The sequence below is a fragment of the Helianthus annuus genome, chromosome 4 (assembly GCF_002127325.2).
Source record: "Helianthus annuus cultivar XRQ/B chromosome 4, HanXRQr2.0-SUNRISE, whole genome shotgun sequence".
NCBI lineage: Eukaryota > Viridiplantae > Streptophyta > Magnoliopsida > Asterales > Asteraceae > Helianthus > Helianthus annuus.
In genome coordinates, this window is record NC_035436.2 from 205,267,547 (window position 1) to 205,339,635 (window position 72,089).

The following is a 72,089-nucleotide window of genomic DNA, read 5'->3' on the forward strand; positions in this document are numbered from 1 at the left end:
CAACTCGGGGTGGTTCTCATTCTAGCAGCCCCCTATATATATATATATATATATATATATATATATAATTTAATTGACTTATTTCAGTGAAAGTTAACTAAAAATAATTACTACAAAATAGTTTAGCTAAGCACCGATTATTGAAAGTTAACTAAAAACATAATCTACTATAAAAAGTTTAACTAACCACCGATGATAAAATATGAAATATGATTTTTTTTTTATTTTTCTTATTCACTATTTTAAAGATGTGTATGTTTGTATGTTTTATTGTAAGTTAACTTTTTCGATTACCCTTCTCTGGTTTTAACTTTAGTTTTAAAAACAGAAACATAAAATAATAATAAATAAATAATGCCCTTATCTTCTTCTTTTTCTCTATTGACAACGGAGGACCCGAGGAGATGTTGCCACTTCGCCGGCCAGAAATGAAAACGCCTATCCACTACTCGTACTGTCTCCCCTGTCATCCAATTCTTTCCAAAATTCGTAGAACTCGACGTTCCAACCTCATCAGACAACAAAATCGTCGCGTAACTTCTTTAGACCCACTGGGAAAGCGGGCCCTAGGCGGTCGCCAACCCCTCCCCCCTCAGGGCCAGCCCTTGGTGACGATATCTTGTGCAACCGCCTGTTAAGTCATTTCGTTCTAAATTTTGTGAGTTAACGCACCGCAACGTGCGTGTGTGGTTCAACATTTTTCGTATATTTTTTTGCTGTTTGACTGGCCTGTCGCGTCACATCTATTTTTCTGTGTTTGACAAGTTCATCCAACACGCGGGTCCTGGATGGACTTAGTTATTTTTTTCTATGTTTTACGTTTTGGTTTAATTTCTCAGCAACGAGCGTGCATGATTCAAAGATTTTACGTTTGTTTTTCACTCGGCGTTATTTTTTCCCGTTTTTATTTATTTTGTTTTTACGATCTTTTCTTGTGTTGGTGGTCGCTGACAATGGTATAGTATTACTACTACTTAACAAAGTTTTATGACAACCGCTGCAACGCATGTGCTTAATACTAGTATATATATATAGAGGAAGGTTAACGTACATTACGGCTTATCATACTTCACGTAGGAGACAATGGTAACCGTTGGATCAGGGGTATAATCACGCATGGAACATATAATCACGCAGGGGACCACATAATCACGCATGAGACCACATAATCACGCATGGAATCCAAAATCACGCACGTTATTTTGGTCAAAAAAATAATTAGGCATGTTATATATTTCGTGAAGTGAAGTACGTTAATGTACGTTAAGGCGTGAAGTACATTATACTTTCTCTCTCTCTCTCTCTATATATATATATGGAACCCATTAAGTCTAACCAAATTTGAAATCAATATTGACTATTGGATCTTAATGAGATTAAATCTCAGCCCTTTAAACTCACATTTTTAAGTGCTATAGTGACAGTTCTCGTCAGTTTCTTAGGCTGGGAGGTTGCTCCGTCTTTTTCTGCCATCTTCTCCATAAATCACGTTTCCTGCCATGGATCGTGGGTTCAATAAACTCCCAATTATAACCTCCACCATGATATACACTACGGTTATGTCTCCAGAGTCGTATTACCACTATCTCCAAGCCCTACACCTTCAACTTTCCCTTATCTCTTACTTATCATCAGAAGATCCAATTAGGGTTTCTCCTCCCTCTTCAGGCTTTAAGACCATGGAAATGGGAAGTTCCACCACCAGCACTGTCTATATCCAGTCGACACCGGCGCCGCCTCCGTTCTACACCCTTCCGTCCCTTAACACACACTGGCGCCACAAAAATTACTGAAATCTGTGGGTTTTATGACATCCGCCATAGCAGCTCTTGTACGTCATCTTTCTGTATCTGTTATGATATTGGGGTTTTTGTTTAGGGAATGTCAAACGACGGTTTATAATCAAGTTTCTAGCATTAACATATGCCTGAAACTGTAGCTCCAAGACTAATCAGGGAAGACAGTAATGGTGGGCAATATCAATGGTGTGGTCTCTTCCTACCTTCACCTCTTCAAAGCTTCCCTAGGTCGACTGGTGAGTTTCCCTCAATTTTATGTCGGATTACATATCTTTTGTTTTCCTTTTTTTTTAAATGGCTTTATTTTCCAATTGATCGGTTATCCTTATCAAAACAGAAGATCTAAAATTCCTCACAAAAATTATGCAAAAACTGAACCAATCTTTAGAAATTTTGGATTACATATATCCAGGGATGGCATTTGCGACTGTGAATATGGATACAACTAGTAGCGGATTCAAGTTACCGCAGGATTGTGCAATTTGCCCAAAGTTATGTTCACCCGTTTCCATGCAAGGTCATTAACCATTGAATTGATGATTTAATTAATTATCTATTTGGAACACACAATATATAATTTAGTGAGCTTTGTTGAATTTAGGGGCATTCATTATTAGTTTAATGTTGATTATAACTTGAAATTAGTGAACTTTGAAGTGAATCTGGTATGAATAGGATATCATTTTTTTTGAACAGTAATAGGATATCATTTTGATGGTCATTTTGAAATATGGCATGGCCTCTATTTGAGACCAACTTAACTTTTCAATTATGTATTTTTTCAGTTAGACAGAGTGTTATTTATATGGATGATGTGTTACTCTTGGAAAGTGGGGAGCAAGGATCGGCTTTTTGTGAGGATAAATGTTGGTTTCAATGGGCAGAAGCCGATAAGGTTTATTTACTTATACTCTTATATGGTGTCAATATTAATTTTTTATGGTCAATTATTATTATTTTTTTCTTATTTTTTTTCAGTTGGGCATAGTGGAATGATCCCATATTGTTTCCCATAGTTTGGACCTAGCATGATGCAACAGGTATGCTTCCTATCAAGTTAATAGATCATATGCTGCTTGAACATTGCCTAAACCCTATTTTATAATTAACCATAAGTTACTAAACCTGTAAACATGTATACAGGTAAATATAATACTTAATTACTAAAAAAATACATTAATTGTTTATTCTGAAAGTGGCAGATAGTTATTTTGGAGCAAGGGGATATGTCATTTGTTCATATCCAAGATTAGTATCCATTTTAGGAAGACAAAAAGTATGATACACTGTTTGATGACTTCATAAATTTTGATATAATGTATAAATTTTGATATTTATATTGTTGGGTTAGTTGGTTGTTCGCGGGTTAGTTCACGGATCGGATAGAAACAGTTCGGTAGCTTGCAGGTTACCCGGGTCACATGTTAGCAGGTTATCAACCAACTTCGTCATGTCCTGGAAATCAACACGGAGATTATCCTCAACTTTCTTATTCGTACCCATCTCAATACGACCAAAATTACCCAGTTTAAGAGTCATATCCACCATCTAACACCACCACCTGAACTGGCATGGGCACCACCACCTGCAGCTACAACTCCCGCTCCCACCTATGGTGGCCCACCACTTAGGCCGCATAATAAGTTTGGCAGGATATATTCAACAATTACCGATAGTTACAGCCCACCGGGACAGGTACCATCACATACGGTTCTTATAGTATTATTGTTTCTGAGCATTTTGATAATGGCATTTTTTTTTGTAAATAAATGGATTGGTTTCTGTATGGCAATCTTATTAGTGGATCATGTTTCATGAGTCTAAAAATGAATTTTGTTCGTGATGTTTCAACATAAATCGTTATATCATCTTTTTTTCTCGATTGGATTTAGATCAAAACCGGTTGTTATCTGTACATCACCAATTTTTTGTCAAGAATTTTAGGTTTTTTTCTATTCCTTTATAAATAGTTAGTGTGACATTTATGACAGTTATTTTTGGTACATCGCCAATTTTTGTCCACCTCAGATAAGGAACAATGCCGCCACCAGCAACCACTACAGAAAAACAGAATGTGCCAGCTCATACATTCAACCTCTTGCTGCAACGAGGCAGATTTTCCCAGGTACTTTATACTTGCTTCGGTAGAGTATGCCCTACAAATAGCCATTCGGTGACTTTTAACCATTTTCACTTAAGTGTTAAAGGAATTGAACGTTTGGGATAATCTGGGATTGAATCAAGTGTTGTCAAATTTTTAACTTTGGTGCCAAAAAGGTGTATCCTTTTTGTAACTAACAGGTTGTGCATGTTGCTGATTTGTGTTTAAAATTGCCTATTATAATGAGTTTAGAAGAAGGGGCATGCGTGCTGAAATTGTCCCAGATAGAAATGTATTAGTCCATGTGTGTTGAAATTGTCCTGGATATAAGTGTATTAGTCATGGGGGCCGGGCCTATTGAGCTTGTGAAAATGTTTGATGCCCGGGCTTTTGATGCTCTAAGAATTGTGATTGCGGATGTAGATGATAACAGGTTATCTGTTGCAAAGAGCTTGGGGGATGTTAGTGTGTCTAACCGCGGGAAGCTGAAGCTAGAGTGGCGCATAGGGTTTTAATTGGTATGCATCAAATAATACTCGCCATTCGATTGTCTCATCTTTGGTATGTGTTCTTTCTTTCTTTCTTTTTCTCTGTTATGTTTGACAAATCTTCAAGGCGTGTTTGCTTATGGACACTAATGATGATCAAATAGTAGATTTGGATAATCCTTTGTACATTTCAAACGTCATATTCGTGGATGCCACTAGGCGTAACATCAACTGGTACGATTTCATCCCCCACATAAACCAAATCATCAAACAGAAACTAAAATTCTAATTGGTTAATTTGTTTCTTGCAGAAGAAGAAATGTCAGTTAGTGCATCAAAAGTTTGAAAGCGAAAATGACTGATCAGTTAAGAAGGTTGTTGAACAAGATTCCCATGTATTGCCTATTAGTAGTTTCTCAAAAATTTTAAAAAAAATACAAATTTGATTTATTTTGTGATTATTGCTAGGTTTTTTTTTTAAGTATATAAGATCAGGTGTTGAGAGCTTGCCAGGTTGATTCTGAGCAATTTGATAAGATCTTAAAGTATATAACATCAGGTGTGGTGTTGAGAGCGGTGTTACTCTTGAAACTGGAGGCCAAAGATTTGGCTCAAATGGATATGATATCCAACCAACTGTTTTCTCAGATGTTCAGGTAACATTTTCAACCACCACTGGAACAAAAAGCTGACATTTTTTATACTCATATTTTCCATATTCCAAGACAGGGGCGAAGGATAGAAGGGGCGGGAGGGGGCGCCCGACCCCCCGAACTTTTCGCCCAGTAGTGTTATATATATAGTTTTCGTATAGAATTTTTTTGGTATATATGTTTTCGACCCCCCCGGTTCTATAGAAATTTTTGGGTATATATGTTTTCGACCCCCTCATCATTCGGGTCAAGCTTCGCCACTGTTCCAAGATGAAATCTTTTGACCTGTACATACAATTATAAATCATCTCTTTTATCATTCGTTGACAGTTATTAATTGATTTATTAATTCCAATAAAACAAAATATTATTCCAACAGGTTATTATAATTTGATTTTTTTTTTTTTGTTACTAACAGTTATATTTTTGTTAAATGTTGTGTACACATTCTATTAGTAATAACTTTTTTTTCTACTTGTAATGTTTTTGTGATAACTCAACCATTTGTTAAGAATTAAGAAGATATACACCTTGTCATTTATACAGGAGAGGTGAACGCCGGCGATGGCACAATTCTCACATCGGCTAACAAACGTGCCACGGATCAATATCGAGCTTCCAATCTAAGTTATTTAAATTGTCTCCAACCTTACTTTTTCGTTTTTTGGCATATTTTACATGTCAATGTGAACTCATTTGCCTACCGTTTACTTTTGCATTAAAATGACACCCTTTCATGTTTTAGTACTCTATCAGTTTTATTTTCTATCGCTTTGTGGTTGTAGGCTGTTAACGTTTGTTTTCCTTATATAAATTAAAGAATGGTGTTTTTGTTTGTCATGTTGTTTAATTTTGTGTATGCTTAACATAGGATTATAGGTTAGCTTTGTGTGTGACGTTCATATAATTTTGTGTTCTATTTATTTCTTTATGTTCATAGGTTTATTCATGTTATTATATAATACGTTAACGTAACCCGTCCACCAGACAGGTATTAAACTACGCGCTGTTTTGGTTTATGAGCAGATAAAGCTACGCGCTTTCGAATGGGCAGTGGTTATGTCACCGACATCGATTTGGGGCAAAGAGGTGGTGGTCGATGTTGGTAGGTGACGCAGGTTTGGGGAAGAGCGACGGTGATTTGTGGTAGTAAGCGGTGTAGATGCCCTAAAAATGGATATTGGTGGAGTGGATGACACGTGTGGGGCATTGTTACGCTATTAGCGCAACCCGTCCACTGGACGGGTATTAAACTAGTTCGCATGGTATGAATGAAACGGTGGAACATAATATATAATATGGTGTGATGATTTGATATCAACCAAAACGGTGGGATAGATGGTTTAATAAACAGGTAGAATAACATTGACCGGTGGAAAAGTTGGTGGTAAAATAATATTGACCGGTGCAACTTTCCTAATTGTATATATGCATTTTGAATTTGAATGAACCGGTGCCTGACAATGAAGTGTTGCGATGATTTATTTAAAGGCACCCTAAGTTGGTAATTGTATAAGGACATAATTTTTGGAGGGTATACCTATTGGCACACCCAAATGCCTATATGCACACCAAAAGGGCTTTTTTGTCATGTATGCACACCCTGTAGTGTCAAGCTGTGGCCAAAGCGCGGTGTTTTGGTCCGGTCAATCAAACAAAAGACTCACCGGTGTCTGACGGGTCTGTTGACCGGATCAAAACACCGAGCTTTGGTCGCGTTTTGGTCCCGTCAACCAGACAAAAGACTGAACGGGTGTCTGGTTGATAGGACCAAACGAGGCTAAAGCTCGGCGTTTTGGTCCGGTCAACAGACCTGTCAGACACCCGTCAGTCTTTGTCTGGTTGACTGGACCAAAACGCTGGCTTTGGATACAGCTCTGCAGGGTGTGCATATAGAACAAAAAAGCTCTTTTTAGGCTTACTATCTACACACCAAAGTATGCAAATAGTCTCCCCTTTTGGAGGCACAAGAAAAAGACATCAACATCACAAGATTTTTATTCCGGAAAACATCATCATCACGGTAACTTTGGGGGAGGGATCGAGACAATTTTTTGGCACCAATTATTTAACTAGTATTATTATTAGTTTAATCCAATCCAAGATTAAGAAGATGGTTACAACCGTTACTCGAGTGTTTGAAGATCAACTAACCACAATGAGCGGCTAATCTTTCTAGTGGTTTCCTCCGGGTGGAGGATTCTTGTACGTGAACTAGGTTATGTGTTTGAAACATTGTTAAGTCCGGTAATTTAAGCATTCGATGCTTGTTACCGGTTGATTTGATTTAGTTGATTTGTAAACGATTGATTTTGCTTTAAACCTAGTTTTGATTCTTTCAATTCCCGAGAGTTCTAGTAATTGGGATATATTAGATAGGTATTGCGTTTGGTAATCTTCAATTGGTAATCGTGTGATAACCTCTCGTTGTTAATCATAGGCTTGTAAATGAACTGAACGAACACGAACGAGGCATGCTCATGTTTGTTCATTTACCTTTAACCGAACAAACGATTGGACACGAACATTTAAATGAACGAATTTTCTTGTTCATGTTCGTTCGTTAAGAAAATGAACATGTTCATGTCCGTTTATGTTCGTTCGTTAAGAAATTAAACAAGGCTTTGAATTGTATAGCAATAGTAAAGGAGAAGAAGAACCAAAATATAGGTAAACCTTAATTCACGTTTCACATGATAGAAAAAATTGCTTTTAAATTGGAAATATAAATCAAATATATAATACCAATAAAGTTTTCAAATCGGAAAGTCAAAGCTAGTTATGGGATGATAAAGAAAACTAAATAGATTTTTAAATTTAATTAGTAATTAGTAATAACTAAATTTAAAAGATGAACATAAATAAACGGATATAAACGAACACGAACGAACGAATTTAAATAAACAACCATAAACGAACGTAAATGAACGAACATTAACGAACGAAGATAAACGATCGTTCATGAACGTAAATGAACAAACGGGGCATTGTACATGTTCGTTCTTTTATTTAAATGAACAAAAAAAAATTGTTCATGTTCGTTTATTTATTAAATAAACGAACATGAACGAATTTCCTGCCGAACGATTCATGAACGGTTCAGTGAACGTTCAATTCATTTACAAGCCTAGTTAATCAATCAGAGTACTTAGTCCTCTTTTATCACAATCAGTTAAATCAGATTAGACAGTTATGTCTATGTAATTGTAAACAAACACAAACCGAAATTGCTTTGAATCTGAAATCCGGAGGAACCATTGTTCTCTCCCATTGTTCAAAAAAATAATGGCCATTTGATCGAACACGTTATAGGCATGGATAAAACAATCCAAGACATGCATTTATGTTCATATCAGTTTAGAAACAGTACAAAGAGACTCAACATGAACCTTAAACATATCAAAGCGAGATACCCTAAACTTTGACTGTATTTATCATCCTGACGCCATGACCGCCTTCAATGCTAATGATTCTGTGTGATAATTGGGTCAACACTATATCACTAAAGCTACCAATTTTGGGAAGAAAATGGTGCATATTTACCTTATATAAACGCCGACCAAGCAACGATCTAAAAGATAACGGACCTCCGGCAACCGACAATAAAAATCAAGGAAAACGCTTACTTTATTAGTTTATTACTTGAGTTACCTTAGTGATTGCATTCCTCCACTTTCTTACCAAAGTCCTTGTTAATTTGTTACAATTTAAAAGTATAACTTTTTAAAATAATTCCCAAAGAGAGAAGAACACATAGTAATAGTAATAGTAATAGTAATAGTAATAGTAATAGTAATAGTAATAGTAATAGTAATAGTAATAGTAATAGTAATAGTAATAGTAATAGTAATAGTAATAGTAATAGTAATAGTAATAGTAATAGTAATAGTAATAGTAATAGTAATAGTAATAGTAATAGTAATAGTAATAGTAATAGTAATAGTAATAGTAATAGTAATAGTAATAGTAATAGTAATCGTAATCGTAATAGTAATAGTAATAGTAATATTACATCAATTTATTAAGGATTCAAATAATGGTGGATAATGAATGTTAATATTAACATCAATTTAATCACACATATGGCGTAAGTCATTAAACTAACATAAAAACATTAACACAGTGGTTTCTATGTAAATCATGGTTACACATGTTAATCTTATCATAAGATATTTTTTATAGCATTTGAAATCAGGTTTGGGTGTTTCCACTGTTCGAATCACTCTTACCATCAAGCATTTCAAAATTCATAGTAACCAGAGCAACAACTTCAAATTCTGAGCATCACCAAATTCCAATTAGAATAGTGAATACCATAAAATAAAAATCATACCAGAATTAAAACATTAGTTGTATTGATACCTGTGACAGAAAAGAGAAACATAGACACCGTTTCGAAGTAGGAGCAGAATTATGGGTGGTCTCAACAGATGTTACTGAAGCAACGATGGTGGATAGCAAGCCACTGGTAAACATCAGGGCAATGGCAGAACCTTTGTCGAAAAAATGGAGGGTTCGGTCCTTCCGATTACCTTCGACATTACAAAAGCACCATGACTACCCTAACCACCTCCCCCATTGCATCAGAAACAACGTAACTCGGGATCTCCATCCAAGTTGACTTATTGTATTGTATTGTAGAGAAGTAGGCGGGAGAGAGGGTGTTGAAACACGAAATCACCGCCGGGATGATTGAACCGCTTTGTCAATGGGAGTGAAGAATCACACCTTTTTCTTCCTCTTAAACCTAGATCTGCAATGGAGAAGCCAAGAAAGTGGAGCTGTAGAGATGACCGGTAGGGGAAAGAATCCCCTGTTTCCAGTAACAAAAGTGTGGCGGCTCCATATATTGTGCCCTAATAATGAGGTGAACACCTCTTTATATAGGAGACATGGGCCTCCCCTAACCTCAATGGGCCAGGCCCAGTTAGGGGTTATCTCTACAAGCCCACAACCTAGTGTACTGTAAACTACAACGCGCTAGGCTTCGCGGGTTAGTACGCAATAATAATAAATATTATAATAAAAGGCGATAAGTAACGGATATGTCCGGTCGTTCGGGTTGGGTCTAATACCATGCCCCATCATGTCCCCCAGTCTAGTGCTGCTCCCGCGTGCAAGCGTGGGAGGAGTACTAGACTTGTTAGGAGTGCACGAAAGTAAATATTGAGTTTTAGGCTTACCTGTCGCCCGGGTGTGGGAAAGTTGCTGGCCATGCTTGTTGGGTCTGTCTTCAGCTGTAAGTAGAGATAATGAAACAGTGAATATCCCACGATTGTTCATCGTGGAAATTGGTTGGGCAAACCTGGCGCATGCTGATTGGTTGCAGTCAGTTGCCATTTGTACTGGTGCATTACCATGAGCTTGTTAAGGTTGCGCGTACGTGATTAGGTCTTGTGCACGAGTCTTGGAACTGGCTGAGTTTTGACGATTGAGTGTGGTTAGGGCCTAACGTGCGTATGACTGATGCAGCATTTGGGACCATACCCCTTCAGGTCCCCCTAGTCCAGTGTTGCTCCTACGCGCGGATGGCAAGTGGGTGGAATTCTGGACTAGATGAGTGTCTTCCTTTCGGATGATTTTCGAGTGTGGCCCAGCTTTAGCGGTGCGCACATAGTCGTGTGGTTGCTGTAAAATATTCACCCTTTGGTGTGACTTCTGTTGGCTAACGCAAGGCGCGCGCATGTTTAACCTTATGGAATACGCATACTTGGTGTTTAAATATTTGTAAACTGTTGTCTACAATATTTGCACGTGTTAATCCACTTTGAGTCAGGTTATCGCGAATGAGAATTGGCACAAATTTGCGTCAGGATAATGAAGTGGAAACCCGAGCCTGCGCTAATCCTCCGCTGTGCCACAACAACAATGTGGCGTGAATCAAGGAGATGTGGCTTATCTTGAAGATTGTAGGTGTAAACGAAACTTTATTTTAGCCAATGTGTTTTTGTGTATACCCAAAGTGGTGCATGCATTTGTAGCACAATTTACGTTTTGTAAGCGTTTTCATATATGGCTAAGCATGCGCGCGCGAGCGGCGTACACACTCGTATGTAAAGGCAGCAGGGCCACATGGAGATTAAAATGCTTGTATGTGTAGCAGCAAGCTCGCCTGGAGACTGGCGTGCTCATATCTAAAGGAGCATGCGCGTATAGCGGCTTGCATGCTCGTATGTAGAGCAACAGTCTCACACGGAGACTGGCGTGCTTATGTGTCAAAGGAGCATGCGCGTATAGCGACCTACATGCTCATGTGTGGAGCGTCAGGCTCGCATGGAGACTGAGATGATCGTATGTAGAACACCAGACTCGTATGGAGACCGACGTGCTGGTATGTAAAAGAGCTTGTGCACATGGCGACTTACGTGCTCATAAGTAATGGAGCATGCGCGCGTGGCGACTTACGTGCTCGTATGTAAAAGAGCATGCGCGTATGGTGACTTACGTGCTCGTATGTAGAGGAGCGTCAGGCTCGCATGGAGACTGAGATGGTCGTATGTAGAACCCCAGACTCGTATGGAGACCGACGTGCTGGTATGTAAAAGAGCTTGCGCGCATGGTGACTTACGTGCTCATAAGTAATGGAGCGTGTGTGCGTGGCGTCTTACGTGCTCGTATGTAAAAGAGCATGCGCGTATGGCAACTTACGTGCTCGTATGTAGAGGAGCATGCGCGTATGGCGCATGTGTGCTCGCTTGTAAGTAAAGGAGCGTGCGCGCGTGACGACTTACGTGCTCGTATGTAAAAGAGCATGCAAGTATGGCGACTTACGTGCTCGTATGTAGAGGAGCATGCGCGTATGGCGCATGTGTGCTCGCTCGTAAGTAAAGGAGCATGCGCACGTGGCGATATACGTGCTCGTATGTAAAAGAGCATGCGCGTATGGCGACTTACGTGCTCGTATGTAGAGGAGCATGCGCGTATGGCGCATGTGTGCTCGCTCGTAAGTAAAGGAGCATGCGCGCGTGGTGACTTACGTGCTCGTATGTAAAAGAGCATGCACGTACGACGGCTTACGTGCTCGTATGTAGAGGAGCATGCGCGTATGGCGCATGTGTGCTCGCTCGTAAGTAAAGGAGCATGCGCGCGTGGCGACATACGTGCTCGTATGTAAAAGAGCATGCGCGTATGGCGACTTACGTGCTCGTATGTAGAGGAGCATGCGCGTATGGCGCATGTGTGCTTGCTCGTAAGCAAAGGAGCATGCGCGCGTGGCGACTTACGTGCTCGTATGTAAAAGAGCATGCGCGTACGGCGACTTACGTTCTCGTGTGTAGAGGAGCATGCGCGTATGGCGCATGTGTGCTCGCTCGTAAGTAAAGGAGCATGCGTGCGTGGCGACTTACGTACTCATATGTAATGCGTCACCAAACCTGCAAAATTCATTATCGAATGCTTGTGTATCATGAGATGCCCAGTCGTATATTAGTATCTCTCGAACTTAAAATAAGTTGACAAGATATATTGTAATAAAGAGTGACATGTGGAACACATTGTACCGAAACTTTGTCCTTAGTAGGTGCTCGTTCTATACATCCATGCTCCGCAATATGTGAAAACAACGTTGACCCTCCAAATGGCGTTGCCCCATGCTAGTGATTCAGTTTATTGCGGCTAAATAGACGTTTGTAGCATTGTAATAATATTGATAAGCAACAAATGTATACTATATAAACACACCGCAAGTAATGTGTATATGGCATGGTTTTCGAAAAGATACATAAAAACCTGTTTGCAAGTGGTTTATATTCAACATAATTGTTAAATTGCTTTTGAGGATAGAACATGTGTCCCCAAGAATGTCAAGTAATGTCATCATGATAGGCAGGACCCTAAAGTCAAAAACCATAAATTGTTATATGACATGTATATTTGACTTGTTCATTATATTAAACTAGAATTGAGACCCGCCGCAATGTGGCGGGGATTCTTTAGTTATGACTAAGTCGATCTAGGACTCGCACATTATGTTAAACCTGTCAAACGGGAAAATAGACAATGTAAAAACATTCACCCACACACGCATGTTGCGTCATGTTAACTCGCAAAATTTAGAACGAAACGTAAAAAAGTTAAACAAAAGACGCACGTTGCGATGTGTTAAGGCACAAAATTTAGAACCAAGCATAAAGCGAAAAATTTGTGGAAAATGAAAACTGTAAAGGACCAAAGTTGAAAGTAAAAAAATTTGTGAGGATAGATTGCAAAAGATAAAAAGTTTTGGGTTAAAAATAAAAAAACAAATAGTTTCAGGTTAAAAGTAATTTATGAAATACTTTTGGGTGAAAAGTAAAAAAAATCAATTTTTTTTGGAAACCCCCAAAGCCAAGGTTACGACACCCAGATGCATAATGATTTTTTCTTTGGGAAACCCCCAAAGCACAGGCCGCATTGCGACGGGGCGTAAAACGGTGTCAAATAGTACTAATGTTACACAACCGTTATCGACCACCAACACTGACTCGACCTAGGGTTTGCATGTTGCGACGAACCTGTTAAACATGGAAAAATAGAGGTAAAAACGTTGAACCACACATGTACGTTGCGTCGTATTAACTTGCAAAATTTGAAACAAAACATAAAAAAGTTGAACCATACTTGTACGTTGCGTCGTATTAACTCGAAAAATTAAGAACTATACGTAAAACGAAAATTTGCCAAAGATGAAAAGTATAAGTGACAAAAGTTGTGAAGTCAAATTGCAAATAATGAAAAGTTTTGGGTTAAAGTTAAAAAAACAAATTATGTAGGGTTAAAATTGCAAAAGGTAAAAACTTTTAGGTTAAAATTAATGAAAAGTTTGGGTTAAAGTTAAAAAAACAAATTATGTAGGGTTAAAATTGTAAAAGTTAAAAATTTTTGGATTAAAATTAAAAAAGGAAGTTTTTTTTTTTTTGAAAAACTCACAAAGCACATATTACAAGTTATTATGCACAAAAAGTTTGCTTATTTATATATGGAATAATGGCTTCCATCATCCATCTTTCTAGAAAACGAAGTGTTACTAGAAAACACAGGTTCAAATTCCTTTAAATATAAAAACAAATATTTTAGATTATTAAGTAATAAATCTGATATATGGCATGAGTCATCTCATTTAGCTGGTTGCCAATGTATCCGAACATAATTAATTAAGCAAATGTGCAAATTAATAAATCAACTCCCTTGGACAATTGATTGGCAGGAAAAAAAAAAAGTTCACTTGCATAGTTTTACTTCCACGGCGGAGTATGCTCGTGTAACAGAGGTAACCCGCGTGACGGAATATGCTCGCGTAGCGGAGTTTACTCGCACGGCGGAATATGCTCGCATAACGGAGTTTACTCGCACGGCGGAGTATGCTCGTGTAATAGAGGTAACCCGCGCGACGGAATATGCTTGCGTAGCGGAGTTTACTCGCACGGCGGAATATGCTCGCATAACGGAGTTTACTCGCGCGGCGGAGTATGCTCGTGCTACAGGGGTTACCCGCGCGACAGAGTATGCTTGTGCAATAGAGTTTACCCGCGCGGCGGGGCATGCTCGCGTAACGGGTTTTACCCAAGAAAACGTCAAGCAATGACATCATGGTAGAGATTACTTGCACGGTATACTCGCGCGGTTCATATATTTTATTCGATTTGCTGATATAAAGTCTTATATTTATGCTTTTTATTAAGTACAGTCTCACTTAATAAAGAATAACTGCCAAGTAGCATATATTTTATCCACTTAACCAATATGGGTGCATTTCATAATAAATTAATTCGCTAGAAATCGTTGTTGTATACAACGACATTATTAAAAAGCATAGAAATGGATTGCGTAAAGGCAGACACGCACACTGGCGGATCATACCTCCCGCATCGACGAGCCTTCGCGTTGAACAGCTTGCGCAGCGGAGGGACAAGTCACGCGTTGGCAGGTTGCGCGTCCACCAGAATATGCTTCGGCAGATCGAACTCACGCGCTGGCGGATCACGTGAAGGTGAAGCGTGATGCGCTTCTAGTGGATCAACTCACGCGTGTCAAGAGGTTCGCATCGGTGGGCAAACTCTATGTGCCGCCATGATACACACATGAAGCTCTGCGCCGGCGTTCAAGTAACTCGCACGTTAAAAGAACATAAGCCGGTGAGCATGTAATGTGCGTTGACGGAGCTAGCTAAATGCCACTCGTTATCATAAATGCATAAGTGAGATTTAAAGTTAGAAATTTTTTTATTTTATTATATATATATTTTTTTTTGGGAAAACTTCATATGCATTTAAAGGAGCACATTTAGAAAAAAAATTATATATATATATATATATATATATATATAGGGTAGGGCTAGATAGAAAACCCTATATATATAAAAAACCCGAGAAAACCCAAGCTCCCGACATTTTTTTTTTTTTGAAAAAAATAACACATGTAATATACATGTTTTTAAGACTTTTGGGCCAAAAAAATCAAAAAAGCGCCGAAGGGATATTTAAAAAAAAAAACAAGTTTCAGCAATTTTCAGCGAAATTATGTCTTTTTTGCTTAACACGTGTTAGGAGCTGAAATTTGTTTATTTTTTTAAAAAAAATCCCTTCGGCGCTTTTTTGTTTTTTTTGGCCCAAAACACTCTAAAACATGTATATTACATGTGTAATTTTTTTCAAAAAAAAAAAAATGTCGGGAGGTTGGGTAAAAATGGCTTCCCATTTGGGTTTCCAGAGTTTTCTAAGAATTTTAGGGTTTTTTATCTAGCATTATCCTATATATATATATATATATATATATATATATATATATATATATATATATATATATATATATATATATATATATATATATATATATATATATATATATATATATATATATATATATATATATATGGAACCCATTAAGTGGCAGTTACCTTTGAAATCAATATCTTCCGTTCGATTATGCTGAGATTAAATCTGGACCGTTTAAACTCAAAAAAAAAAAAAAAAACTGATGTTCTGGCAGTTCCGGGCAGTTGTTTGCGGTGGTGGTTACTTCCATCTTTCTCTGCCCATTATCCCCACAACTTCCATCAGTCTCCTAGAAACCTGGTAGTGCTCTCAAATTCAGTTTACGCTTGCAAGCAGTTGACGACGGTTCCCCACACTCCCGTAATTTTTGGTCTGTTGAATCTGTTCTTCTCACCCACCTATAAATATGTCGTCTCATCTATCCAATTAATCTGAATTGCCAAATCAAAAGGAAAAATTAGGTGAATGAAGATGGTAGACATGTCCCAACGATTGAAGGAGTGAGCAGGGGTCGATTTAATTGGTCTAGGGCCATACCCATGAGTTCAAGGTAAGTGAGTTCTTAGTTCGAAACTGGTTTTCTTTATAAGATTTTTGGTGACGACTTGAGGAGGCGTGATGATATTGAGGTGTTTTCTAGACTACATGAGTATATTAAAGATTTTCTATTTCTAATTTCTGGCTTCTTAAGATGAAGTTCTATGTCGAATGTTATTTGGTTTATGATTTTAAACCCTTTTTCTTCTTTTTGGCAGATGTTCTTCCAATTGTTATTACAAAAATCACCCCTAAATTCAATGATTGAGTTCGATTGGTCATGCTTAAGGTTTGAATTTCAATGCACTGAATTGTTAATTGATGATCTAATAATCATAAAGGGAATCAATGACTTTTATTTCGATTTTTTTGTTTTGTTAGGGTTTGAATTTGGGGTTTTTTTTTGGCATGTGCAGGTTTCATTAGAAATGTTTGGAACCTTGAGCAGAAGAAACCAAAATGATTTTCTCCAAAGCCAAGGAAATTGTTTCCTCAAATCCCCTTATCATATCCAGGTTTCCCCTCTTTCCATTATGATTATGATTCAATATTTTAGATTTTGTTTCTGTTGTTTTGGTTATCCACTTTTGTTTAGCTTATTCTGACCAACTCATTTTCATCTTTGAATCACTAGGGTAACTACAAAACAAAATGAGGTAGAGATGAAGGCTTTCACACCGTGACTAAACTTCAGGGACTATTTTGGCAGTTTACTCTTTTTATTATAAAGTTTCTTTCTGATTACTTAGACTACGGGTTGTGGAGGGGATTGGGTTGGGGGCATTGCTGGCGAGTGTGGGATCCACAATATAATATTCAAAACAAGGGGTGTGGTGTGGCGTGGCTTCGGCTGGCGTGACCAGCCATGTTGATTTTGTTTTTTTTTTGTTTAAACTATTTGAAATTTCATTTAATTAAAATTACACACTGATTAAAATAACACACCAATCAAATCCAACCATGTCATCTTCCCCCCACCCCCTGACGGGGCAACGCCATGGCCAACGCTAGCCCGGTGTGGTCTAGCCAGCGTTGCTTGGCAACCGCCGCCCCAACCCACGGTCTTAGTTCTGACTTTTGTACTGAGTGTTCGGTTACATGTAAAATTATGGCTCCCAAATGCTCATTTGTTATGGAATGCTTTGCAGCAACAGCAAGTACAGATATAAATCCTAGTGGAGAAATTATGGTTTTGGATAGATTTTCTCATGTGAGTTTAATAATTTGATACCTTGATTGCTACACTTTAATTTTAATTGTTGCTTGCTAATATGATTTTTAACAGGTGCATCTCATTGCTATAAGGATCATATTGCTTTGGCCACCCTCATGTATAAGAACTTCATGCAGTTCCACAGTTTCATGGAGGTAGTATGCTTAACTTGAAGATAGTTTAGTTTTTAAAACTTCAATCTGTTGAATATTCATTTTTCCAAGAATTTAAAGTAATCAATATCATTTTGTTTTGCTTTGAATAAATCAGGTTGAACATCTTCCGGTTATTTCACCCTCACAACATCAAAAGGAGAGTGTTGCTTGCCTTGCTGAGAGGGTTAGTTTATTTATTCTATTAAACTATTTTTTTATCCTTTTTGTTGCATTAAGGTAAACTAAATGAAAAATACCAATCAGTATTGTATTATAAAGGATTATTAGCATTAGCAATATTATAAAATCGGACAGGTCATCTAACCGATCTACTACTGGTACAGACGGGTCAAACGGGTTAGTATCATAAGTCTAAATCAAGATACTAATGATCTTTAATTTTTCTTTTTACCTTTTAGGTAGTTGCTAAATATAAACAAGTTAGTATTGTATAGTACTTTTAGACGTGTCGTGTTTTTGTCAAGCTTCTATCTTCTTTTGTAGATTGGGAATCAGCTCATGGAAACTACAATGATCATGTCAATACACATAGGTGAGCATTTTGTTTAAACTATCATGGACGCGATTCTACATGTTATGGCCGCCACAATCCTATTTTTCTTTTTCTTTTTTGAGTTTTTGACCAAAATAATCTCCTGCATAGACAGTAGACTAGAGAGCATTGTTCCACATGTGAATTTAGTCTGTCATTTTTGAAATTTCAGAGAAGATTTGATGTCTTATTGACCTATTATGAAATGATTAACATATATATAAGGTTGTTGAAGGCAATAAATTGGGAGACAATGGTTATTTATTTATCTTTTTTAAATATTTTTCTATCATTATTAACATATATTTCTATATTGTAGCTTTAATTGTCTATAAGCATGTCGTTGAAATATGGAAGCTTATTGATGAAACTTGGACAAAGGTGTTTGCTCATCCGGATGTTGTGTGTATATCATTGTCGGTGAAGTCATTTTTTTCTAATATGTGAATTCAAATGGCAAATGCCTTGTGATACTAGAGTGGAGAGATTTCTTTTGTCTACCATTTACTTTTGCATGAAAATGATGGTGATACTATTCATATTTCAGTAGTTTACCAATTTTATTATTCCTTTACCAGTTTTAACATTCATCACTTTGTGGTTTACCATTAACATTCGTTTTTCCTTTGATCGTCTTAACATTCATCACTTTGTGGTTGTTTACTATTAACATTTGTTTTTCCTTCGATCACTTAAAGAGCGCTGCTTATTTTTCACATTGTCTAATTTTGTTCACTAAAGGTTAGCTTTGTCAGATTAATACGTTAAACCTTATTCAATTCCTAAGATATGAGATAGACGTGTTGACTAAGGCGATGAAAAGTGTTGATGCAATGTTGTTTAGACTTGTGTCCACTTAATGTTGGTGTTTGAGATTGTTTATTTTGAGCTCCTTTTAAGTTTTTGACTTCGTAAAAGTTAATAGGTCATTTTTGTAGTGTTTGGATAATGTGTTGAGAATGAGTTTTAGTGGTTTGAAAAGAAGAAAAGGAAAAGTTAGATGGTTGCAACTCTTTCAAAAAAGGATATGGAAAAGAAGAAAAGGAGAAGCGTTGTCACAACCCCCGATCCCTAGTTCCCGGGAACGGGCGGCCGTGAGCCAGTTTCGGTGGTATCACGTTTATTTATCCAATTTGGCAGCGGAAATTTCATCAGGACCGTAGTTAGGAAATATTTTATCAGAGTAAAACCACCATATTTGATATTTAACACATGGGCAAAACCCAAGTTTCTTATTACAATATACTTATAAGGACAAAACCTTATTTTATTGAATTTTAAAACATCTTGTTTTAGATAACTTTTATAGCCACTTATTTTCCAAGCCGTCAGTGCTCTCGAGCTGGCTTTTTCCCAGTTGGCTTTCACATTGTGTTACCTGAAACATGTTTTAAAAATATTTTATCAGCGGGAAATACTGGTGAGTGAATCCCAATTTAATCAAAACGAGTTTTATCAATTACCACAGTATTGAGAGCGATTACAATGTTTATATCTACACAATTACCCATTCAGTACTTGCCACTCGACGTATCTATGGCTATGGTCATATCACACATTGGCTACTCGTCGTCCAATTGTGAAGGTTATCAAGTAATGTATACAAAACCCCATAATACCGGCGATAATTGAAGAATTACACGACTCACATACTGGCAATATGATATAAACAATTTGAGGTTTTATAAAACAGTTGACACAAAAAGGAGATTACTCTCATTGCTATTTTAGGTTTTCCTTTGTGACTTCCTGGTTATAATCTAGTTGAATAAACAATGCACACGCGTTAGTATAATAACCCATTTTAACATTAGTAATACCCTCCCCGAGACGGCATTCCAACGACTACGTCGGGCAGAACCACGACAGCCGTTACGGAACCCTAGATCAATCGGGCAGCGTATCTAATACGTATCCAGGGGTTATAATACTTACAACGAGGCAGAGCTTCGCTAATTTAGGGGGTATAATACCCGGCTATAGTGTATACTACTTCAGAAATTTAGAAAGAAAGAAAGTTGTGAGCGATCGTCGAATGAAGCCGATGCCTGCTATTTATAGTGCCTGAACCTGGGTCTCTCGCGGCCCGCGTTAAATAAGGCCAGGCCTTACGCGGCCCGCGTCAACGTGCGGTCAAAGCGTAGCTTGTCCGGATCACCTACTAGCCTCGACACGATGATGACACGTGTCATCACCGGGCTACGCCACCAATCAAGACTCTCGCGGCCCGCGTTAAGTTGAGGTGAGGCCCTACGCGGCCCGCCTCAGCTTAATAATTTTTGTTTTTAATTTATTTTATATGTTATATTCTAATTTGGGCTCGGTTTTCACATACGGGATGCATATAAAGGCATATTGATATATTTAAAGATATATTAGGGTGTTGGTTTTACTGAGGGTTGTTATATCCTCCCCACCTTATTTTAGAGCTCGTCCTCGAGATCTACTAAAATGACTATAGATATTTCTTTTTCATTTCAGATTCAAGCTCTCTTGTATATTCAGGTCCTCTTTTGGAGTCTCATATTATTTTGACTAGAACTAATTTCTTGTGCTTGAGATTCTTAATTTGAATGATATTGTCAGTTATTTCCTGCACTACCTCAGGTCCAGATAGTTGTTTTTTCCCAATTTCTACCCAATAAACTGGGGTTTGGCACTTTTGTCCATAAAGTGCTTCGAATGGTGCAGCATTGTTACTTGTGTGATAACTAAGAAAATTCTTATGAAAGGTAAATGATCGTTTTGACCTTTTGGTGAATTTACTTGGATTACCTTTTGATTACATAATATACTGGCTTTATTGGCTATTAACCGATCCATTCTTATAACAATATCAAATCCTACTAGATTTATTGGGTAAAGAATTGTAATAAACTTATGGTTTAGAATTCTTATTCTTGCTCCCTGCAAGATTTCAGAAATCTTAATGGTTTCTCCATTGGCTGTCTCTATTAGACATACTTGTGGTAGTTTAGTTAATGAGTGATTTGCAAAACGAAGTATTAATAAAACTTTAGTTTGCACCGGAGTTAAATAATACTGTAGCAAAATATCATTAACTAAAACATACCAGCTATAACGTCTGGGATCATCTTGACTTCTTCTGTAGTCAGAACAAATGCTCTAGCATTTCTAGTATTCTTGTTGTCTGTGGCTGGAGCTAATTTTGGACAATTTGGCTTGATGTGACCTTGTTCTCCGCAGATATAGCATATCCTGTTGTTTTTCTTCCTGCATTCTTCCTCCTGATGTCCCGATATTTTGCAGAAGTTACAGTATATAGGGCATTTTCCAGAATGCTTTCTCTTGCAATACCTACAGTAGGGTGCAGAGGTAGAACCTATATTTTTCTCATGATTAGAATTTCCAGAGTGAAATTCTTGTACAAGTTTCTGGGTTAGGTTCCTTCTCTGATCCTCCTCTCGGGTACGGACTAATTCATCAGTCAAGGTATTTGTTAGTTCTACAACTTCTTCTATGGTTTGAGGTCTAGCTGCCTTGACTACATGTCTTATCTCTCCAATTAATCCCCAAATATAACGAGAGATTAACACGGGTTCTGGTGAAGCAAGAGTTGGTACTATTCTAGCATATTCGAAGAATAACTTAGTGTACCCTTTGCTATCCACACCAGTCATCCTAAGGTTTAAGAATTTGTTTGCAATCTGTTCCTTTTCATTGGGTGGGCAGAATTTCCTTTCCACCTTGTCCTTAAACTCCTCCCATTCCATATTGTAAGTTCTATCAATTCCCTTAGTTTGGAGGATAGTGTTCCACCATTCTAAGGCTGAGTTCTTAAACAGATTAGAAGCAAACAGTATTTTATCTTCTTCTGCGCATTTGCTTATTCTTAAGACTGCCTCAGTTTTCTCTATCCAGCGTAGGATTGCAATGGCCTCTTCGTTGCCCGAGAATTCCATTGGTTTGCAGGACCAGAATTCTTTATAAGAACAACCATAAGGCATGGTTCTTCTTCTTTTGGGAATAGGCATTTGAAGTACCGGTCCATTGTTTACACTGTTTTCTGGTTCACTTGGTCGCTTATTGCTATGCTTACTTTTATTATCAGCATCCTTAACAGTTTGAAGTATAAATGGCATAGCATTTATAATTCCCTGGGCTACTATGTGTTGGATAGCACTATTATCCACTTGGTTTCCATTGTTATTGTTGTTTGGGTTTTCATTATTCAGATTATCATCATTCTGAATATTATCATTCTGGATTTCCGGGTTATTATCCAAATTGACTTGATTTTCTTGGTCGGCCATCTAAATTTTAAACATCTATCAAATATTAATATCATAGAATAATATAGTAAATCACATAGTACGTAATTTTAGTCAAAAGCGTCAATCATTGCGATTTTACTCTTATTCATTTATTACATACCAGTACTGAAATTAATATTTACAATACTGACTGAAATAAATAATAATAGACATCAGTACACATATTTATTTTATTTTATTATTACTATTATCGTTTCTGTCATCACATTTACAGATATAGATTTATTTAGAATTTCATATTATGCTCATCGTATTTTCATACGATTCGTTCTTCCATTTTTCTCATTCTCTCACTGTTTTCTAAAATTTCCTCCTCAAAAGTCCTAAGTTCTTGTATTTATGGTGAAACACACAATATTCTAAGTTAAAATTTTGTAAATCACAAAATCACAAAAATAGAAATTTGAAAATTTTCTAAATTTTTTTTTTTTTTTAAACCACTATTGCTAGATTACAACTGAACTTTCGAATTATACTAACAGTTTATTTTATAGTTTAACGTTTCCGGCTTGTAGGTGTCGTAGGTGCTAAAACTGGTTTTGTGATAAGTTAGCATTTACTGCTACAGTAGCTAACATGTAGAGATTTGCCCATTTTTCATCTAATTTATCTTCCCAAGGTGGGTTACTGCCTATTTTCTGGGTTTCCTGAAGTTTTTTTCATGTTCTTTTGACTTTTTCTAAGGATCCGGCTTCTTTTACTAGGGGTAAGTGGACTTTCATACTGTGCTTTACGGACAAATATTCCTTCTTCAATATCTGCTAAATATCCTGAGAAATTGGTTTGGGATGAACTTCCCTTTTCTTTGGGTGAACTATCTAGTTTATAATAGATGTCCGAAATTCTTCTCTTACTCATACTGTAAACTAGCAAATAGTCAAATAACATATCATAATAATCATGCATGTATTTCCATAATTTATTTCCTAACAAAATATAACTTTAAGTGTCAGCAGAACACTTCTTTGGCTTGAACCAGTGGCTAGGCTCTGATACCACCTTCTGTCACAACCCCCGATCCCTAGTTCCTGGGAACGGGCGGCCGTGAGCCAGTTTCGGTGGTATCACGTTTATTTATCCAATTTGGCAGCGGAAATTTCATCAGGACCGTAGTTAGGAAATATTTTATCAGAGTAAAACCACCATATTTGATATTTAACACATGGGCAAAACCCAAGTTTCTTATTACCATATACTTATAAGGACAAAACCTTATTTTATTGAATTTTAAAACATCTTGTTTTAGATAACTTTTATAGCCACTTATTTCCCAAGCCGTCAGTGCTCTCGAGCTGGCTTTTTCCCAGTTGGCTTTCACATTGTGTTACCTGAAACATGTTTTAAAAATATTTTATCAGCGGGAAATACTGGTGAGTGAATCCCAATTTAATCAAAACGAGTTTTATCAATTACCACAGTATTGAGAGCGATTACAATGTTTATATCTACACAATTACCCATTCAGTACTTGCCACTCGACGTATCTATGGCTATGGTCATATCACACATTGGCTACTCGTCGTCCAATTGTGAAGGTTATCAAGTAATGTATACAAAACCCCATAATACCGGCGATAATTGAAGAATTACACGACTCACATACTGGCAATATGATATAAACAATTTGAGGTTTTATAAAACAGTTGACACAAAAAGGAGATTACTCACATTGCTATTTTAGGTTTTCCTTTGTGACTTCCTGGTTATAATCTAGTTGAATAAACAATGCACACGCGTTAGTATAATAACCCATTTTAACATTAGTAATACCCTCCCCGAGACGGCATTCCAACGACTACGTCGGGCAGAACCACGACAGCCGTTACGGAACCCTAGATCAATCGGGCAGCGTATCTAATACGTATCCAGGGGTTATAATACTTACAACGAGGCAGAGCTTCGCTAATTTAGGGGGTATAATACCCGGCTATAGTGTATACTACTTCAGAAATTTAGAAAGAAAGAAAGTTGTGAGCGATCGTCGAATGAAGCCGATGCCTGCTATTTATAGTGCCTGAACCTGGGTCTCTCGCGGCCCGCGTTAAATAAGGCCAGGCCTTACGCGGCCCGCGTCAACGTGCGGTCAAAGCGTAGCTTGTCCGGATCACCTACTAGCCTCGACACGATGATGACACGTGTCATCACCGGGCTACGCCACCAATCAAGACTCTCGCGGCCCGCGTTAAGTTGAGGTGAGGCCCTACGCGGCCCGCCTCAGCTTAATAATTTTTGTTTTTAATTTATTTTATATGTTATATTCTAATTTGGGCTCGGTTTTCACATACGGGATGCATATAAAGGCATATTGATATATTTAAAGATATATTAGGGTGTTGGTTTTACCGAGGGTTGTTATAAGCGTTCCCAAACACCCTCAATATACATTATCTTTGTTTGTTACGTTGTTAACGTAAGCCGTCCAACGGGCGGGTATTAAACTAGTTGTTTTGGAAAAACTTATATGAATGTGCACTAGTTCAGATGACTTCATATAATGAAGTTTCAAAATGCAATTAAAATAGTTGGTCATAGAACTCACCGTTGTTGCTTTGGAAGCGAAGTTACCTGGAGTTCCCCCAAGGAGTTACGACGAGCAGGTACAGGGGTTTCGTGCTCAAAAATCGCCTTCATAAATTGCTTATTGCTGATTCATAGTTCGGTTCCATAAATCTGCTGTGGAGATCAACGAACACGAATGAAGGCAGACCCCACTTACAGACGTCGCACGGACAAATAAAACCCTTACAAGCACGGATTTTTAGACCTTTGATTTTGCATTTGGAGCTTAAACGAGCGCAAATCTGAAAGTTGTTGATGAAATACGTGATGTATACTTAAAAAGAAACTCAGATCTGGCCGTCTTCCTTGCAAAGAGGGTGTGAATTCCAGATCTGAAATATCTCGTGTGTGGATTTCTCTAGAACACAGATCTGGACGTATTTGCATTTAACCCAAAAAGGTAAATCTGGTCTATTGAACTTCAATAGAAAAGATCTATGAAATGTTGTCAATAACCCTCTTTTTGAGCTCCATTAGAACAGATCTGAAAGTTTAAACCAGGCAAGCATATGTGAAGAACACACATCTGAAGATCTGAGGATAAAACAAGATGTGATCAACAAATGTATAACATAAACTCGGTGGGCGCCAATGTTGAAACACGGAATCACCGCCGGGATGATTGGACCGCTTTCTCAATGGGGGTGAAGAATCACACCTTTTTCTTCCTCTTGAACCTAGATCTGCAATGGAGAAGACAGGAAAGTGGAGCTGTAGAGATGACCGGTAGGGGAAAGAATCCCCTGTTTCCAGTAACAAAAGTGTGGCGGCTCCATATCTTGTGCCCTAATAATGAGGTGAACACCTCTTTATATAGGAGATATGGGTCTCCCCTAACCTCAATGGGCCAGGCCAGTTAGTGGTTATCTCTACAAGCCCACAACCTAGTGTAGTGTAAACTACAACGCGCTAGGCTTCGCGGGTTAGTACGCAATAAGAATAAATATTATAATAAAAGGCGATAAGTAACGGATATGTCCGGTCGTTCGGGTTGGGTCTAATACCATGCCCCATCAGAGGGGGAATCATAGGGTTTGTAAGGCAATAGTAAAAGAAAGGAGAAAGAGCGGAAATTGATTTACCGCTCAAGACTTTTCATTAAGTATGTAGTATCAGTACCCCTCCCTGTCTCCGCACTATCATACTATAAACATCAAAACATGTATCAGTTATTCTGTTTTAATAAATAATCGCGTTGCCTAAAAACCAAGTTTTCAATAAAAAAAACTACTCGTGGCTGCAGCTTCTGTCGCTTGAGCCGACAATTCACCCTAGACGCAACCATACTCATACACCGAATGTTTCGTTTGAACCATTTAAAAAAATGGAAAGATTAGTTCAAAGCTTCAAAACCGACTTGCCAAACTACTAAACCACATGCCCGGCTGACCCACCCAACCAAGCGTTTATCTGTTATTTTCTAAAACCACACTTAACTATTTAGTCTAACTTTTTTATAAAACTGATCGAACCAGAGCATTATCATCTAATTACATCCAACTTATACGCACCTCTTCGAGTGATTTTTCTTTCAACACGTCATCAACTTTCATACCTTTAATCTCACTATGCGCAAACCCCAACTCGCGATCCTTCTCTACGATACTAACCAACCCAAAACATCAGTCGCCTCATTTCGCACTCGTTCTTAACTAAACAAAACAACCAAACTACGCACCTTTCATGTAAATACACAACACCAAAACATACTAAAAAATAACACATATGTTCATCAAAATTAATATTTTTTTATGATATTCTGGTCGGGTTGCCTTTAGCACCTACCATACTAAACAAGCGATGTGTCTGTTATTTAGTTTAATTACGAAAACATTAGTCAAGACATGCTACTTCTTTTACAAATAGAAGTAACGAAAATCCAAGGTGCAACATGAGTTAATTTCTTATATAAAAAACTGAATTTTAATAGACCTAATTGTTATTTAAAATAGAGTTAACTGCGATTTTCGTCCCTGTGGTTTGGTCACTTTGGCCATTTCAGTCCATTTTTCAAAAATGCGTCATTTTCGTCCCCCACGTTCTGGAAAGGTGCCATTTCAGTCCAAAAATCATAACCCAGTTAAGTCAGTTAGTAAATAAGGACCGATTGTGTAAATTTGTAACATAAAGGACCATTTAAGTAAATATTAAACACCACCACCACTAGCCCTGCCACCACCACCACTCCGCTGCCACCACCACCGCCACCACAGCCCTGCCACCACCACCACTCCGCTGCCACCACCACCGCCACCACAGCCCTGCCACCACCACCACTCCGCTGCCACCACCACCACCGCCACCGCCACCAAAGCCCTGCCACCACCACCACAGCCCTGCCACCACCACCACAGCCCTGCCACCACCACCACAGCCCTGCCACCACCGCCACCACAGCCCTGCCACCACCACCACTCCGCTGCCACCACCACTCTCACAGATCGTAAACAACTCCCCACGCTTTGTAATTGTTCAATAAGCATGCCCGACACCACGTGAAATCGGAGTTTTTATAAAAAATTCAAAGTGGAATTAATCCACAGAAGTTTGTCGATTAAGTGTCAAATTGTTGTGTTATTTAGAGTCCCTGAACCCATACGAAACTCTCACACCCTTCAAAATCCTTTACCCCTTCGAAAATACCCTCTGTTCATCGTCTGCAAGTCTCGCCGGAATACCCGTCGCCGGAGACTGTCGCCACGCCGTTGCACGCGATACCGGATCGGTTTTAATCACCCAATCGGTATGTTTATACTTGTACAATGTTTCTGCAAGTTTAATTTGAATATTATCCGGTATTGATCGAGAATTAGGCCGTTTGACTTCTGTTGACCGTTTTGGGGAAGACGATGAACAGTAGCATGGTCACCACCGCCGCCGCCGGAACCACCACCATCAACGTCATCATCGTCATCATCTGGGGAAGGCAGCCCCACCGTCGCCGGTTCTCTCTCCCGCCTCGTTATCTCTCTCTCTCTCTCTCTCCGACTTTCTCCCTCTCTCGTCTGATATGATGATGAACCGGCTGTGGTGGCGGTGGTGGCAGGGCTGTGGTGGTGGTGGCAGGGCTGTGGTGGCGGTGGTGGTGGCAGCGGAGTGGTGGTGGTGGCAGGGCTAGTGGTGGTGGTGTTTAATATTTACTTAAATGGTCCTTTATGTTACAAATTTACACAATCAGTCCTTATTTACTAACTGACTTAACTGGGTTATGATTTTTGGACTGAAATGGCACCTTTCCAGAACGTGGGGGACGAAAATGGCGCATTTTTGAAAAATGGACTGAAATGACCAAAGTGACCAAACCACAGGGACGAAAATGGCAGTTAACTCTTTAAAATAACAAGAACGAACTATGTATCACTTATATTTGTTTTATAACCGAAACACAAAAACTAAATTTTAAAATAAATAAATTAACATATGTTCAAAATGTATTTAGTCATGATAAAATGATGTGACATGTATAAATAAATAAACCATACGAAAAATATCACATATGTATAGAGTTTGAAAGAATTTTTACTTATTACATATACTAGTAAACTGTAATTTGTGTTCTTGTGGTTATATGGTAGGTTCCCACTAACCCTCTCTCCCTCCTCTCCGATCGTCTACCCGACGCCACCCGCCAACCTCCAACAACGTCGGCCATGTACTCCAACCCAAATCTGCACATATACTCCAACCCGACGCCGGCCACATGTACTCTAACCAGGCGCCACCACTGGCACCTACTTCACACTTCACATGTACTCCAACCTAACACCACCCCGATCATGGCATTTCCTGTGGAGGCGGTCATGGATACACAAGTAGTCATAGGTAACTTTGAACTTCGCTTTACTTAATCTTGATTAGTGTAGTTTACTTGAAATTGAACATGATACTAGTTTATTTTAAACATTTGTAGCCCGACATTAAGGTCAACGGTACCCTAACCCACCTCTTATTGCACATGAAGGTGATTGTGAAGTTCTTAAACAATATGAGTTCCGCTTTAAATGAGGTGGGGAAGATATGATCAAATAGAGGAAGATGATTTTCTCTAGTTTGATGCCTAATTATGCTAAAACTAACATTTGATCATAGTATTTTTGATGATCCAGGTTAATTTGTAAATGATTATTTTGAAAGGGTGTACATATTCAGACACCTTATTCCCTAAATCCACACCCTTCTAGACGCCTCGTATAGACCTATACGAGGCGTATAGGTTTGCTTTTCCCGACCAGCTTCTGCACCTCGTACAACGTCACATCAGTCAACTTATACGGGGAGTCTAGCCCTGTACGAAGGGTCAATACGAAGGTACTTAGACGCCTCGTATAGGTCTATACGAGGCGTCTTGGACTGACCGATTTGACTATGATGAGACTATGCCCGACATGACTTAAAGGCATACGGGGAGTAAAGACCTATACGAGGCGTCTTTAACTCACATAAAATGCAACCTACAGTGCGTTCTTGGTCCACATCCGAGCATTCAACAAACAAACACTCACATTCTGTTTCTTCTTTTATTTGTCTTTGCGTTATTATCATCCCGGAGTGTTGAAATGTCATCATATTGGGACGGCAACTATATATTCGGGCAGTATTCTAGCGAAAAGTGGGGGCACGAAGGCGTTCCGGTAACAGTTATTAGCGTAAATGTTTTAATTGCTTGTTGTTTTAGTTTATTATTTACTAATGATGATACGGTTGTCTATTTTGGAGGAGTCTGGCGTTCCCGATTCTAATGAGCAAGAGGAGGTTGTGTCTAGTATACAAGGAAAACAAAACAGCCCGTTTCTAGATTTGAACAAGCATCCTCCTGTTGATGAAACAGCCCCTGTAGATGACTCATACCATGCTAGTGGATACGGAGGAGACGGTGGATACGGAGGAGACGGTGGATACGGAGGAGACGGTGGATACGGAGGAGACGGTGGATACGGAGGAGACGGTGGATACGGAGGAGACGGTGGATACGGAGGAGACGGTGGATACGGAGGAGACGGTGGATACGGAGGAGACGGTGGATACGGAGGAGACGGTGGATACGGAGGAGACGGTGGATACGGAGGAGACGGTGGATACGGAGGAGACGGTGGATACGGAGGAGACAGTGGATATGGTGGATACGGTGGATACGGTGGATACGGGGGATACGGTGGATACGGAGGAGACGGTGATCATCAGCAATTCATTTCCCCGGGCACTCCTTATGTTCATCAAAACAATTCGGACGTTGGAGGATATGGTGGTTATGGTGGATATGGTAGATATGGTGGTGAAGCACCTCCGATTCTAGACAGTCTGTACTTAAAAAAGACGGTATAAATTACTATTTTATTATTAATATTTTTATTATTATTATTATTATTTTTATTATTATTATTATTATTATATTATTATTATTATAGTATTATTATTATTATATTATTATTATTATTATTATTATTATTATTATTAATATTGTCGATGTTACAGGTTTTCAACTCCTTAGATGAACTAAAGAAACGGATACAAGAAATAGCAAATGCGGATGGTTTCGTTATTGTCACCCGTCGATCAAAGGAAATCGGGGGAAGAACCGGGAGGGTATGGCTTGAATGTGATCGTGGTGGTGAGCACCAGAGTACAGCAACACTTAGAAAAGCTGGAAGCAAAAAAACCGGTTGCCCGTTTTACCTGCTAGCTGTTCGAAACCACCCGTATGAAACCTGGGAGATAAAAGACGGAACAATTGAACATAACCACGAACTTTGTGAGGACCTGTCGGCCCACGCGTTTGTGCGAAGGTTTACTCCAAGCGAAATGAAACTGATCGAGCAGCTGACAGCTCAAAACATGGAGCCGCGCAAAATATTTCAAACGATAAGGAAGCAGGACCCCGACAGGTTTCATGTTCAGAAAGACGTTCAAAACGTTGTAGCGAAGATTAGAGCCGAACAAAGACAAGGATTGACTCCCATGCAGTCACTAGAAAATGTGCTGATGAACAACGACTTTATTTACGAGACACGGGAAGAACCCGGAACAGAGATCGTAACAGAGATCTTCTTTCTTCATCAGGACTCGAGAGTCATGTGGCGTGCATTCCCCCACGTCATGATGATCGATGCAACGTACAAGACAAACATATACAATATGCCCTTTATCCAGATTGTTGGTATGACGCCTACCAACAAATCGTTTATTATCGCGCATGCCGTTGTTAGTAAAGAACGGGGTGATAACTTTGTGTGGGTGCTTGAGAGGGTTAAGGCAATGTTGGATGAATGTATGGAGCCACGTGTGATTTTAACGGATAGAGACCTAGCCCTTATGGGCGCGTGTGCTAAAGTATTTCCAGACGCCTCCAGGCTTCTTTGCAGGTGGCACATACAACAGAATGTTATGAAGCACTGCAAGGGTGCCTTCACAGACGACGACTGGAAGAAATTTATGTCATTCTGGGGGACATTGATTGAGTCTCCATCCATACCCATCTACGACTACCACTTGCGCAACATGCGAAAGCGACTTGTGGAGTGCAAACGTTCTAGTAAGTTTTTCTAATAACATACGACTCACCTATGCAAATTTTATTAAATTATTTTTACTTTTTAGGAGTCTTCAAATACGTGTACGATAACTGGCTAAAAGACTATAAGGAGATGTTTGTCTTTGCGTGGACTGATAAGAGGCGCAACTTTGGTAATCGTACTACAAACAGAGTTGAGAGCCAACATGCCAACTTAAAGAGATACGTCGAAGATAGGAGCTCGCTGGACCGTATAGTTGGTTGTGTCCGGGATATAGTTGAGACACAGTTCGGTGAAATAAGGAAGACTTTTCGAGAAAGCATTGAAAAAACAATGAAACACCACAAACACCCGATGTTTCAACACCTACTTGGAAAAGTATCCCACAAAGCCCTTGACTTGTTGCATGGAGAGGCAATTAGGAGGCTAGATGTCTTGGAGCGCTTTAATTCATCATGTGGTTGCCAAATGTGGCACAGCTGTGGGTTGCCCTGTGCTTGTAGGATAGAAAAGTACATGCGTGAAGGTAATAATTGTTGAACGTACAACACTTGTGTGATATATTTCCTTTTTTCATTTTACTTAAACAATATTGCTTTTAACCGTGCAGAGCGTCCGATTCAACTCGAAGACATAGACGTCTTCTGGCGGAAACTTAACTTCCAAAGTTGTAAATTGATAGACGACTCCCTTGACGTGGTCGAAGAGCTAGATGTTGTTAGACAACAATTACAGTCGCACCCCCCAGCTCAGCAAAAAAGCCTGCTTTCAAAGATTAAAGCGGTGTTGACTCCAACGAAATCTACCAAGAAACCACCGGTTGTCCAACAAAATACTCGTGGCCGACCAACAACAAAGCAGGTACAAGAAAGGTTGGACGAGGCCTCTCGTATAGATGAAGAATTGAGGAGAAGCTCCTTCGGTGATGCAAACACGTGCTTTGAAGGTTCACGACAAAGTAAGTACGATAAACCTCGCCACAGCTCATACGTTCCGTCTCAGGCCTCACAACAGTCGGTTATAAGGTCCCAAAAACCCAAAGCGACCCTAAGCCGTTCAAAGAGTTCTAAGAAGAAAGAGACACGAGATGATCACGGTTTTCCTTTAATCATTGGGGACGAGTACGTGGGAATCATCGAACGGTTTAAGTCTGACATTCCGCCAGTGTTCCATCCGTACGTCTCGTGCATACGAGATGTGATGCCGGACGGTCATTGTGGGTTTCGGTCTGTGGCTGTGGGCTTAGGGATGGATCAGAGTTCATGGGGGCTTATTAGGAGGGACCTTGTCCAAGAAATGGATCAGAACGAATCGATCTGGTTCCCAATATTTGAAGCATGGGCTGATGGTTATTTTCACACGCATCGTCAGGGCCTAATTTGGGATTCCGTGGCCGGTTGTGGGGAGAATCACTGGATGGACTTCCCCTTTGCAGGACTTCTTATTGCACAAACGTACGGTATCGGGGTGCACCTGTTAACGACAACCATGGGTGCGAGTTCCACTTACTTCCCAATACTAAGTCCTCCGGCTAATCAACAACCATTATTCATAACGCTTACACATGTTAACGAGAACCACTTCATACATGTTAAGCTGGAAGGGGATTATCCTATGCCACCAGCACACGGGCTATGGTTGACCCACCGAAGACCCCATACAGAACAATGGGAAGATATGTACTTGCCACGTCTAGAATGGTATACATCGATAATGAATCCTCGGCCAAGATCAAACCCCAGTCTTAATTACATAGATAGTTACACGGAAGAATGATTTTTGTAATTAATAGTATTTTATTGTAATTAATAGAATTTTATTTTAATTAATAGTATTTTATTGTAATTAATAGTATTTTATTTTAATTAATAGTATTTTATTGTAATTAATAGTATTTTTTTTTGTAATTAATACTATTTTTTTGTAATTAATAGTGTTTTTTTGTAATTAATACTATTTTTTTGTTATTAATACTATTTTTTTGTAATTAATAGTATTTTTTTGTAATTAATAGTGTTTTTCTATAATTTTCTACAAAAAATACAACTGTACGACTCGTACAGAACTAGACCCCTCGTATATTGTTGCACAAAAGACCATTTAGCCCCTGATATGCCCCCAATCTAGGCTTATTTCAGGGGCTAAAAAGTAATTTCACTTAAACCAGACGCCTCGTATAGGGCTATACTGAGCGTCTATCAGAGCGGGTTTTTGAAAATTTAAATTTTGAATATCTGAATTTCAAAATTTGAATTTTTTGAAAATGGACGCTTCGTATAGACCTGTACGAGGCGTCTATTTGAGCGGTAACAATTCTTTTCTTTTAAATTTGAATTTTGAAAATATTTTTGGTTAATTACTATTTTACCCCTGTTTAGACCCCAGTATAGCCATTTAGCAGGGGCTCAAAGGTAATTTCAAGCCTGTACGATGCGTACAGGTCTGTACGAGGAGTACAACTGAGGCGGTTACTTTATCACCTTTTTCCTTTTTAATTATTAAAAGGTATTATTAAATGACCATTTTGCCCCTGTGTAGCCCTCCGTATAGCCTTTTTTCAGGGGCAAAATGGTAATTAACCATTCCAGAAATATCTTTTTGGTTTGGTTAATTACCATTTTGCCCCTGAAAAAAGGCTATACGAAGGGCTAAACAGGGGCAAAATGGTCATTTAACAAAAAGAATAGACGCCTCGTATAGATCTATACGAGGCGTCTAGGCTTCGTATAACACAGGGGGGCCTAGACGACACAGATCATACACCCAAACAAAAAACACACACATACGCTGCTGCTTGGTCTATACGCGTCGGACGTATTTTCAACCGTATTTTTGAAGAATCGAAGCATCACCGGTACGTATTTCATCCCGTAGTTAAGTATTTTTGTCTCGTTTATGCCTTTAGACCGTAGGTTTGCCCTGAATTTGAATTTTGTTGGGTTTTGGGGGTTTTAGTATGATGATGATGATGAACTTGTAGAACAGGACGCCGAGTATAGCCCTATACGAGGGCTATACGAGGGTCTGAATTTTTTTTTTATTATTATTGTTATTATTGTTTATTGTTATTATTATTATTATTAATTATTATTATTGTTATTATTATTATTATTATTATTTATTAATTATATTATTAAATATTATTATTATTATTATTTATTAATTATTATATTATTATTATTATTTATTAATTATTATTATTAAAAACATTATTATTATTTTTATTTATTATTTATTAATTATTATTATATTATTATTATATTATTATTATATTATTATTATTAATATTATTATTGTTATTAAATATTATTATTATTTATTAATTATTATTATTAAAACATTATTATTATTATTGTTATTTATTATTTATTAATTATTATTATATTATTATTATATTATTATTATTATTAATATTATTATTGTTATTAAATATTATTATTATTATTATTTATTAATTATTATTATTAAAAACATTATTATTATTGTTATTTATTATTTATTAATTATTATTATATTATTATTATATTATTATTATTATTATTATTTATTTATTTATTATTGTTTTATTTATTATTGTTTGTATACGTATACAGTATTTATTATGGAGGACGATCTGATACCGGGCGATGACATTCACATAGAGCCGGTTCAGCAGGGTCCACGACGGAGACAGCGACCGCCTGTGGATACGCTTCAGGGGCATCCATATCTTGAGTTTCCCGACGGCACTGACGCCGCCCGTCATTGCCAGAAGCTTAGGAGGATGCACGTTGGATCGCATGCATCGATCGACTGGGATGCGATGGAGGAGATTGCTGAGACGCCGAGAGTGCGTCGGTTTATACCTATCGATTCGCCGTGACATCGTCTTTTTGATTTGGCGCACACGCCGACCTACAGGGAGCTGCTGGTCGAGTTCCTTTCGTCATTCACATTTCACCCTCCTGGTGAGCCAGTGCCGCTTCCGTACCCAGGTGCTCCCCATCCGCCTGAGGTTTCTTTCAGGCTTGCTGGCGTTATGCGTTCGATGACGCTAGCACAGTTTGCGGTGCATTGTGGTTTATACATGCAGGAGGAGATCGAGACTGAGATTTACACAGCGGGGCTAGTGGTGGTTGAAAAACCCACTCTTGTAGGGTTTTGGCAGGTGATTGCGGGGGCGGGTCATTGGGAGCACGAAAAGTCGAAGGGGAGGGTGTCGTTTGTTAGGGACCCACTATACAGGTATGTACGTTTATTATTGCAATTATTGTGATTATATGCACTGTTTATTAATCTCTGTTTTTGTATTTCGCTAACACTATCTGCAGGTATCTGCACCATTTGCTCGCCACTTCTATTTCAGCGCGCGGCTACAGCCGTGAGTGGTGTACGACCACAGATCTTTTTTTCCTTTACTGTTTGTTGTATAGGAGGCCGTGCGCGCTAGCACACGGTCTAGCCCAGTACTTCGCCTCCGGCCATCACCGGCAGGAGCGCGGATTTTTGTATGGCGGGGCGTACGTGACCGTCATTGCCCGTTCATTGGGCCTCGTACCACACCAGGACCCACATCTACGGACGCCGGCCATCATGCCGACGCGGATGGGTATGCAGTCGCTATGGGGGATGAGGGTTATCAAGAGGTTCCCCGTTGGCCCGCGGTTTAAAAACCGCGAAGGGGGCGTATGGACAGAGCAGGCCTTACCAGAGCATTTCGAGCCCGTTCATCCTCCTGCAGATCCTGCTGATGTAGTGCCCGTGGAGGACCCTCCGGAGGATCTAGACGGTGCAGCGGAGCCACAGCCACCGCCACCTGCCGGGGCACCTCAGTTTCCACGTCACGTTATTCGAGGTCGTGCCCCAGGAGCTGCGCTACATTCGGATGTACGAGCCAGGCTTGACAGGCTCGACGATTTGGTAGGTTGGCTGGTACGGGCGGAGCAGGATAGACGGGAGAGAGAGGGATTACCCCCGATACCGCTTCCACCGGTTCGAGCACCACATCAGGAGCACCAGCCACAGCAGCAGCATCAGGATTCAGATTCGGATTTGGATGCATAGACCTGTTGTTGTTTTTATTGTTATTATGGATGTACAAACTTATCTTATATATTTTTGTTATGGATGTAAACAGTTATCTTATATATGTTATATTTATGTTTGTTTTTAGTTATTAGGTTACTTAATGATTGTTGTCTTAAATTTAGGTAATACGGAAACAATATAACCCCCTGAATATAATATGGAAACAATATTTGAAAGAAATAAAATTTTAATCGAAAGAATAATATTTAAAAAAGTAAAATGTTAAAAACAATATAATATTTAATCAATATAATATATTTAAAGAGCCGATTTTTAAAATAGTTGATTTAATCGATATAAAACAAAAACTTTTTTAAACTTTTTATAGTGTAAAAAACAAAAAAAAAACAAAACTTTTTTAAAAACCAAAAAAGAACGATTTTTAAAGGCAAATAGTTAATTTTTAAAAAACAAAAACTTTTTATAGTGTAAAAAAGAAAAAAAACTTTTTTTAAAACCAAAAAAAATTTCAACAAAAAAACACATCTTCAAAAACTATCCAAAAAACCATACCAAAACCCACCAAAACACCCCTCATTTCAGCCAAAAAAAAAACCAAACATGGACGCCTCGTATAGCCCTATACCCTGCGTATAGGGTTCCTTAAACAACGTGCCTGACACCCTCTGAGACCCCATCGAATTCAGTGCATGTACGCCTCGTATAGAGCTATACGAGGCGTCTAGGTTTCAAAAAGTGTGAAAATAGGCGGACAAGGTGTCCGGATAGTCCCAGCCTTTTGAAAATGTATGTGGTTGTAAATGGTTTGGATTATCATGAGATGTTTGGTTGTATAAGGTTCTAGTGTTGGGATAAATGGTTTGATTGGTTTATGGTATATGGTTCTAATGTCGGATCAAATGGTTGGTTCTATGTTGGTTCAAATGGTTGATTTTATGTTGGTTCAAATGGTTGGTTATGTATTGTTTCAAATGGTTGGTTATGTATTGTTTCAAACGAGTTGACGCAAACCCGCGCGTTGCGGCGGAATGTTGATTATGAACGTATTTTATGAAAGAGTAGTGTCACAATATGAGATACAAAAATGAAAATCAATCCATTAAATACACAAACATAATAGCATGTAAGTGACCCATTTAAACCCACATAAAATATTAAACCATCTTAAAATTTTGGATGGATATAACTATTAGGCATCTAATAAGAGAGTTTCAAGTCTTAAGTCTTAACAAAGAAATTTGATTCAATTCTCCTAGGGGTGAGCAAATTAACCACCATAACCGATAACCGAACCATAACCGACATAACCGAACCACTAATAACCGATAACCGATATAACCAATGGTTATGGTTATGAAACTTTGTATAACCGCTCAATCGGTTATGGTTATGGTTATGAAGCTTTGGTTAACCGAATATAACCGAAACCGAACTGAAGTTGTGATGTTAACTTTATATAATAGATTTGTGTTTTACAAAACCATATAGAGGGTTTTTACTAAGATAAAAGTATATTAGTAACAAAATGATCTTCATGTAGATGTCATTTATTTTGATAAAGAACTAAGGTGTTATGGCTATAATTGTTTTTGTTTGAGAATTACCTTATTAAAAAGAACTCTAAATTGGTAGTTTAACCAAAAAGTTTAGTCTTCGTTATCTTATAAAATAGACTCAAGCTAAGTTCAAATCGTGCACAACCCTATTTATTTCAAACCTTGCTTGGTTACTTAACCGAAATTAACCAAAACCGAACCATAACCGACTTCATAACCGATTAACCATAACCGAAGTTTGGTTATGGTTATGGTTACCAAAACTCCATAACCGAACTAGCGGTTATGGTTATTGTTAATAGTAAAAACCGACCCAAACCGACCCATGCACACCCCTAATATTCTCCCATGACATCGAGACCATGCTTTTGTCTTTTCATGAGGGCATTTGTTTTCTAGTTATTCACAATGCCCATGCACAACCAATCGACTGTAGCCACCTATGGCTCTACCAATAACCTTTCTCATTGTTTTATTCAGAGAAGATCGATTTGGCAGAAAAAACAACATATGAACACTTAAACTATTTACATGCATAGTAGTGGAAAAAAGAATTGCATAATTAATGGACCCGACCCATCAAGTTTGTTAAGTGTAGGCTGATGTATCTAGAGAGGACCTACACTTTTGAAAACCAAATTTAATGAATCGAGCAATCTGCATATTACTAAAGCCAATACAGGAAACTTTTATGCTAAATACAAACATGTTTATAAAAATGATAAAATATGATGTAGTTTTTTCAAAGCTAAACCAAATTGAACCCTTCTTAAATCTGTCAATCCTTTTTCGAGACCAATATGACCCGTTACCCGATCTGACCTGCAGTTATGGTATGCATAGATTGATATGTCCAGAGAGTACACCTTTTGCAAACCAAATAGCGAAATAGGAAAGCAGGCTGAACATAACAAATGCATAATACAGTCTTTGCGAATTTAAACATACCCTCTTAACAAGGAATAATGGAATTTAATAATCCCAACTTTCACCAGTTGGCCGACAACGGACCCAACTTCAAAAATAGCCACTGTGGTCCCAACTTTTGACATTTTGTAAAACATTGGACCCTTGCTAACACCGTCCAAGGGATGTTAGTGGTGACCGCCAGTGGTCTAATGTTTGAAGTTGGGACCACCTTCTCCTACTCTCCCAGCAAGGGTCCAAAGTTTTACAACAGTAAATCTACCCCCAACTATAAACAAAAAAATGTCATAGATTTTGATATTCAGTTCTCTTTGGATTTTGAGTTCTACATATTTACAATTACCCGATCTGAATCGTCAATTTTGGTAGGTAAAGATTGATGTGTCCAGAGAGTACATATACTATATACATCTTTTGCAAATAAACATACCCTCATAAAAGCAATAACTCTCCCGCCCAATTATCAACAAAAAAAAACATATCATAGAATTTGGTTTCCGATTTGCTTTGGTTTTTTTTTTTTTTTTTTTTTTTTTTTGACATCAGGGGCGGACCCAAGCCCACCTTAAGGTGGGCGGGCGCACCCCCGGGGAAAAAAAAAATTAGTGCAAATTTCCGTCGAAAATCCCGTCCGCATCCCTTGGAATTTTTCGTCCGCACCCCTTAGGTAAAAAGTGTTATCAATTTATATTTTAATTTTTTTTAGTAAACTTCTATTTAAAAAAAATACTACCTAAATTATATTATATAACTTTTAATACCTAACTAACTAAACCAAAATACCCATACCATTACCCACTTATAATTCCTAACTAGTTAACCCACTAAGTTTTAGCCCATTAACCAAACCCAACAATATTTCAAACTATAATAAAATAATTAAAGCCCAAAACCTTTAGAAATTCTCTTCCGCTCTCTCTCTCTCTCTTGCGTCCCTGCACTGCCAACGAACAACATTACCCAACGACAACAGTCCAGCAGCCGACGACCACCGTAATACCCATACCTTTACCCACTTTATGGTTGTTTAGATGATTTTTAGGGTGATTATGTTGTTTAAATATTTTTAGATTATGTTGTTTATATATTTTTAGGGTGATTACAACTTACGTTATGATTTTTAGGGCTTGAATAGTTGAAAATTAAAATTAAATTTGAAACATTATATATATTATGGAGCGATAAACTTATGTTATATAGAGAAAGAATTACTTCAGAATTTTAATTTTAGATGATTTTTTGGATAGATTTTAAAAAATGAAAACCCGTAGGGCGTCGACTTTTTAATTATGTTTATAACAAGGTTTGACATGTTTTTGATGATCATATAAATTTAGTTTGATGTTCGTTTGTTTTACATGACCCGACCCGACCCGATACGAACCGGTTTTTTTACTTATATACCTAGGGGCCTAAATTTTTTAAAAATGTTCCGCACTCCCATGAAAAAAATTCCTGGATCAAATTGACATGTTTATAGTTTTTTTTTTTTTGAACGGCAAATTTGGATCACTGACGGACCACTGGAGTATAATCGTGCCACCAGCAGAACCACCCGATCATATCCATCTCCACTAGACAATAATGCCTAAACACCAATTCAGGAGGAAACCCAATAAATCTGGGAAAACCCCCTTTGTGGGAATCGAACCCATGACCTAATGGTCATAAGCCTTATCCCACCCCAAATACCACTAAGCTATAATACCATGGTATTTGACATGTTTATAGTAATCAAAAGAATAATACGTTACAATTTCAGTGCCTTCGTAACAATGTGACGTACACGAAGATGAAACAAATACAAATACCCGTAGCGAAATTCTAGATCGGTATCTACACTCTTATTAATATGTGACAACCACACCTCCAAAGACAAATTATTATAAACAAATTGTGAGATGAAGTTTATGGGTATCAAACAGTTATAGATGAAGGAATCAATCACACAATTTCACATCTTTTATATAAATAAAAAAACTAACAATTAACAATAACTCGTAAAAAATAACTGGCCAGAACTACAATTAAACATGAATCTGTCTAGTTGAAAATGAACACCCGTAGGATTATTTGAATCAATTACGCATCTAAAAATTGTAAACCATCTTTTCGTTACTATGTTCATCATATAGTTACAGATTCAATCACACAATTTCACATCTAAACAGATCAGAATACACAAAAATCAAACAAAACACATCTAATCAAGAACAAAATATAGAGAAAAAGATGACAAATACTTTGAAAGTTGTTCAACAAAACAGTAACAGATACGAATATGAGAGAAGATTGCCTTGGATTGTTGTAAATTGTGATGAATATATATGGCATCTTGCCCAACCATGACTTGAAACGCAATAACTGTGCCTACCAATCTCGAAATAGCATTCTCGAAGAGAACATAATAGACGACCATGGGAGGGGCATATCGGTTGAATCGATTGAAAAGAGTGGCTGCGATGGCGAATTGATGGATGGATGGAAGGACTTTAAACAGGATTTGCTGATTTGGGGGGAAAGGATTTGGTGTGTGGGTTTAGATGCAGTGGTTGGTGAAACGGTAGAACACCATCAACATTAAACGTGTCATATGTAGTGGTGACGGTGGAAAAAATGTTTTATACAATTTTTTTTTCTTACCAATTGTGGTAAATGGGTGTGACGTATCGTGGTGAATAGGTGTGACTTTACGTTGCTTTTTGTATAGATAAGATAATGGGTTGGACGTATCGTGGTGAATAGGTGTGACTTTACGTTGCTTTTTGTATAGATAAGATAATGGTTGATTCTATGTTGATTCAAATAGTTGTTTCTATGTTGGTTTCATAGCTGATTCTACGACCAATTCTACGTTGGTTAGGCATGGGTAATCAAGCCATGGTTTAGTCTATGTTACTTGGGTATTCAATTCTACGTTGGTTAGGCATGGGTAATCAAGCCACGGTTTAGTCTATGATTCATCATGGCTGATTCGTGCCCGTTTGATGATAAGGGCCGATTCATGCATGGTTATGGAGGGAATTCTAAAGCTAAATGTTTGGAAAAATGTTGAAAGCACAGTGACGCATATTGCAAAATTAAAAGGGCAGTTTTGTCTTTTCATCATCATTTAAATTGAAAGTGTGATAGATGCTAACGGGAGAGACGTAAACCACAGAGAAGAAGAAACCCAGTTCTCTCTCAACATTCAAAAACCCAAAAACCATCAGAGAAGAAGAAACCCAGTTCAGAGACAACATTTGCTTCTCTCAGAAGGTCGGGGTTGAAGAAAAACTGTACGACGATCATCGGAGAAGAAAAGAAAAGACGTTGACAGTTCTTTTGGAAGAAAACCCTAGATATGAGAGCGACTTTTCGATTGTTATCATTCGGTAAAGGGCGTCGGAAATGGAAGAATTCAAGTACAAAGTAAGCATTTTGAATGTTGAGTTTCCAACTATAACTATTGCGATGATTACTTGTTGTTTTTTTGTTTACTTAAATTGTTGAACAAGGGAAGATAGATAAAAACCCTAAAATGGGCAAGTGGTTTGAGCAGTATCATTTAGTTTCATCTCTCTTATTTGTTGTTGTTTTTTGCTTTTTCGATGAGATTAGTTACTAGAAAACTAGGCAATTGCGACCAAATTTTGCGACTAACATAAGACGGTCGCAAAATTAGCGACCGATTTGTGACTAAAACCAAAACAATCGCAAAATTAAAGACCAATCCAGATTCGATCGCAAAACGGTCGCAAATTTTGTGACCGTATTTTTGTGGTCGGAAAACAGTCGCAAATACGAGAAAAATACAAAATAGCAAAAGTTACGACCGTATAATGCAATCGCAAATAAGAAAAAACAAAAAATAAAAGTTGCGACCGTATAAAACGGTCACAAATACGAGAAACATATGAAAAACAAAAGTTGCGACCGTTTAAAGTGGTCGCGGATACAAGAGAAAATAGAAAAAGTAAAAATTTATTCATTAGTGTTTAGGGTAAAAACTGCAAATAGTCATAAGTTCTAGGTTAAAACTGACAGTAGCCATAAGTTTAGAAGCTTCAATCACACGACTCTGCGCTCGTCATTCATCAAAACAGAGCTGCAGATCTGTTAATCTTTCATCATCCTCATCTGCGACTCACGGTACATCTGCGACTCCGGCGATCATCCTCGTCATTCATCGATCTGATACCGTACATCTGGTATGTGTCACTCTTGATTTCCTTTAATAATCTGACTCACTGTTAGCAATCCGACGACTGATTCCAGTTTGAAACCGTGTGTTAAATCCGATGACTGATTCCGAATACGTGATTGAAGAAATCCTCTCACCAATCTGATTTTGAGGAGATCTGCCGCTCGAAGAAATCCTTTCACCGATCTGATTCTGGCTACACCGATCTTCATTACCTTTAAGGTTAGGTTTCGTCTATAAGGTTATATCATTGTTAACGGTTCAAATTCATGATACTATATCGAATTGCTAGGGTTACGGAAGCTAGAGGTTGTGATTTTGTTTTGTTTTGTTTGTGTTTGTGTTTGTGTTTGATTAACTGATTGAGTTCTAGTTTTAGGTTTTTACAGAAATTAGAGCTCCTGACTCTGTATGTTTCATTGATCAAATTTTAATCATAGGTTCTACGGAAATTAGGATTATTCAACAATTGAATCTGTTTTTATGTGTTATGTTTCTGAAAGTGAAATTAGGATTATTTGACAATTGAATTTCAGTTTTAGGTTTTACAGGAATTAGAGGTCTCGACTCTGTTTTTCTTTGTGTTTAATTGTGTTTTGGAAAGTGAAATTAGGATTACTGATCTGATTTTACTTTAGGTTTTACAGAAATTAGAGCTCCTGATCATGTGTTTCTTCTTGCATGTTCGTATTCAGTTATTTTTAGGAAAGTGGAATTAGGATAGGTAAGCGAATATATAATTCGTTGTTTGAAGTTTAATCTTAGGTTTTACAGAAGTAAGAGCTCCTCCTAACTCTGTTTTTCTTGTGTATTCGTATCAATTTGTCACTACTAGAAAATTGGGCAATTGTCACTAAAATTTGCTACTGAAAAAAAATGGTAGCAAATTTAGCAATCCGGTTCCCCCAAAATTGAAAGTAAGCGTATTTTTTATGATATGATGGCTAAATGGTTGGAAATTTTGCCACCGTTTAATTTTAGTGATAAATCCGTAGGAAAAATACTAAACAAAATTAAAAACATCAAAAATACATTAGAAATAAAAGTGCCCTTTTTAATTGCCACCGTCTTAGTGGTGGCAAGATGAAAAGTTAGATTAAGCGGGTTAATTTTTAGAGGCCCGCTCTTAATTTCACAATCCCCCAATTTATCCCTATCTTTATTTTCTATTTCCCCCTATTATCATCCATTCATTCATTCATTTATTGAAACACAAACCCTAATTTCTTTTTTCACCATACGCATCGTCGATCCAGTTCATACAACAATGCTTCACAAACGATTCAAGTCCACCAAATGGTATAAGTTCTGTATTTGAAAGATTTTGTTTTTTTTTTTAAATTTTGACTATACACATCGTATTTATGCAAATGGTTTGTTGTTTGATTCATTGATTCAGTAAAACGGCGTTGAAGTTAGTTACATCTCGGATTAAATTGATGAAAAATAAGAAAGGAGTACAGCTTAATCAGATGAAGAGGGAGCTGGCTCAGTTGCTTGAGACTGGCCAGGAACGTACCGCTCGAATTCGAGTATGTTGTTTGATTTTCTGAATATGATTATTGAGAATTACCGTATTTATAAATTGAATTTATCATCATGTTGATTATTTTATTAGGTTGAACATGTAATTAGGGAAGAGAAGATGGTGGCTACATATGATTTGATTAAGATATACTGTGAATTTATTGTAGGTAGATTGTCCATTATCGAATCCCAAAAGTAAGTTAATTAATTTGCTTAGAATAATATATACTGATTACTGTTGAATGATATATGGTTGTAAATTGTAATATTCTAGAACTTGTCCCGTTGATCTGAAGGAGGCCGTCACAAGTGTGATATGTGCAGCTCCTAGATGTTCTGATATATCTGAACTTTATGATGTTCGAAAACAGTTTACTGCAAAATATGGAAAAGATTTTGTTTCTGCAGCGATTGAGCTGCATCCTGATTGCGGTGTGAGTCGCATGGTAAGCTGGATGTTAATGTCGTAAAGTTTCTATGTTTCAGAAATATTGTTTTTACCGTGTTTTTGCGTTATCTTGTTTACAGTTGGTTTTATTTGTGGGTGGCTCTCATGAGGGCTTGGGTTGACAGGTTGGTATCACCTAGCCTGAACACTACTTGTTTAGTTCGTCGTGTAGAAATAAGCAACTTTAATCTGGAAACATGGTTGTAAAACAAGGTTTCCAAGGCCGAGTACTCTCCGAGTAGTCGCTACAAGGTAGGTTGTCGAGGCGACTATCTTTGACTCCGACTAATTACTCAGAATCGGTCAAATGCGGTCAACCTCTTCCAAAATCGTATCTAGTAGGTCAACTTGGGCCGAGTTTGACTTAAAAAATAATAAAACATAATTTCTATGCCTATCATATTAAATAATGAATATCATTTTCACTTATTTTGTTATAGATATTAGTAAATTTATGTTATTTGACATATATTTAATTTCCAAAAACTAATTTCTTTATAATTTAACATGTCCGAGTACTCCCCGAGTACTCTCCGCCTAGGCCGAGTACTCTCAACTCCCCGGTCGACCGACTAGAGAGCGCCTACTGACTTTTGCAACCATGTCTGGAAATACTTAAGACTATGGGGTATGGGGCGTGGGTTGGGTACAAACGCCCAAGTCACCACCCCGGGTGGGCTTGGGTTTCTGCGTGGCCCCTTGGGCGGGGGTTTCAGCCCGGGCATTGGGCGTGCCTAGCGGTCTTCCGTGGCCGGCTCTCATTGGCTGGGTTGGCTAGGCTAGGTGGCTAGGATTTAAATTTAAAAAATAACCGTTTGGCCAATCCAAACCCATACCCCATCTACCTAACGCTTAATTAGGGTTTTTTTTATATGTCTAATTATGTTTTTTTTTAGATTTGTAATCCTTTTTTGTAGGATTTTGTAATTTTTAGGAAATTTTAATAATAATTTTAGGCTTTTTTTTTTAATTTTGCGTGTATTTTTATAATAATTGAAAAAAAAAATATACACGTGGCCAACCCACGCGGGCTAGCCACGCCCCGCCATACCGACCCAACATTGTGTACAAAGGATGTGATTATTTTTACATAATTATCTAGTGTGTTAGGTATGATTACAGTTACCTATCTTAATGATCTAATTTTTTGGTTAAGGAAGACTTAGGAGGTTTCATGCATGAAAAATACGCATTGGGCAACTTTTGAATCGTCTGACGCTTCTATATGTTTCATTTTAGGGGTGCAAACGAGCTGAGCCGAGCCCGAGCTCGACCAGGCTCCAGCTCGATTAACTTATGAGAGCTCGGCTTGATTCGAGCTTTGTTTTCAAAGCTCGAGCTCGGCTCGTTGGTATTTTCTTAAGCTCGAGTTGGGCTCGTTTATTATCTATTAATTAATATATTAAATAAAATTAATATAAATAATAGACTTTTTAGGCTCGCGAGCTCGATAAGTGAAGCTCGGGCTCAGACTCGTTTACTCAATAAGCTTATTTTTAGGTGCGAGGTCGGCTTGTAAACACAACATGTTACAATGACACCCCTACCTGTTAATGATACAACACAACATGTTTCTTATGTTTTGTTTGACTGGTTTTGATGCAGATGTTTCATTTGATGCCAACACCACAAGGAAGCTTTTATGTGTACAATGACATATTCCGTTTGAACTATGCATGAGATAAGGTGTCATTCTAGAACCCAAGTGTGTTTCCTAGTTTTTGAACATCATTCATTTTCTGTCAAATTAACTATACTCGAGTGTAGAGATGCTAAATCATTCTTGTACTGCTTGGCTTTTGTGCCCTCTTTCAAAACGCTAGAACTGTCTTTTTTTTCTTTATTATGCAACTTATGTCTGGCTTTGTTATTTGATAACTATCTTGCTTTGTCACCTAGGGTCAAGGAAGAAGAGGAAAGCGATACACGCCGTCGTTTTGGTTGTAATTTGGTGTATATGGCGGATGCGAAATGAGATTGTATTCAAGCATATGCAGCCGGAGTTCATACAAGTTCTGGAAGAAGCGAAGTCGTTGAGCTATATGTGGATAAAAAATCGATCGAAAGTGGCTTTGTTAACATGGGAGGACTGGAACAGGTTTAATATTTTTGTTTAATTCAGCTCTGATGTTTTGACCTGGTGTTGTTTTTGGTTCGATATATTGTAATTTTGGTGTCTAGTTCCTTGCTGGTAATCAATAAAATTTTTGTTGGCCGTTCAAAAAAAAAAAAAAAACTGTGCCGTTGGTCAAAGTCAAACATTAATTTACATGAGTGGTCGAACGTTTTTGTTTCAGGTTTGTGACAGCGTTGACGACACTGAGATAAGTTCTGATTGGTCTAAGGAGACCGATGAAGGAGACGATCAACGGTCCAGATCGCAGATGAAGCAAGATGATTTTAGTGGCCGTATTCAAATGCAACCGTTGGTTTTGGTGAAGGCGTATCGTGGTGGTCGTTTCTTGAGGTCCCCGTGGATTCAGGTAATGAGCTGGTTATATTTGTGATGATAATATCTTTAGGGGTTATGGAATGCCCAACTTACCTTCTATTCAACATGCTTTGCCATCATCTTTAAATAGCCAACTTACATGACTCATACGTAATTATATATGTGTTTGTTAGTAATCTTTGCATGACTGGAACTATGATTCTGATGTGTTCGTTAGTAATCTTTGCTTCTAGCACTTGAGTTATAGCTTACAATTGGATATTGTTATCTTTGCAACCAACTTGACTCGTTATTAGTTTTCGTTAATTGTGAATTCTTGATTTAATTCATTGGTTGTTTTGTAGATTGAAAAGTTGAACTTAGTTATCAAGGAGCTCCTTAAGGAAAATGATGAAGAAAAAGAAAGGCTAAATGGAATTATTGCCGGGTTGTTGGCTGAAAAGAAAAAAGATAAGGTGGATAAAGATGCTATGCTCGATACGATGCCACAAATTGAAGCTATGTTAACAAGTACAATTTGAAGATAGGCTACAAACACTTGGTTTTGAATGTTTCGATGTTTATCATATTAGGATTTTTTAGTTATTTAATGTTTTAGATGGTATTTCTATTAGAATGTTTTATATGCTTTTGATACACATATGTTTTATATAATTTTGGGTTTTCGTGATCTTATTAGACATTTTATATAATTTTGTAATTTTATTGATTATGTAATTTTTATGAAAAAAGCAGGAAAAAATGAAAAATCAAGCTAAATAAAAAACCAATATTCAAGCAATCCCAAAATGGTAGCAAATAATGGTAGCAAATAATTCAACAAGCTCGCTAAATACCCACCGGTTTTCAATGAAAATGGTGTTTAAATGGTGGCAAATCGGTAGCAAACATGGTGGTTAAATGGTGGCAAATCGGTAGTAAACAAGGTGGACCGTAGCAAACTTTTCAAGGAAAATGGTGGTTAAATGGTGGCAAATCGGTACCAAACATGGTGGTAAAATGGTGGCAAATCGGTAGCAAACAAGGTGAAATAAGGTGGCAAAATATAAAAATGGTGGCTATTTGGTGGCATTAGGGCAATTGACACGGGTGTTTTTGTCACCGCATTTTAGGTGGCGAAATGGTGACAACAGGGAAATTGCTACTGTTTTGTGACCAAAAGTTTCATGACAAAAACCCTCATTTCTAGTAGTGTGTGTTTAGAAAAATGAAATTAGGATTAGTTAACAATTTAAATCACCGGTTGAGTTTTAAATTAGGCTTTACAGAAATTAAAACTATTGGCTTTGTTTTTGTTTTTGTGTGTTCGTATTCAATTGTGATTAGTAAAGTAAAAGTAGGATAAGTCAACCATTCGATGCACTGATCGAGTTTCGGTTTGTGTGTTCGTATTCAGTTGTTTTGGAAAGAAGTTAGGATTAGTCAACTATTAGATTCACTGATCGAATTACAATATGAGGTTTTATAGAGTTCGTGACTCTGTTTTATATTTTATATGTTCGTATTAAGTTGTTAATTAACCCCTCGGCCACTTTCCTTTTTTTCTATTTGCATCTGCATTGATTCCTTACGCCAAATCAGAGCCTGAAGTTTTCAGGCTTAAATATTTTTTTGGCAGCTTTTATTTCGCTTCCTACAATTAGATTTCTTCTTACTTTCCTCAACAGATCTCACCACCCTCTTCCTCATCATCTCACCAAAAAAAAAAACTTCAGTTTTTTCTTTTGTTTTCCTGTGGGTGTTTGAATGAGTATTATTGTTATCTATGATGACATAGATCAATTATTTGATCACAGTGGTGTTTTAAATTTAAATTTAAACCAACTTAAGAAGAACATAATATCAAAGATGATGCACATGAGGAACAGTGGAACACCAAGCCAACCGAGCCGGTCAACGGTGATAACGAATGGGAGTTTTTTAAATGTTATGTTTAGTTGTTTGTGCACTATTCTTTGGTTATAGTACGTAAAGGTCTTTTGATGTAAGACTATGGGGTATGGGGCGGGGGTTGGGGCGTGGGTTGGGTACAAACGCCCAAGTCACCACCCCGGGTGGGCGTGGGTTTCGGCGTGGCCCGTTTGGCGTGTGATCCAGCTCGGGCGTTGGGCGGGGCTACCCACATGACATGGCGGAACATCATTGGCCAAGAGCACTAGCCATGGCGGAACCTCATTATGACGTGGCTTGGCCACGCCACCCCAGCCACGCCCCACCATACCCCTTTAAAATTGGCTTTTGGTCTAGAGGCGGCGCTTCTTGCACATTTAGGTCAAAATTAGGGCGACAACCAAAGGGCCTTAGGGTCTAGAGGCGGCGTTTAGTTGATAGTGAGATGCTATGTGCATATGGTGTGTAGGGAACTAGGATTTAGTTATATGAGCAAAATGCATGATGTTCATGACGTCTAGTTATTAAGATTTTTGGTGGAGCGAGAAAAGGATAGTGTGTTTACATTTTGAGTTGTTAAATCTGATCGAGTTATTGATGAACCAACTACTTAAATTAGATGGAATTACCGTAGATGGAGATGTAAAATTACACAGAAAAATGCAGGTATGTTTGTCACTTAAAGTTTTAGCATACTTAGTAACATGATTATCTTAACGTTGTTCTATCGATTTTTTAGGTGAAAAGGGTTCAGAAGTACGTGGAAACGCTTGATGTGTCAAAGATTAAGAACTCAACCGCAGGGACCAATGAGAATGGGAGCATATAATTTCAAACCGACATATGAATGCCGCCTCACCAAATCAAGATGACCGCTACCAGCCACCGCTCAAAGATGCAAATAGAAAAGAAGGAAAGTGTTCGTATTCAGTCCTTTTTTTTCCTATCCGATTTTACATGTTGAACTTAACTGTTTACTTCACTTTCATTAACTGGAAAACACAGGAAATCACTGATCATTTTGTTTTACTTTAATATAGTTTATGTTTTTGCATCCCCTCTTATGTTCTTTAAGTGATAGTTTGATTTTAAAAGTCAAACCTTGGCTTCTTGTACCTAGCTTCTCGCCATCAACGGTTAGAAAAAATATAATACGACAAAATAGTTAGCGGTTAAGATTTGAAATGGAAGAAAGAGAAAGATATAATAAAAAAAGAATATAGAGATGGAGAATCAGATGTGTTTTTTTTTTGCTGCTGTTATGAAATCTATATTGCTGCTGACCTGTTGTTAATTAGAATTGGCTTAAAATTAAAATCCGCTAATGGGAATCTCTTTGTTGAATCAAATGCTTAGTTCAGATTTTAATGACTCTATTACGCTGTAATGTTATATAGAATCTGTTTGCTGCTGTTAATGACTCTATTACGCTGTAATGTTATATAATCTGTTACGCCTCGTTTCGCCTCGAGGCTTACGCCTCGTGAGGCGAAGGGAAAACGCCTTGAAACTCGTTTCCGTTTTTTTTAATTTGGTTAATTAAATAAAGTAGTATCTATGTTATTGGTTTGGTGTTGCAAAGTATGTTAAATTAGGTTGTATTTGTAGGTGAAATATGAGGGATATCTTTTGGAGAAGTATGGGGAGGAAAGTAGCCAACACCGAGAACTTAACAAAGAATTGTGGTACGAAGCTTCCGGGGGAAAAAAGAGAGGCAAAGTCTATAGGTTAAGCAATGTTAAGAATGATTTTAACGTTCAGCATCACGGCAAACAAGGCCAAGAGGTATGTTTATTTTTTTTAAGTTGTTTGGTTCAAGGCTAATGTTGATTTGAAATTGATCTAATATTTTGTGCAAACATGTTTAAACTCAAATATTGACCTCATGTTTTCATGCAATCACTTCTCAGTCAATAAAAGTCAATACTATGTTAACTTTAGTATGGATATTATTAAAGATAGGCGATTTGACCTTAGAAGTCAAACTGACCTTTTTTTTCACTTTGTGATTATGTTGGTCATTAATATTGCATTGGTTTTCTTTAGATCGAAAGGTTGAATGTGATTATCCAAGATATAGTGAAAGAAAAAGAAGAAGAAAAAGAAATGTTGAACGATATTATTGCGGGATTGGTGGTGGAAAAAGAGAAAGATAAGGCGGAGAAAGAGATTATGAATGAAAGAATGGCAAACATTGAACTGATGCTAAAAGCTAGGTTTCAAAACGCATAATCATTGAGTTAGGTTCCAAAACGTATAAACACTTTGTTTTGAATATGTATTTTGTTATGATAACTTTGGTATTTGATATTTTAAGTGGAATGTTTTATATAATTGTGAAATTTGATAATACATAAATTTTAAAATTGATATTATATGCTGGTTCAAAATAGAAAATGGCTATAATTAATAAAAGTTGCGACCGCAAAAACGGTCGCAATTTTTCAAAAGGCAAGCAGTTGCAAAACGGTCGCAATTTTTAAAAGGCATACGGTCGGAAAACGATCGTAGTTTCTAAAAGATATGCGGTTGGAATACGGTCGCATCAAGACCGTCGCAACCAAAGTCCCACATAACAAAGAGCAGTCGCCATATTTGTGACCATTATTAAAGTCGCAAAACCCTGGTCGCAAAAGATAGCAGCAGTCGCAAGTTAGTCGGAGTAGAGCAATTGCGACGGGTGTTTTTCCGATCGCAGGTCCGGTCGGAAAACGGTCGCAACAGGGCAATTGCGACTGGTTTGCGACCAAAATTGCAGTCGGAAAAACCTAGTTTTCTAGTAGTGTTATTGGGTTTGATTTGTTAGAGTTTGTTAAGGTTATTTGATGTATTTTTTTTTTTGAATGGCCAACAAACTCAATCCCAAGCACTCTCGGGGCACCCACTGGACAAACGGGGTACTCCGAGAGTAACCCGAGTCCACCACCAATTCCGGGGGAAAACCCGGTAACCCACCCGCCCGTAGACACGACAATGAAATTACCGGTAAAACCCGTTTGGCTCAAGGATCCAACCCAGGTTTCCCTGGGTCTCCTATCATTGCCCACCAGTGCCTTACTCCTCACTCTGCACCAAGTGAGAGTCGAACCTGCATCTATCAAGAGAAATGCAAGCCCTCCACCACTTGATCTAGAGATCATTAGAGGTTATTTGATGTATTGGAAACAATGATTATGTTGTTGACCCCTGTATGTCTACGTTGAAGAGAGGTAGGCGTAATAAGTTCAGGGCCGCAAGTGAATTAAACACTTTGATTTTTGTCGGATGACACGGACGGGATCACTGGCAAGGTTGAGAGTGATTGGTCAATGCAGATAATGAAATGCAGGTTGAAGGGTTTGGGGCAACCCAATGAACCATAGGTAAGGATATAAAATGATTTTTGTATAATGCCACTAGTTAAAAAAAGGACTATTTATTATGTTAGTGATTGGCATTCGAAGCCAGGAACATCGAGCTACAAATTCCTAAAGGATAAAGTGTTATCGTTGGGTCTAGAGTGTTAATTTTTATCAATTCGGTGTATATAAAAAATATGATTATGAATGGTGATGATAATTTTTGAGCCACAAGAATCTTTAAATATTGCTACCGTAGACCCTAGAAATTCTCTTTATTTCTGACTTTCTTTTTTACATATTAGACTAGTGGGTATGGGGAGGCTCATCCCCATGAGGATGGGTCGCCACGTCAGCGCCACATAGGAGAGGTTTGCAGAGGATGGACCCAGGGGGTAGAGGATGGGGCCCCACAACAATTAAAAAATATAAAACTTTATTTGATTTTAGAGAGAGATAGAGAGAGAGGGGAGAGACAAAGATGAGAGAGAGAGAAAGAAAGCAGGCCCGTCATCAACTGTTTCTGGCAGTCGGGTATCACAAGGCGGGGCAAGGGGGCGGTGTGGGGGACCGGCGCCGGGCTTCGCCGGGCCTAAGCCGGCCCCCATACCGCTTGGTCTTATTGATCAAGCAAAACACAGAGCTTTGCTACGTACTTGTGGATGAGCATGTAAGTCAAACTTACCTAACACATACATATGACAAAATAGGTTACCTAGATAAAACATATAAGTATCTCTCATTTGTGGTCTAGTAGGAGGAGACTTGAGTTTTCCAATGGAGGCTCAAGTTCAATTCCCACTTGTGTCATATTTGGGTGGATATTGGGCAATGATGGTGACATACCCACCGAGGGGGGTTCGATCCTGAGCCGCACCCCGGTTTTCATCCGGTTGTTACTTCAGCGAGGCAAATCGTGTGGAGGCAGTAGAGTTTCTGGGGGAACGCCGTAACCAAGTCTGGCCAACCCAGCGCGGGCCCAGCTAAGACAACGTAAGTCTGGGCAGACTTGGCTAGGCCCGCCGATTAGGCGGTGTGACATTGGGTCACTCAAAAAGAAAGTCACCATTAAAAAAAAGATAAAACATATAAGTAGGCTGCTTCATGTTTGGCTTGACTTAAGCAAAGCATTTAAAATACCTATTTATTTTAATGCATTTATTATTGGATATAGCAGTGATGGAGCTAGAACAAAAATTCAGGGGTATCCTAAAATATCTTTTTACCGCACATTCATAAAGTGTAAATTAAAAAAATTACGATAACAAACAGAGTCGACTCTAATAAGAATCCCTAAGAAGTCGTGTTGGTGGTGGGGAGGGGTGAGACAAGAAAAAATGCCACCCCCCACCCTTAAAAAAAAATATTTATATAAGCTTATACGCTACTACATCGAGCCGGTTTTAGGAAAATATTGAAAGAATCATAAAAAATAATCATATAAGTGGTAAATCTTATATCAAATAAAGTAAAATAAGCAAAAAATAATAGTAACAATAATAATAATATAACATAAATAAATAGGCTTATAAAAACAAAACTAAAACCAGATTTTGTATAACATTATCTAAACTAAAATTTGCAAGCAAGAAATTTAAAACATTTAAAAAAAAGTGAACTTTTTACTTAAATGGACTGTGATCGTAACCTACTTAGACCATGCGTGGTCGTTGGGGTGAATAATGTCTCACCCTTGGGCGTTTTGCGCCATGTGTCAGCCCAGTCAGCAATAGGGCGTTTTTCTAAAATGAGTTTAGTGGGTTATGGGTATTTTGTTAAAAGGGATGTATAGAATTAAAAAAAAAAACCCATAAAAATTGATTGGCTAAACAGGAAAAGGGTTAGATGTGATTGGACCATCAAATGGGGCTTTTAAAAACGCCTGGGAACCAAAATCAACAAAACACGCCCATGGGGGCGGCCTTGCCGGCGTTTTAGGGCAGGATTGGGTGGGATTCAGGGTAAAAAGACGCCCATTACACTTGGTATTCGAATAGGAGAATAGGAGGCAGCTTAGAAGAGAAAAAAATGTTATTCAGTAACCAATTTTGAAAGTGAACAAAATATTAGATTTACTAAGTGTCTTTTAAGAAAAAAATCTAGGTATAAAAATGATAGAAAAAACAAACAAGGAATCTAGGCATAAAAATGATAGAAAAACAAACAACTATATAAATATTTTAAATCAAATAATATATAATAACTTAAACAATTTAATAATATAAAACAAATAAAAAATCAAATTCAATACGCATTAAATTAAATAATAAATAATACTTAAACAATTTAATAATATAAAACAAATCCAAAATCAAATTCACATATACCTATCAAATAAAATGAAACCTTTAAATATAATATTTTAAATTTTAGAAAAATAGTACTTGAATAAATAACTAGTATTAAGCCCCTGCGTTGCAGCGGTTATCATAAACTGTGTTAAGTAGTAGCAATACTATACCATTGTCAGCGACCACCAACACTGGAATGGCTCGTAAAAACAAAATAAACAAAAACGGGATAAAAATAACACCGAGCGAAAAGTAAACGTAAAATCTTTGAATCACGCACGCTCATTGCTGAGAAATTAAACTGAAACGTAAAACATAGAAAAAAGTAACTAAGTCCATCTAGGACCCGCGTGTTGGTCGAAATTGTTAAACGCAGAAAAATAGATGTGACGCAACGGGCCAGTCAAACAGGAAAAAAATATACGAAAAAATGTTGAACCCCACACGCACGTTGCGGTTCGTTAACTCACAAAATTTAGAACGAAACGAAAAACTTGGGAAAGATGAAAAGTATGGTGGACCAAAATTGAAAATAAAAAAGAGTTAAGATTAAATTGCAAAAGAAGAAAAACTATGGGTTAAAAGTAAAAAAACAAAGGGTCTAAATTGCAAAATTAAAGTTATTTATTAGTTTTAGATAAATATATGGATAAAAAGAAGTGATATCTATATATTGGTTATTAATTAATATTAATATTAAAAGAAATTTATTAAACAAATATAAATAAAATTTAGGAGGTTGAAGAATAGAATGCCATATGACATTATTTGGAGTCTTTTATTATAAGTTAGATATTTAAATAATCTTACTATATAAAACAAATCCAAAATCAAATTCACATATACGTATCAAATAAAATGAAACCTCCAAATATAATATTTTAAATTTTAGGAAAAATAGTACTTAGCTTTTAATTTATAGAATATTTAAAACTAAATTAGTATATGTAAAAGAAAAAGTATAAAATATACAATAAAATTATAGAAATAATAATTAACTATTAAAAGAAGTTGTTTTCCCAGTAAAAATATGAGGCATTAAAAGAAGGGTACTCTTCTCAAAGATATTAAATACTATAAGGGGCTGTTTGGCACATCTAAATGGTTAATTGTTGAACTAGTAAGAGGTCTGAACTATTAAGTGTTGAACCAGTAAGAGGTCTGAACCATTAAGAGCATGTATAATGCTTAACCGTTCAGAGGCAAATGTCTGACCAATTTAGATTAGAGGTCTTAACCATTCAGACTCTGTATAATACTTAACCATTCAGAGACAAATGTCTGAACCATTCAGACATCTGCTCATGAAACAAACAGTTTGAACCATTAAGTGCTGAACCAGTAAGAAGTCTGAACCATTAAGAGCCTCGTTAAGAGGTAAACAAACAGCCCCTAAATCTTCATCATACTTTCCTGCACACACCACCTCCATCGACTTGCCAATATAAAAAAAATCAGAGAACGCTACACCTAACTATACTCTTTTATTTTAGCTACACCATTGTTCTTTTTTCATCCGGTTCAACACGAACATTAAGGGGTATCCTAATATTTGTTTAGGTGTATCCCGTATATAAAACACATGAAACCGAAAAAGAAATTACACTTCGAAGATAAAGTTAAGGGGTAGCACGGGTAACCCTGCCACAATGCTAAATCCGCCCATGGGATATAGAGTATATGAAATAACATGGAACCAAACCTTAGCACAAACTATGGCCTTCTTACTTAACGATTTTTGTTAACATCTTACACCAGACATGCTGATTCTAGTCACAGACACACAACTGAAGCAGAAAATTGCAGAATATGTAACGTCATCACAGACACACAACTAAAGCAGAAAATTGAAGAATATGTAGGTCACCACAAAGGATGCAACATGGTGAAGAGATGAGTATGCAAAGCTGCTTTAAATCTTCAATTCGTTCAGCAGATGGTATCGGATCTTTGATTAGAAACTACTTTTAGACTGTTATTTTATCTACATCAGGTTTTTAGTACTAAAACATTAATTGAAATCATAAGTTTAAAAAACTTGTGAGTCGGTGTATAATTTGACAAATATTTTGATCAAAGTTTGGATAAAGTTAAGCATTCGAAAAACAATCTTGATACGGTGTATACCTTGTTATATAACCCTACAAAAGTAACATACGATATCATTGACTAACTTAATAGTTGTATCTCTTTACATCACACCCTTTAAATAATATCCATGAATGAATTAATAAACACATGTTTTGCAACCGACTTCATGCACTTCAACCGCCGCCCCAAACTAACATGTCCCAATATACCATAACATTTAAGAAAATAATATATTAACTAAATTAGTTTTTTATATTACAAAACGGTGTCATTGTTTGTTGTTTGATTATTATTATTAGTTTACTATATATTCTATTCTATTCTATAAACTCTTAGGGTCTGTTTGGTATGGGGTAATGGAATGGACGAAGGAATGGAATGGACGAGGTAATGGAATGGACGAGGGAATGCAATGGATCATTACCATTCCATGTCTTGTTTGGTTACCATGTGTGAATGGAATGAGTTATTATTGTGTATTGTTCGGTAGGCAAGAAAAACGGAGTAATAAAATCAGCGGTGAGTGGTGGTGGTCGGTGGTAATGATTGTGGGTGGTTATAGGTGGCGGTGGTGGGTGTCGGCGGCGACGATGGGTGGTAGTGGTGGCGGCGAGTGGCGATGCGGCAGCGACGACGAGTGGTGGTGGTGGCAAGGTGGTCGTTGGTGGTGGGTGGCAGCAGAGGTGGCAGTTGGTGGCGGCGGCGACGGTTGGTGGTGGTGGTGGTGGCATTGACGATGGTGGTGGGCGGCGGCGGCGACGAGTGTCGTTAGCGGTTGGTCGCAGTTGTGGGTGATAACGGTGGCGAGTGGGTGGCGGCGGCGGTGGCGGTGGCGGTGGCTGTCGGGGTAAGGTGGTGGCGGGTGGCGGCGATGGCGTCGGTGGTGTCGGTGGTGGGTGGTGGTGGTAGGTTGTGGCAAAGGTGGTGGGTTGTGGTGTTGTTGATGAATGGTGCAAGAGGGGATGGAATGGAAAAAAAACATGGGGGGTGGAAGGAATGATTCTGAGGGAATGGAATGCATTTTGGAATGGGTGATTCCATTCCATTGACCAACCAAACACCATTTTCTTCATTCCCTCGTAATCATCCATTCCATTCCACCTCTCATTCTACATACCAAACACTACCTTAAAACACAAAGTCGGTGGCTAGGCCACCGACAACTCTCAAAATAAAACAAAAGTCGATGACATACAAAAACACAAAACTGCCCTCGTACGCTAATTGAGGATTTAGGGTTACACGTGCTATCATCTTCAATCTCTCCACCGCTATTCTTTTGTTGGTTTTGTCGGGTCGTTCTTCAGCGAAGGTAGGTTGTCTGATGTGAATGCGGCCTTTCTTGACGGTGTTGGTGGCCGGCGAGATTTCAGTTGCATCGGTGACAAGAAGCAAATCGATTTAATCGGTTTTCCCGCAAAGCTTCCGGCGACCTCAGCAGGTTCGACCGCTAATCCGGAGAAATCGGACATTCTCAGAAGTAAGTTAGTTAGCCGGTTGTCTTCCCTTTCCTCTTATTCCGTTTTTATGAAATTTGGTTGAATTTTTTTTAATGGTTTTAGCTTTCTTTGTGTCTTGCATCATTGGTTTCTTCTAATTAATAAGAGAGTTTTACTCCTGTGTTCGGGTGTTTTTTGTTGTCAGATTTGTTGTAGAGTTTGCTTTAGGAACTTGAGATTTGAAATGTTAGGTAAATGTATGAATGAATGTGTGTTTGATTTTGTATGTGAAGTTATTTGCAGTTGAAACTTAGAATGTAGGTAACTTTGAAATCTGTTAAAATATGTTATTGAGCGCTTAAACAGTTGATGTCGCGAGCTGTAGCCAATAAATGGTTGTGGCTTCTGGTGATGCTAGACAATCGCTATAAGAGTGCAGTCTCTATTAGTTATGTGGATGCCAGGGATGGACCTAAAACTGGTCTTCGCATGTTGAAGTCACAAGAGGCTCGAGTAGTTTTTACTCAGCCAGGTAACAAACCACATTCAAGCCCATCTACAAATGAAAATTTAATGCAAAAAATTTTAGGCTTCAGCCCTCTTTACATACAAGTTTAGGCTGTTAAGCACTCAATAGCGACGAGACCACAAAAAGATAAATTAAGAAGAAAATAAAATACGCTACTTATTGCTAAATTACGAAGATGATAAGAATGTTCAAGGATAGTTCATTCACCATTTGTTGTACAATAGATTATTTGTTGTACCCATGGCTACCTTACCTTTCTTTGCTACGTGTTTCCTCTTCATCTCCTACTTTCTTTTGCGTGTCTTCATCAATTTAGAGATAGAGAGAGGGACTCTCGAGACGAGGGATGGCCGGTGGAGGAGATCGATGGTTGCGACGGTACCCATGTTTCAACTGTAGCGCGCAGCAAGCCATCACCGATTGTTCCCACGATTCGTCACCACAGACCCGCTGAAAATCGTGTTCGCTTTTACTGTTTTTTTTTGTCCAATCTTCTACCTAAATCTCTTAAAGAAAGGTGAAATGGGGAAATCGCCGAAGACGAAAGATGCCTCTGCTCTTTTTCACTCTCTTCGATCTGCTTATTCAGCTACTCCAACTAATTTGATTGTTATCGTTTCTTCTCTCGATCTAATCGCCTATATCTGTGTGTTTTTAAATTTTTTTATTGACCTAATTTTTTATAGATTTGATGATTGTTGATTGGAGTTTTGGTGCAGTTGATTCGTTCTACTCTTAAGTTGGCTGGAATCTGTTTTCCAGGTACTTCTTATCTTTTATGAACCTAATTTAGAAAATATGGTACAGTTGATTGGAGACTTGATGATTGTTGGCTGGAATCTTTTTTAATGGTTTGTATGTTATTTATTTATTTATTGTTAGTTATTGTTCATCCTTTTTAATCAACATTATATCTTATTTATTTATTGATAATTATCGAGATTCTGGCGATCACTATGAATATGAGTTGACATTAGGTTTTGTCAAGGTGTAACACCCCGAAAACGGGTTTGGTAATCAAACCCCGTTAATACTAATACACGGGTAAAATACCGTTAGCGGTAAAGGTAACCCGATAAATACTAGGGTTTAAAATAAATAAACCTAATATTCAACAAACGAGAATAAATGCTTTTAAGGAAATAAAGTTTATAAGAAGCCTGAATTAACAGGACTTAAAATAAACTGAGTCATAATTCCCCGAACCCACTAAGTTAACTAGGAATATTTAACCTAGTTAATAAGTGGGAGTAGTGCTAGAAATAGTTAGATTGTGGCTTACTTAATAACTAACCAAATATGAGGGACCAAACTAAGATATCTTGAAAATGGTTTTAATAAAAAAAAAATAACACAACACACACTAAAAGTGTGTGTGTGTGCGTGCGTGGGGATGGCCAGGAGAAAGCTCCCATGGAGCTCTAGCCCTAAATCCAACAAATCTCTCAAATTGAAGCTCAAATCAAACCCAAATCGTCTGCATGTTTACAAATTCGTGATCACCTAGTCATGGGGATTACAAGGTATGTTGAATTTTATGATTTGGTGATACTTTGAGATTATGATGAACAATCATAATCAAAATTCTGGAATGAATGTTGAATCTATGAGTGTTATTGTGATTATATCTTGGTTTAGAAACAAACCCTAGTAGAAAATTTGATCAATTGTTGTCAAAACTAGGGATTTGGTAATTACCCTATTATATGCTAAGTGGGTTTTATGTTAATATGATGAACACTCAGATTAGAATGTAAGATTGATGAATATTGAGGTTATGATATAAGTTCTAGATGTAGTTCATGAACACTCGACTTTGAAGTTTGAATGTGTTGATGTAAATCTTGGTAAAGATAACTAGTTATGAACTAGTTAGTAAATATGTAAAATTATGCACATTAGGTGTTTGTTAAAATGCCTAAATGAGAACTAAAGTGTTGAAATTTAGAGTGAAAACGCGTATTTGAATGATATGGTAATTATGCGTAATATGAAGAGATAAGGGTTCTAAACATCACGTTGAATTAGATTTAATGTTGTAAACCATGTGATTGAAAATAGTTAACTTTGATAAATTAAGTTAATTAATCATGAAGTCGAATAGAAGCTTCGACATAGAAAATAAGTGAGGTGGAATGGTCGCGATTTTGATGACTAATTTAACCACCATATAAATGTTGACGATAGTTTGACTCAGGACAAGCTAGATGGAGGCTTGGGGTGAAGCGGGTCAAACGAAACAAGAAAGAAGAAAAGGCGTAACTTGGATACAAGGTAAGTAAAACTTACACCCATTTTTTTAATTACTATACACTTACTAGCGAAAATTGATCGTGAATAATATTAAGTAATCGAAATGCGATGATCCGGCATGATACAATGCAAGTCGGAATGAATAAAAGGTATGAAATCATGAATTATGGAAAAAGGGGCAAAAAGGTAAATTAGTCATGTAATGACGAACAAATAAAGATGCTTTTATGTAAAACGAGTTAAATGGAAAACCGGGGTAGGTTTAAAGGGATGAAATGGTAACTAAGTACCATCTCATACGAATAAATGGTCAATTAGGCTAAATGGGTCAATTGGTGTTGTTAACACCATTTGACAACTCATTTGACAAATCGCTTGTTGAGTTTTGTAATTACAGGAGATAACATAAGCTTGCGTTGCTTTAACTAGAAAGATTTAACGCAAAAGTTATGTAAACGGGTCAATACTTTGACCCGAGCCAGGTACGTATAAATAAGCTTTTAGTTAATCACGCAATTTTGGTCAAATATTTAGCGAAAGTCCTTCGTCGTAATGTGAGGGACTAAAGTTGACCAAAACACCCTTGAAGGGTATATTGGGCAAACGGCCCATAGGGGTTGTTTAGGAACTTGTGTTAAGATTATGGAATCATTACATATGAATAAAAGTCATAGGAATACACATTCGTGGGTCAAATGCTCAATTATGGTCATTTGCGTAAAATGACAAACCGATGAGCAAAATTTAGGAAAAGGGGGGACATTACGTCAAATCCACCACAAAATAGTTGTGGTGGATTATTTGTAGTTAATTAGACATGGAATTTTTGTAGCGTCAATAGAAAAGCACAGTTCTAGTCTAAAATGCGCAAATACCCTTAACGGGTCAAAATAAGCATTTAAGCGAAAACGGGATGTTATTATGTAAGAAACCCATGATTTGAGATTAATATGATAGGAGATATTGAAATAATGAATTTCATGAGTTTAAAGGTCAAATAAACATGTTGGTGTGGTAAAATCATGAACGGGTCAATAATTGGTAAAAGGGGTAGTATGCCGAAGACTTAATAGTCTGAGATTTTTTTAATCCGGATGTCGGATTTTAACTCCATAAGATGGAGAATTAAATTACGGACGCGTAGGAAAAAGAATCGGGTAAAACGGATCAATAACGAAGAAGTTATGGCCGTTTCCGTGAAATCGGGTTGAGCTGGGTATGTAGAGCAACTGATTAAGCATCAGTCTGTGAAAAAGGGGGCCTAGCGTCACGCGACGCCCTCTGTTCCGGAAATAAATTTGTTTTGTTGTTGTTTGACCCATGTAACTTGTTTATATTTATTATTTAACTATCAAAACTAACTTTTAAGTTGGTTTTAATCATAGGTGATTGCCAAGAGTGCCCGGATGAAGATCAAGCTCGATGAGGAACCAAACACGATAACATACAAGCTTCCGCGCGACGTTTCGTCGTATCTTTTAAATGACGAATTCAATTACATTAAGTTGTATAGTTTTGAAATGTTGTAAATATGTTGGAATGTTAGTATGAAAAGTTTTTATAAAGTCACATTCTAGCATTAAAATGTGTATATATTTAATAAAATCTTGATATATAAGACGGGCGTTACAAGTTGGTAATCAGAGCACAAGGTTGTTGACAAATGTGTTCGGTTCGAGGCTTGATCGCAAATCCGGTAAGTACATGTATATCAATGGTTTAGTATGATTAAAGTGTTGTAAACAACACATAGGGTTATCGTGTAATATACGATACCTCAATTAAATAATAGATATAGTTAACAAAATTACGTGCGTTAACACGTATAGTAGAAAAGCCTTGTATTATGATACGGGCATTTAATAAAGTTGACATTACTAACTTTTATGAATGTTCTAATTGGAGGAAACTCGCATTTGAAGATGACGAGGGTTGAACAAATTATGAATATGATAGAGGAACGGTCCGAAGTATGACAAGAGGAGCATGCTCACCAAGGACTAAATCGCGCAACGATTGCGAATAAGTTATTGGCAAAGAGAGCCTGTTAAAGCAAGCATTACCAGGTGTACATTTTAAATTTAATTGCACAAATAGTAATATGCAACTAATATGTAGAAATTGAAAGTTGCATATGTAGATTAAAAACTTGGAAAAACCCGAATAGAAAATGTATTCGGGATATTGTTTTACAAGAGAAATAAATAGAGGCATTACTTACATAGGGCGTGATGTGAAAACTATAAAAAGGTCATGCGTGTCATGTGTTAATCGCTTACTCTGGCCAAGTAAGTAGTGGCATATGATACCATGAACTTCTTATAGCGGACACATTTACATCCGATGTAGTAAGGACGTGGTGAATGGGACAAATTAAAAAGTACCCAAATGAAACAAATGAACAAAATAGTTGATAATAATGTAAACGCACAGCCGGGTGACGGAAGCGTATTACATTAGGATAATGAGCCCGAGAGAAGGGACGAGGATTAATGAAAATGATGATATAAATGAATGATCAAAAGAAAATTCATGAAAATAAGTCATTTTGGACGAAAGGGCCATGGTGAACGAAATGGGCAAGTAAAACCAAAGTATAGATGATCCGCCGGGTCATAAAAACAAAGGTGTTGCCCACACGAAAAAGATAATCAAGGTTGTTAACTTTAGTCGTAGTAAAGCAAGGATAACGATGATAATCGTCACTCATAATTAATAAGGCCGCCAATGGTGGTCACGTAAAGAATAAAAGACATGGTCGAATAAAAGCGACGGATTTCGCTAAGATGACCAAGTAAATTCAAAATGAATTCTTAATGCATACCGGAAGGGGTGCAATGATAACAATTTCGGTAAAACACCCGGTTGATGGGTAAGGAATTAAACGCATGCGTAGACTGAGAAACAGGAATGCGTATGCAAAGTCAAAAAGACTCGGGTTTTGAGTCATAACTAAAAGACGACGAGATGATGTAATTAGAAATTTTGAATAAATTACGTTCAACTATTTTAAAGTTGAATGGGTTGAATAAAGACTGAAGTTTGACATTCATAAGTGATGAATTTTCACACGAACAAGTCAAACAAATTTAATAAAGAATGACACTTGCTAAAGTAAGTAAGCGCGAATCGAATAAATAAAAGTGTGAAATATTAATAAACCTATGTAAAGGAGTTATAGGCATAAAAAAACATTAAAATAAAAGAACCCGGGTAATGGGACGTAAAGAAGTATAGGTAAGAACCGGGTAACGGTAAGTGTAGGGTAAACCGACGTATAATTGACATGAGAAGTCAAGAAGTCGGAAAGATAATTCGAAAGAAAACAATGTAGCCTTAGACTACAGTCAAGGTAAAACGAAATGCAAAAGCGAAAATAAAAGAATTGAAAGATAAAAATGGTACCTTGACACCGTAAATATATATATACAGTTTGAATAATGACTAGGATAAAAGATGATTTTCGGGATCATCACAACTTATGATATTATAAATAACGCTAAGGTCTACGGGACCAAAAAGACCTTCGGATCACAAATAGAAGGAAACGAACTGTTGGGTCTCACCTTAAAAAGGTGAAAAATATAAAGAAATAGCCTATGAGGCTAAGTGAAAGAACCTACGGGTCAATAATGTAAAGCGATGAAACTGGTTGTAACTCCCTGCGTAAAGTAATATCGGAAGGTAAAAATTGTATAAAAGCGATGAGTTTCGCTAAGTTAACCGAACGGGTTAAAATGAAGAGATCATGAAAAAGTTTGGTAGGCAAAAGTGGAAGATTTCACTAAAACATCTAAATGGACTAAAATGACAAAATAATTCACAATTATTAAATTGTGTTATTTTCACAAAGGGGCGAAGGCATTGCCAAAATGACAATAGAAAGGAATAAGTCATCGAACGTAAAATTCCTAAATATGAGAAAAGATGTAGGACAAAGGGAAAACATAAACTAAAAATTTAATTTTTAGTTAAAAGCAACGTGTTAGCTAACATAAGTATTAAGAAGAGGTTTAAGAAATCGTAAACACACATAAGGACGAAGATAGCAGTATAGAATACCCGGGTGACGGGTATGAAGCGACGGTGACTAATTAGTCTAGTCGGTAAAACTATGCAAGGTCAAGATAGTGTTATGACCAATATAAAGCGCTTGTCAACATAAGACAAACGCGGAGTAAACGTGTTGATGGACTAACGTGACTAAACGGTCGAGTGATTACTCGGTCAAATAGGCGACAAGATAAGAAATACAAGACGAAGGTTATGGTTCGTGAGGACTTACACATGAAAGACACTCACGTCAATACTAATGATAAAATAGTGACCAAAAAGAACGAATGCTTTAAAAATGAAACGAAGTTCGTTTGGTTTAAACTAATGAACTACGTAAGCAAGGTTTCGGGGACGAAACCTCTTTAAGGGGGGTAGACTTGTAACACCCCGAAAACGGGTTTGGTAATCAAACCCCGTTAATACTAATACACGGGTAAAATACCGCTAGCGGTAAAGGTAACCCGGTAAATATTAGGGTTTAAAATAAATAAACCTAATATTCAATAAAACGAGAATAAATGCTTTTAAGGAAATAAAGTTTATAAGAAGCCTGAATTAACAGGACTTAAAATAAACTGAGTCATAATTCCCCGAACCCACTAAGTTAACTAGGAATATTTAACCTAGTTAATAAGTGGGAGTAGTGCTAGAAACAGTTAGATTGTGGCTTACTTAATAACTAACCAAATACGAGGGACCAAACTAAGATATCTTGAAAATGGTTTTAATAAAAAAAATAACACAACACACACTAAAAGTGTGTGTGTGCGTGCGTGGGGATGGCCAGGAGAAAGCTCACATGGAGCTCTAGCCCTAAATCCAACAAATCTCTCAAATTGAAGCTCAAATCAAACCCAAATCGTCTACATGTTTACAAATTCGTGATCACCTAGTCGTGGGGATTACAAGGTATGTTGAATTTTATGATTTGGTGATACTTTGAGATTATGATGAACAATCATAATCAAAATTCTGGAATGAATGTAGAATCTATGAGTGTTATTGTGATTATATCTTGGTTTAGAAACAAACCCTAGTAGAAAATTTGATCAATTGTTGTCAAAACTAGGGATTTGGTAATTACCCTATTATGTGCTAAGTGGGTTTTATGTTAATATGATGAACACTCAGATTAGAATGTAAGATTGATGAATATTGAGGTTATGATATAAGTTCTAGATGTAGTTCATGAACACTCGACTTTGAGGTTTGAATGTGTTGATGTAAATCTGGTAAAGATAACTAGTTATGAACTAGTTAGTAAATATGTAAAATTATGCACATTAGGGGTTTGTTAAAATGCCTAAATGAGAACTAAAGTGTTGAAATTTAGAGTGAAAACGCGTATTTGAATGATATGGTAATTATGCGTAATATGAAGAGATAAGGGTTCTAAACATCACGTTGAATTAGATTTAATGTTGTAAACCATGTGATTGAAAATAGTTAACTTTGATAAATTAAGTTAATTAATCATGAAGTCGAATAGAAGCTTCGACATAGAAAATAAGTGAGATGGAATGGTCGCGATTTTGATGACTAATTTAACCACCATATAAATGTTGACGATAGTTTGACTCAGGACAAGCAAGATGGAGGCTTGGGGTGAAGCGGGTCAAACGAAACAAGAAAGAAGAAAAGGCGTAACTTGGATACAAGGTAAGTAAAACTTACACCCATTTTTTTAATTACTATACACTTACTAGCGAAAATTGATCGTGAATAATATTAAGTAATCGAAATGCGATGATCCGGCATGATACAATGCAAGTCGGAATGAATAAAAGGTAGGAAATCGTGAATTATGGAAAAAGGGGCAAAAAGGTAAATTAGTCATGTAATGACGAACAAATAAAGATGCTTTTATGTAAAACGAGTTAAAGGGAAAACCGGGGTAGGTTTAAAGGGATGAAATGGTAACTAAATACCATCTCATATGAATAAATGGTCAATTAGGCTAAATAGGTCAATTGGTGTTGTTAACACCATTTGACAACTCATTTGACAAATCGCTTGTTGAGTTTTGTAATTACAGGAGATAACATAAGCTTGCGTTGCTTTAACTAGAAAGATTTAACGCAAAAGTTATGTAAACGGGTTAATACTTTGACCCGAGCCAGGTACGTATAAATAAACTTTTAGTTAATCATGCAATTTTGGTCAAATATTTAGCGAAAGTCCTTCGTCGTAATGTGAGGGACTAAAGTTGACCAAAACACCCTTGAAGGGTATATTGGGCAAACGACCCATCGGGTTGTTTAGGAACTTGCGTTAAGATTATGGAATCATTGCATATGAATAAAAGTCATAGGAATGCACATTCTTGGGTCAAATGCTCAAAAATGGTCATTTGCTTAAAATGACCAACCGATGAGCAAAATTTAGGAAAAAGGGGGACATTACGTCAAATCCACCACAAAATAGTTGTGGTGGATTATTTGTAGTTAATTAGACATGGAATTTTTGTAGCGTCAATAGAAAAGCACAGTTCTAGTCTAAAATGCGCAAATACCCTTAACGGGTCAAAATAAGCATTTAAGCGAAAACGGGATTTTATTATGTAAGAAACCCGTGATTTGAGATTAATATGATAGGAGATATTGAAATAATGAATTTCATGAGTTTAAAGGTCAAATAAACATGTTGGTGTGGTAAAATCATGAACGGGTCAATAATTGGTAAAAAGGGTAGTATGCCGAAGACTTAAAAGTCTGAGATTTTGTTAATCCGGATGTCGGATTTTAACTCCATAAGATGGAGAATTAAATTACGGACGCGTAGGAAAAAGAATCGGGTAAAACGGATCAATAACGAAGAAGTTATGGCCATTTCCGTGAAATCGGGTTGAGCTGGGTATGTAGAGCAACTGATTAAGCATCAGTCTGTGAAAAAGGGGGCCTAGCGTCACGCGTCGCCCCTTGGCGTCACGCGACGCCCCTGTTCCGGAAATAAATTTGTTTTGTTGTTGTTTGACCCATGTAACTTGTTTATATTTATTATTTAACTATCAAAACTAACTTTTAACTTGGTTTTGATCATAGGTGATTGCCAAGAGTGCCCGGATGAAGATCAAGCTCGATGAGGAACCGAACACGATAACATACAAGCTTCCGCGCGACGTTTTGTCGTATCTTTTAAATGACGAATTCAATTACATTAAGTTGTATAGTTTTGAAATGTTGTAAACATGTTGGAATGTTAGTATGAAAAGTTTTTATAAAGTCACATTCTAGCATTAAAATGTGTATATATTTAATAAAATCTTGATATATAAAACGGGCGTTACACAAGGTCTAGGGCATAAGCTTGGGCCAAGTAAGTTCGAACCACAATACACTGTATTGGCCAAACAAAAGATTAAGAAGGTGGATGAGAAAGTTGAAAGGTAATACATATATATTTTCATATAAGATTAAATATTTTAGCGTTAGTCTTTTTTTTATTTTGCTTTAGGATTCCGCAAAGATTATTGTCATCACAAAGCACAGCAGTCTAAAGGGTCAACTGGAGTTTTTTTTTACAAAATCGAGTTTCTTTCTTTTGTTAGTGAAGAGTTGGTTAAATCGAGTTGAATTTTCTACTGTGAGGCTTTTGTATGATGTGAATGTTGAGGAGTTTTTGCTATTTTTGGTTAAATGCGCCTGATGATTTCAATTCTCACAATCCAAAGGCAAAGATTAATCATGCTATGAAAGCATGATTAGGTGTAATTGCTTAAATATTGCTATTGTTATTAACGTAATGGCGACACGTTAAAAAGACACGCGGGTAAAAGGAAAAAAGAAAAACTGTCCCAAGGGGTGTAAAGGGGTTTGTTATGTTATTGGTCCTGTGAAAAACAACAATAAGAACCAAGTCCATGCTGGTAAGTTCTTTTGTTGGTAGTTCATCATAAACTTTTGAGGCTCACGCTTCTGTCATTCTTGCATTGCATTTTACTATTTGAAAACCTTTCATAAATCTATCTTTAATTTAATAATTAAGTTATATCTTATATCGTTTTCAAATATGTCTTGAATGTTTTTGTGGGACTTAATCTTTTTTTGATGTTGTTAAGCGTCTAGTACATGGGTTTTGCAGAAAGCATGGATGGTAAAGGAGGATACGCAAAAAAACATGGTTGATAAAGGGGTGTTGGAAGATGATCAACTAATTGCCGGGAAAAGATAGATTTGAAAGACGAAATCAAACAACTTAACTGAGAACTCACGTTACAGGACACATCCAAGCGATTACGAATGGAAACCGAATAATCCATTTCATCATGGAGCGCGAAACAAATGGGATTCATAAGTTGTATAGATAAGACATATGAAGAAAACGCCTCGCTCATACGCAGGAAAATTTACAAGGCCCTGCGAGGCAACGCCCGCGGGTCTAAATTCTAGTTAATATTAGAATTGAAATGAATAGTGATTTTAAAATTATAATAATATATAGCTTTTTTAATACTTTTATTATTTTAATATTATAATAATAGTTATTTTCTTTATTTTTAACTTTAATCTTTCTTTTAATATCAGGGGTTGGGATAAGCTTGGTATCAACCGGTATCGAACCAGTACTGGTATCGAAAATACCGGGACGGTCCTGTTCGGTATCAGCACATGAAGGTAAAAAACCGGCACTAATACAGAAAACATCAAAAGTTGGTGCCAAATTGATATTGGAAATCTTTTGGTTCGGGGAATTAAGTGCTGCTACCCGGTACCATTTGCTAATCCCTGATCACGGTTACCGTACGAACAACGGTATCGTACAACTTTTTTTTGTTGATTTTCTTCAACTTTTAATGTTTTCTTTTTTTAGTTTCAGGTGTAGGATGAGGTCGGTGCCAACCGATACAGAATCGGTACTGATACCAAAAATATCAGTTACGGTACCGGTATATGAAGGTAAAAAACAGTTGTGAACCGGTACTGGGAACGCCAAAAGTAGGTACCGAATTGGTACTTAAGATCTTTCGGTTCGGCAAATTTGGTGCCGGTACCAAGAACAATTTACTCATCTCTGACCACGGGTTTCATACGAACAATATCGTTACTATATAACTTTTTTGGTTGATTTTATTTCGGTTATCTTTTAGTGTTTTTTTCTACATTTTCTTTTTACTCTTGTTAGCAGTTCCATTCACAACACGCTCGTAGTAATTTCAAAACACATGTAAACACAGACTAAATAACAAAATAAATTAATTTCATTTACTACACCATCGATTCATTAAGGTGCTGTTTGTTTTTTCAGAGGTAAAATGTCTGCAGTCTGCGGACCACATCTGCAGACATCTGCAGCTGAAGAGGTGGGCCAAACCTCTGCAGTCTACAAGAAGAAGACTGTTTGTTTTTTAACTTCTGCAAGCTGTTGAAATAAGTTGAAATATAAATAAACTGATTTTATTTAACTTAAAAGAGTTTTTTAACATTCAAACATAAATAATAGTTATACAATACTGAAATAATATTCATAAAAAGACAATAACATTTTTTTAAATCATTGAATCCGTGCTTTGCATTCCGCAGATGAAACCATCCAATATGTTAGCCAGTGATGTTGTTATTGTTCAACTTGGTTAAAAGTCTTTAGAACTTAGACGCACCACCAATCTCGCTATAGACATCACATGGAAGAAACAACAGATTCGGCCTCAGCTCCACTTTGAGAAAGTGATCCCCTTGTCCACCTCTTTAACATGCTTGGAGCTACCTTTGGTTGACCCATAGGAACCATATGCCCAGCATCATGACCCTGTTACATATGCTAATGTCAAACTTTGACTTCCATAAGTCAAAAGCCAGTACTTCCCAAAACATATTTCTCACAAATTACTTTACACTTTTAACATTTTTTTTAAAAAGTTAACAGTGCTTTTTAACATTGTAATGTAGATATCATAATTAAAGTAGAAAAAATAACTAAATAGATTTGAATATGAAATAATAACTAAACTAAAATCAGAAAACAAGAATGTGTGCCATTGGTTCCCTAACCACATCTATGTTCAATTTCCAGCAAATAAAAAGCTCAACAAGCATCTTAGATCAAGGATTGAGCTCACTTTAAAAAGGACCTATATATCTTATTAAAAACATATCGTGGAGTCATGTAAGTCAGCACATGCATATATATGTAAATCCTACTTTCTTTCTCTAGCATCAAACAACCAATTTCCACATAAATCCTAATAAACCAACAGTGGAAGTCTGGTATTAAACCACAACAAGGTAACCACTTTACAATCTTGCATTATTGTATAAGCTATTTACATTGTTTTAAGTTTTATATAACATCCAACAGTTTATGATCTTCTTTAATACATCATTATCAGACCCAAATCCGAACCCCACCCCTTCTCCCATTTCAACATATTCTGTGTCTAGTTTCAAACGGTCTGAATCAGCCATGTGTCTAGTTTCTACTAAATAAAGTACACATCAAGGGCGTAGCTTAAGAGGTGCCGGGAGGGGCGCC

The 72,089-nt window shown here is 37.3% G+C and overlaps 4 protein-coding genes and 1 long non-coding RNA gene across 20 annotated transcripts in view; 4 read left to right on the top strand and 1 right to left on the bottom strand.

Annotated features, from left to right (window-relative positions):
• Window positions 1-1,438: 1,438 nt before the first annotated feature.
• On the top strand, window positions 1,439-6,618 carry LOC110938163. 16 transcript variants are annotated; one of them, XR_002591225.2, is made up of 13 exons: window positions 1,439-1,831; window positions 1,940-2,035; window positions 2,212-2,316; window positions 2,585-2,694; window positions 2,778-2,839; window positions 2,996-3,075; window positions 3,151-3,494; window positions 3,828-3,924; window positions 4,324-4,461; window positions 4,556-4,622; window positions 4,700-4,762; window positions 4,857-5,044; window positions 5,588-5,876. XR_002591225.2 is itself a non-coding variant. In XM_035988827.1 (4 exons), exons 1-4 carry the CDS (start codon window positions 1,924-1,926, stop codon window positions 2,793-2,795), a joined length of 420 nt encoding a protein of 139 aa, XP_035844720.1. In that variant the 5' UTR covers window positions 1,439-1,923; the 3' UTR covers window positions 2,796-3,821. The 16 variants fall into 16 exon arrangements, 1 of the variants encoding a protein (XP_035844720.1); XR_002591224.2 differs by having other exon boundaries at window positions 3,002-3,075; XR_002591217.2 differs by having other exon boundaries at window positions 2,778-3,075.
• A 24,548-nt stretch (window positions 6,619-31,166) lies between these two features.
• LOC118491628 (protein FAR1-RELATED SEQUENCE 2-like) lies at window positions 31,167-35,475 on the top strand. Its single transcript, XM_035989541.1, has 2 exons — window positions 31,167-31,633; window positions 35,207-35,475. The coding sequence occupies exons 1-2, from the start codon at window positions 31,174-31,176 to the stop codon at window positions 35,473-35,475; spliced, it is 729 nt and encodes a 242-aa protein (XP_035845434.1). The 5' UTR covers window positions 31,167-31,173.
• A 165-nt stretch (window positions 35,476-35,640) lies between these two features.
• Window positions 35,641-36,715, top strand: LOC110938165. Its single transcript, XM_022180636.2, has 2 exons — window positions 35,641-35,837; window positions 35,924-36,715. Exons 1-2 carry the CDS (start codon window positions 35,641-35,643, stop codon window positions 36,654-36,656), a joined length of 930 nt encoding a protein of 309 aa, XP_022036328.2. The 3' UTR covers window positions 36,657-36,715.
• Window positions 36,716-47,181: 10,466 nt separating this feature from the next.
• On the top strand, window positions 47,182-48,396 carry LOC110938166. The gene is made up of 3 exons (XM_022180637.2): window positions 47,182-47,380; window positions 47,580-47,765; window positions 48,079-48,396. The coding sequence occupies exons 1-3, from the start codon at window positions 47,363-47,365 to the stop codon at window positions 48,253-48,255; spliced, it is 381 nt and encodes a 126-aa protein (XP_022036329.1). The 5' UTR covers window positions 47,182-47,362; the 3' UTR covers window positions 48,256-48,396.
• A 22,596-nt stretch (window positions 48,397-70,992) lies between these two features.
• The window catches only part of LOC110935342, a 2,253-nt gene continuing 1,156 nt past the window's right edge, over window positions 70,993-72,089 (bottom strand). The window contains exon 2 of the long non-coding RNA XR_002589055.2: window positions 70,993-71,366. This is a non-coding gene — a long non-coding RNA (uncharacterized LOC110935342). The remainder of the gene's footprint in view (window positions 71,367-72,089) is intronic.

Coding starts and splice junctions, on each gene's coding strand:
- LOC110938163 (XM_035988827.1), top strand. CDS start 1,924: ATGCCTGAAACTGTAGCTCCAAGACTAATCAGGGAAGACAGTAATGGT. Junction 2,036..2,136: donor AAGCTTCCCTAGGTCGACTG/GTGAGTTTCCCT, acceptor TTATCAAAACAG/AAGATCTAAAATTCCTCACA. Junction 2,317..2,584: donor TTCACCCGTTTCCATGCAAG/GTCATTAACCAT, acceptor GTATTTTTTCAG/TTAGACAGAGTGTTATTTAT.
- LOC118491628 (XM_035989541.1), top strand. CDS start 31,174: ATGTGGCGTGCATTCCCCCACGTCATGATGATCGATGCAACGTACAAG. Junction 31,634..35,206: donor TGTGGAGTGCAAACGTTCTA/GTAAGTTTTTCT, acceptor ATACGTATACAG/TATTTATTATGGAGGACGAT.
- LOC110938165 (XM_022180636.2), top strand. CDS start 35,641: ATGACGCTAGCACAGTTTGCGGTGCATTGTGGTTTATACATGCAGGAG. Junction 35,838..35,923: donor GTTAGGGACCCACTATACAG/GTATGTACGTTT, acceptor CACTATCTGCAG/GTATCTGCACCATTTGCTCG.
- LOC110938166 (XM_022180637.2), top strand. Junction 47,766..48,078: donor TGAGGTCCCCGTGGATTCAG/GTAATGAGCTGG, acceptor GTTGTTTTGTAG/ATTGAAAAGTTGAACTTAGT.